The sequence below is a fragment of the Notothenia rossii genome (genome assembly GCF_949606895.1).
Source record: "Notothenia rossii genome assembly, chromosome: 8".
Classification (NCBI taxonomy): Eukaryota; Metazoa; Chordata; class Actinopteri; order Perciformes; family Nototheniidae; genus Notothenia; species Notothenia rossii.
Window position 1 is genome coordinate 17,090,837 of NC_136906.1, and position 72,089 is coordinate 17,162,925.

The window sequence follows — 72,089 nt, forward strand, 5'->3', positions numbered from 1 at the left end:
GAAGCAGAAAGGACCCTAGTCACTTCCAGCTGGTTAATGATGGCCAAACGGGTGCTTACCAACATCACGCCAGTCGCCAAAGGTTACCACGGATGAATCCATGTGAGGTTTATTTTACTAAATGGCACCAGCACTTATGTGTGGCAAGCTGCTCTCAATGACTATGAATGATTTCACTTCTGGTACAATGATGACTTGTCTGAACTTCTCTCCCATGACAGCTTGCCTCATCATCTCACCTTTGTGGAAATTAACACATTTCTTTATTTAGAACTTGATTTCTGATTTGAAATTGAAAGATCACTCAAGGGGATGTTCTCAATATTTCTTCCTAAGTTAACCCCCAAAGCTTGATCTCTTCTGTGTCAGTATTATCTTTTTAGTACCTGACTCACCTGTAACCTGAACTCTCTAAATAGCAATGATAACAGGCTTCTCTGCATGGGGTCACACTGCATTAGGGGTCAGGGTGAAACAGACTCTGTCTTTGTGCTTTGCCAATGAAGTTTAGGACCAGGGCTAATCAGGGGGGCGAAAGCGTACACCATTCCAAATCAGCTCCAGCTAGGCCAGCTGAATTTATCTCAAACTTATTAACTTTACTCAGGGCTCAAATTGAAACCAGCTCACGCTCTAGAGGTGCTGAGTGTGAGAAGTGACAGTATGATTTACAGGGGGAACCATGCCGCATATGCTGCAGAGCGAAGAAACTGGTCAGAAGTGAGGGAGGGGTTAAGTGAAGCGTTTTCATCAGACAGGAAACCCTGTAACTCTGGAAAGTGATTGCTCAGTAAGTTTTGAAGTGACAGAAAAACCAACAGAAAGTCAGCTCATGAGCATCATGAGTGTCAAACTCATAAAAAGTTGGTTGGACTGGTAGAAAGCAGATGGGCCATGTAGACAGAGGGCGTGTAACAAGTGAATCACATTACACACTTGCCTTATTTCTTTGTGCGAAAAAAAATAGCCTTTTAATTTCTTTACCATTTATTTGCCTTTAGCTTGGTGGCAGATATAAACTTTCCTTCCCTGAGGACACTTGTTGATTTCGACCAGAGCAAAGTAGCACAACCTTAACTGTTCTGTGTGTAAATTGTCCCATCATTTTACACAAAGGCCATCAAAACTCATGGTTACCTCAAACAGGATTTTCTTATCTCACACATAGATTTCAAGGACACTTTTTCTGTCCTTTGCTCAGTGAGCAACTGAAATGCCTCTTTTTCCTTTAGCCTTAATAGAGAAGTGTGTTTGTGTTTCTTTCTGGACTTACAGATGGCACATTCTGGCACATAAAGTTTCACTGGCGGACAATACTTTTTTATTGTTCCTGACTCAGGCTTCACAAGAGAGTTTCAAAACATATAAATACTCTCCAGTGTGCTTACAATGTCTTCCTATTTTAGATGTTGCGTTTACCAATGTTTAGGATGAGCTCGCAGATGGCCTTAAAATAATATGCTTATAAATCCTCTTGTTGATCTTATACCAGTGGTAGTCAGATAGTGTATGTGTGTGTGGTTGTGTGAGAGCATGCCTATGTGCATGCTCATCCCTCCCCTCTTCCTGGGCTTTGTTGGGCCAGGTGTGCCTTTTCTCAGTGCAGTGCAGTGCCCGGGGAGCCGTGAGAACGCAATCGCTGGCCCTTCTCTCCCTCCTCTATCTGATTTATTTCAGCCTCTATGGCATTTTAGCAAACAAAAGTCCCGCTCAATATTGATCTGGATCTCTCCCATTTCCCCACTCTGCTGCCTTTGTTTTGCTCAGGTCTAGGGTGGCTGCTTTAAATCAGGCCCTCTTGACATTTGCTTAATGTCTAATTAGCCATGGGTGGGCATGGCCTTTGATTATAGGAAGTGCCTGGAGGTGGGGCTGCAAAGACGACTGCATTTTGACAAAACACCCCCAACTGATCAATCATGGCCTGACACATTGTTTTGTCCTTAATTTTAGAGGGCTTAGTTTAGGTATATGTCCTCTTGGTCACCTTATTCTGGGTTCAAATGATGCGATTTCCTCTCATTAGCTCATTGCCACTTTTCCTGGGTCATGATGCGTGTCTCTAGATCCACTTACATTGACTTCAGGGTGTTCTGTGATTGACTCATCAATCTGGAGTGCACTGAGTTGATACATATAGGTAAGTGTTGTTTTTAGTCTTCCAAGTGTTTTTAATTGATAACTTCTTAGCAAATTAAACCGTCAATTGTGAGACGCACATCCTGATAACCTCTATGTCTGCTAATATCTTTGGCAACAAGGGTGAGTAGATATTTTAAAAGTTTAGTTTGATCCATTTATAACTGTTTTTGGATTCATAATCAAAAGCTTTGTTTAGGTTTTATGCTTTTATAAAAGGACCTTCATGAGTTTTGTTTTGCTAGTAGGTTTTGGATGCATATCCTTAAAACAAAGCTTTCTCACTCTGGCTTTTCCAGCCTTCAAGGCTTCCCCCCTCTATCCTAAACACTGGCCAGATGGCCGGAAAGTTGACTTTATTTAAATTAGGTAATTCCGGCTCCTTTCCTATCCCCCCATAACGCCCTGCTCCCACCCCACCACCACTCCTCCGCCTCTCTATCTTCTCTCTGAAGATCATGGTAGTGGTGTGCCAGCAGGTAACAGCCTCAGCTTAGAGTGGACATGTGAGAATGACACAGTGATGACATGCTACTGCGGAAGGGATTGGAGAGTAGGTTGACAGAGAAGAGTGAAAGAAGTCAAACATTAAAAACAATTGATTTACTCATAAGTAATGAATAAAGATAAATGATGAACATGATTATGTTTTCTTCATAAGAATACATTTACATATTTAATGATAATACTGCATGATGATTACATTTCTCAGTGTGAAGAAGTTAACGACATAATTAAGAAAAAATCTGAAAAGAAAGCGTCATTTGTACAGACCCTTTTATCGATACATTGTCTAATTCAGTACTGTAAGACATCATTACTGCACCTGCATCTAGTCTATTCAAACGGGTCGTCCCACCTGCAGCCCACACTTCAGTGGGTAGCTTTCATCTTTCCATCCTCCTTTGAGCGAGACCCCACACTGACAGAGTAATGTCTCTTATTAAAGCCCTCATTAAAATGAGGGTCATGGGTCAACCAGAAGGCCACAGGACAACAGGCTGTCATTAAGGCCAATTTTTGCTTGTGATCATCCTCTTTCATTGTTTTATACCCCACATTCCTTTTTTTGTATTGACATTTTCATCATTAACATATATTACTTTTGTTGCTATTAGAAGCCTTGAAGAGATCAGGTCTGCTCAATGAAGTGGAGACTCCAAATGTACAACAACACCTCTGACATCACTGCTGTATGCCCGTGTGTTCTGCGTCTATCCCAGCTCTTCCTGTGTCACTCTTTCAATACTCCTCACCTTAACAGGTTTGTCTTTTAAGCGACCCCTGTTCTGAAAAGAGAGTAGCCCACTTCAGTGGTCCTCCACTGTGTTGCCATCTGAGAAGGAAACTGAATATAAATCCCTAACAATGGGCAGGGTGCTGGGGGAATAGTCCGAAACGGCCATTTAGCAGGTGCACCTTCGTGGCCTCCACGCAGTTCCCACACATATCACCGAGACCGGTGGCCTGCCCTAGAGAGTACCCCTGAATCACCATCCAAGATCAAGTAGCGATCAATTAATGGGAGAACAAGGCATCCGCCGGGGGGGATGTCCAGTGTCCCACCCTCCCCTGCTTTGACTCATAGAAGTGCCCATTTGCAACTCTATCTGTGTGGCTGCTCCATGTCAATGCGTGTGGGGCTGGGGGGACGGAGATATTATCGGGGTGACTGTGAGAACCGGCACTGGCATTTTCACCGGGCCGACCTTTGTTTGTGTGAGTGAGGGCCGATTGGCGGTGCTGTGATGAGGTCACCTGGCAAAGCAGCAGGGGGTCCTGTATCTATTGTTCACATGAAACAGTGGGATGAGAACTGGGGTGGGGTGACAAACAGTCTCTGCGGCTGACTGAACGCACAAAGGACATGTGACTTCATCAAGGTTTCGGTCAGACTACATGGGAAATGATTATTATTTCCCTCTTACATAACAGTTATCAGTCCAACATATGAAGCCAACTATTTGGACTTCGGGTCGTATTTGACATTCCTTTCCTATCAAAAGAAAAACATGTTTACTCATGAGTGACTGCTAGCGATATGCCAGCATTGATCAGCTGCTAATTGCATTCTTGTCCATAAGCAAACAGACTTAATCCTGGGCACTGATAAAGGCTGATGAAGGCAAATCATGGCAGTAAAACACTTTCTGCTAGTTTAAATCAATGCTGCACTGATAGTTAACAAACACTACATAATGAGAGTTAACATTTGATATGATATGTGCCTGCTTATTCCTAAAATATTGTCTTCCTGTGTTAAAGTAACACTTGGATAGGTATATATCCGTAGGTCCTGCAGTTTGCTCCCAGAACACATGCTGACAAGTTTGTGTCCATATTGTGGGTTTTCTTTATAAGGCTGGGAATGTGGTAAATGTGTATTCATAGCTTTTCAAACTCAGGCAGCTCCCTAGTGGCAGTAAAGCCACCTCTGAAAGCCCCAGCAGTGAATAAAGCTGTAAGTTATAAACAGCCTTATATAACTTCACACCCTCAAATATCATTGGAACATTTTCTTTACTTTTAGGTAACCAGTGAGCCTCATTAACTCAATGATTGATGGCTAAACTGTTCTCTCAAGGATACTTTTTTAAACAAGGCGTCAAATCATAGTGATTCTGCCCATATAGAAAAATACAAGGATACATAACACACATAATGGATGTTCTGTAAGCATTTCTGGAACAAATATGTCTTGGCATTCAAGGCAAGGTGGGGAGCCCATTCATACAAATTGAATTCCCCTCTTCACCGGCTTGATTAAATGGATCCTTTCTTTTCTGTGCCCTGTGTTCTCCTTTCCCTTCACCATGAGCAGACCACTGAGTGATGGACAACTAACCTGCAATTACTGTGACCAGACAACCTCAACAAACTAGCCTGTAATCACCATTATCAACCAAAGTGGGAAGGGGAAAAGGGGTCCAAAAGGTAACTTGCACCCCTTAAGACCAAAGGAGTATTGCGAAAGATATCCTGCATCAGTAAACAAGGGAGGTCTTCAGGTCTTTAGGGGGCTTCCTTCTGTTTTCCATAGAATCAAATGATGTTAGGAGCTCACACAAGCTCTGCCCTTGGCTGTTATGACAGCAAGGTGGATACTCTCTCAATCCACCTGTGACACTGAGCCCACACACAACCTTTTAACCTTAAGTCACATCCACTATACCCCACCAAAACCACAACACAAGATTAACTACTTCTAATCATGAAATGTAATGTAAAAGAATGGTCCTGATGAACAATGTTTTCAGCTATTTTAGCTATGATACATGTTAAGTATTTACAGAGTTCCACACATCCAAATACTTTAGGTGTGTGAGATCCATTGATAAATTCTTTACAGTCATACGCCTAATATACAGTGTTTAACTTTCTGTTATTCTTTAGGGAGCAAACCTTATTTCTCGGTTCATTACAATTTATAAGAGTCAAGCTAATGGAATATACATATATGTACTTTTTCTTTTAGGAACGGCAGTTTTATGGCAACAAAAACAGAATCTGTGGTCTCAACAGTCCAGGTCTGATGCTAACGCCTGTGGAACCTTTTATGCAACCTGGTCCAGGAGATTTATAAAAATATTTTGCTTTCCACCCTTTTCAGCCTTTTAGCCCTTTCTAAAGGAAAAGTGCTAACTCCAAAAAACCACACCGAAAACCGAAAAATCCACAGGGTCAAATGTCCTGAGTGGGCCATTTGCCAGGTCTGTTCCACAAGCAGGATGCTCACACACACACAGACTGGCTCCAGCCTCCTCCTATGCAGAAACATATGAAAACAGAAGCAAATCCCACCACGAGGGCCAGCACCAGTGGTCCATGAGAATATAAGAGGCTGTTTTAGTGCAGGAACACCGTAGATCGCCCAAGAAGATTAGCCTCTATTCTACAGGGGCTCATGTAAATCTCCTTCTAATTGGCAAGGGAATTTGATTTGACTCATGCACTGTGAGAGGCCAGCGCTCATTATTGCTGCCCAGGTAATGCATAAACAGAGGTCTCAGCAAGTCCCCTTAAGTGGTTCCAATGATCAGATAGCAGCCTCTTGGTCTGAGAGGCTATACAGAAGTGAATTGTTCTTATTGCAATAAACTCAATCTGTAAATCTTTTGAAACCCTTATTTTATGCTAAATTCATTATTTCTGTGATGGTAAATTGGATTAATTTTTGTATTTTTTATAATTTGACATTTTTTTGAAAAAGCAACACAAGAAACATATATAAGAAAGATATGATGCATGCACCGTTTCAACACAGGTAAATTAAGGGAAAAGGGAGGAATTTGTATAATATATGTATAGTGTGTCTAAGAACATTACAAACACACTTCAAGAAATGAGAAGTGTCTGACTCTTAAAGCATATATACAGTAGGCTCAATAAATCAGTATTCTGATTATTTAAAAATAATATTTAATGTTTTAGATTATTACGTTCTCTATTAACAATTTTAGATTTTAAAATTAAAATGTTATTTTGATTAAACCATGAGGCCTTTAAAACCAGTAATAATGCTAATGCGTGCCCAAATCAAAATATGTTATAAAATAATTGTGTGTTACTCTTTAATGTGCACATCAATTCTCAAGAAAAGGAGTGATTTTAATTATATTTGTGCAAGACATTATCTTCCCTGTCTTCCCGTAAGAAGTGATAGAGAACTTTAGAAAATAGGATTATCTTCAAAAAACATCCTGAGAGACTTCCTTCCAGTCTTAAACTGTAAGACTGTTATCAGCAGGATGAGTGGGAGTGCTTTTGTTCCTGTCCGTCCACCTGCAGTGGGCGAAACAGGTCCCTCAGTGCTCTCAACGTGATTACTGGTACTCTCAAAGAACAAGGGTTAAGATTGGTTACTAATTTGACAAAATTGAGGCCAGTAAGTAGCATGACACAGCAGGCTCTGGCCCTCTGGTTAGTAGCTATCATGCTGAGCCTGCCCACAGGCAGCGGCAAGGGTCACATGGGAAGACGTAGGCATCTCCTGAGACTGTCGTGGAGCCAACCACCCACCCTTGGGCTCCGTGGGGTGGAGGGACGAGGTTCAGAATAATCCAGTACCCATTAAAGTGTGACTGATGCCATTCTTTTTCTGGGGTCTTATGACTGGATATCTTGCCTACGGCAGCCTGGGGATAGTTGGCTTATAATGTGGGACAGACAGACCCACAGCAGGCCGCTAGAGATCCAGCTCCTGGCCCTCAGACACTGACCTCACAGTGGAATCTACTTAGTTGCCAAATTAATTTTTCCATTGCACTAATGGGCGATCGCAGTATATACCAATAACTTATTTAATATGACAGCTTGTCAGGATTGCAAATGAAAGTCAAACTTGGGAGCTCAATCAAATATCGACACACCCTGCTATGAGCTGAAATATATGTGTTATGAGATATTGTGTGTGTGTGTTTGTGTGAGTGTTGCATTCCTGAATAAATTATCTTGAATGGACTATTTCTAAGTATAAGAGTATAGAGTGTATAGCATAAATCATGCAGTTTATTTTAGTAGTGTAAACAAACAGGATTTGCTGGTGCCGCTGCTTGTGGTGGAACTACTCATGATTAAATCTGTAACTAGCAGTGGGTGGTATATCATACCTTTCATCACCGGACAATATTCTAAGTCTGGCTCCAGATTTGGCCTAAGATGAGGGGTGAAAGGAATCAGGATAAGAGTTGTTGACCACTAGAGTGAGGACAAGGTCTCTTAAAGCTCAATGACATGTTGGAAACCCAACCTTGGCTACAATCTTATAAAATTTAGACATTTGAATATGCTGAGTGGTTGGGAATAAAGCAAAAAATGTCAAATGATTTAAAATACCTAAAGAAGTTGCAGTGTGACTTATACTGCCGTAGCAAAAGTATTGTCATTAATACAGCAATGAACTTTTATAGTATAAAAATGTATTATGTTTTGTAACTCTAAATTGACTGCCTGCTCTTTTCTAACATCTTTACTTTTATGAGAATTCCTCCCAGCAGGATCACAGCTCAGGGATCTACTTAAGCAGCTATATGGTCTCATCCTTGTAAGCCTTGATAAAGGGGTTTCTCTCCACAAATCCTGTTTAGCCCTTGCTGTGCTGAGTTGCCCCAGATGATCACTTCAAGCCCAGAGGAAGCCGACAGGTCTGTTCTATCCCCAGACGGTGAGCAGAAGTGTCTCTTTAATGGTTAATGTGCCCACCTGTGGTTCCCCAGCTTGAGCCAATTGCTCAGGACCTGGTCATGTTGAGTGGTTGGCTGGTGGGAAAAGTTTCCTCAGGCTATAGCTGCTGTACAGGGCTGTGATCCCCTTCACCAGAGGTGTGGCACCCCACTGATCCAAGTCTAACTGGCTTTAAACAATAAAGCAGGGACACTAATTGATTGAATATGCATCACATGAAAGTCACACTAGTGATTTATGCTTCTCTCCTGCGTTGGTACAAAATGAGGATAACGGTGTATGACTTGGACAGTTTAAGAGAGACCTCTGTTGAGATAGTTATGATAGTTTCAGGAGTAACTCTAGTAGTCTGATCACATAATTAGGCATTGACCCTCCTGACCCCAGACACTAGAAGACTGAGCTGTAACCAAGGGAACTGATGCAATGATGAGAACCTGTGGCAGACCCAGTCTGAGAGCTGAAGCCACTGGTGTAGATAATGCTAATGAACAGTCATGCAGTGAAACAAAATGGCTTAATTGTACTGGATTAATCTCGTGCTGAGCCACAAAGGCTTGGGGGAGGTTACGCTTCCAAACGTAGATTATTGTAATCCTCCAGTAATTACTGAGCCACTTCTTCTCATGGGAGCTGTGGGGCACATGAGAGGAGTGGACTCTGCACTCTTTTTCGTTATGGCAGCCACCGATGACAAACTCCTGCAACCAAAATCTGCACAAAACACACTCAGACAATGCATATTTATGTGATCCATACAGAGCCTGCTGAGATAGGCAACTGTGAAAGTCCATGTCAATGGAGCTGAAAGCACTGACTCCTTTATGAGACCTGTTTGAATCTTGGAAAGTTAGAGCTATAATGTGTTTTTATAATGCTTATGCCACAATGGCCTTCGTTTTAGGCCCTTTCAATGCCTTGCAAATGTTACGCTTCTATTCTCCCTCTGAAGCCACAGAAAGCGCACTTGGCTGGGCCAGCCCTTTCTGGCTTTTGACAGGAAGCTCATGATTTTAAATGTATGGCTCATGCATAATGAATGAGACTGCACAGGATGTGAGAGCAGTGCATCCAGAGAGCACCTGGGCCAAACAAAGATGCCCTTTCTGCCATGGGATTTGTGCCCTGGTACCCGCTGTCACCAGCGCCCGGCTCGCACCCAGCTGCGAAGCATTCAAGCTCACCACGCACATTCATCTCATCAAAGTTGACTCCAAAAAGTGACACTGTCCACTCAGACATAAAGAGCTCTTTATGGGGTTATTAATGATGGGCTGAAAGCTGTGGACAAATGTTTTGGGAACAAGTTTGTTACTGTGGCTGAGCGTCGCTTTGTTTTAATCCATGCCCGCTCATTCGGGCTGGATTCCACTGTGATGGTGGTTCTGTCTTGTGGGTGCTGAATATGTCAGAGGTTAGAAAGCACATCTGATCGTCACAGTTTTGCAGTAAGTCTACTATCTGTTTGTCTCTATTTCGAAAGTTATCGCACAAAAAACGTTATCTTAACAACTGCAGAGTTTCAAGGACATGGAATAACTTGATATTATGCAGGCTGCTGACCTTTAGTGACAAGTGATCATCAAAATGAATCTTGGATGTCACCCCTGCACATGACACAATCTTGTCTGGTTTAGTTCTGTAGACAATGCCAATGAGACTGAAAGGAATAATTAGCATCGTCTGGGCTTTCATTTAGCTTTAGACAGAACAGATGATAAATGATTAATATATTCATCCCACAAGACAAAAAAACAAAAACGCCTTAGTGGATACAAACAACCCCACACAACAACAATTTATTTGTTAGTGTGCGTGTGTGCGTGTGTATGCATGTGCAGCAGACCCAGCCGACTTGGCATAGAATGACCCAGTGGCATTGTTGCAGTGTTTGCAGCCTCAAGCATGGCAAGATTTATGCCGATGGGGGTGTGTTGGAATCTAGGCTCTCTCATCCAGCCCAGCTGCATGGAGAACAAAACCAAAGGCCCAGCTGCAGATATTAGCATGGGCTCTCTCTCTCTCTCTCTCTCTCTCTCTCTCTCTCTCTCTCTCTCTCTCCCTCTCTCTCTCTCACTCTCTCTCTCACTCTCTCTCTCTCTCTCTCTCTCTCTCTCTCTCTCTCTCTCTCTCTCCCATCCCACAACTCTGTCACATGCCCATAGGGCTTTTGTGCCTCACTCTGTTGTTATGGTAATGACTCAGCCCACGAGAGAGAAGAAAAAGCAGAGATGTTAAAAGTTGATTGCAGACAAAATTGAAAGAGAGAAAACCAATAGGAAACAAAGAGGGGACAAGTTATAAAAGAATTCTTAATTAATTATTGAGTTCCGCTTAGAAAGTCAAGTCAGTGTTGCTGAACAAAAGCACTAGCACACTAGTATTAACACACACACACTCACACAAAGCCCCCCATGCAAACAACTCTTTCCTGCCAGTATGACTTACATGAGGACTGACAGGACCTGTTTTAAATGCAAATAGTATTAAATGTGAATAAGTTATGTAATTGATGCTGGCTTTCTTTATTTCACTGCAAAGCTCTACAGTCCCTACCTGGCTGTGTTTTGTGAACCTATAGCAAAGATTGCAAGTGGCACTGATCATATGGCATCAGTTAGCAGAGTAAACGTAAAGAGAACCCTAACAAAAATATATTACATTTTCTTTCTGTTTTTCAGAGCATTGTCAGCTGTGACAAGGTCCAGTATGTAGCATTAAAACACATCATTTGTAACAGGAGCTGAAAAGTAGAGTATCAATTTGGCAAAACTGTCAAAGTGGTGTAAAGTAAATGAAATGCACTTCCACTATTATTATCATTCCCACCTTTTCCCTGTGTTTTCGTCTAGCCTCCAAGACCAGGATTCCACCGGTGCTTTACATGGTGAAAGTTGCCACATACTTGGCATGTGTGTGTATGCATGTTTGAGGGTAAAAGGCAAGGTCTCCTTCAGGTCTGGAAGCTCTCACAACAGTTCCCCACACTCTGTGGTCTAACACATAATGTTGGCTTTGCTGGAGAGCCGGTCTCTCTGAGGGAATGATAAGTCACATTCTTCTATTGTCTCTTTACACTTGCAATGCATTTTTCTCATAGCATAAGCAATGTAATGCTACAAGCTTAACCAAGCACAGGTTTAAGCATGACTCTGTCTTCTCGCCACACACACATATACACAGTTATTGCTTTTTCCACTGCCCAATCCCCGGCTGTTAGTTTGCAGGACGGACAACTCACTTGTGCCACTGCAGCCTTGCTGTATTACAACCATCAGACAGATGGCGGTATGAAAGGGGACTCCCTCTGTGTGGCCCAAAAAGTCCTGGCAACTGAAAACTGCTAGATGTCACGACGGTGAAGGGACTTTTAGTCAGTCAGTCTCCTGACCTCACTTATAGTAAATGAATGCAAAGTGTCACATGAATGTGATGTATATGCACCTTCGCTCAGACATGAGTTAAGATTTCCCATTTGTTCAGTCTGACCTTTTCACCAGACTGAGTGCATTTGAATGCATGTTCACAGTCCAAAAAACATATTCTCACACAAGTATGCTGTATTGTATGTGGCACAATCACGTAAACACACTTATGCATTGATGCATGCATGCACACATACTGTAGTACATTTACACAAGTGTTTTGGTGTCTTAATTGTTTTGACAGCATGTCTATTTTCAATGTTGCCCAGTTTTCTCTCTTACTTTCTTTCTTTTGGATTTGGTAATCCCCCTACACTTTTATTTAAACTTTTGTAAATAAACATGTTCTTACACTTCTTTTCAGCTCACTGTTTGGCCTTAATGTACAGTAGTCAGACATTTTAACCAACACAATTAGATTAAGCAATTACATGTGTCACTCATTGACTGTTTATTGACCTTAGATAGGCCACAAGGATAGGGAGAAATCCATGTTTTAAAAGCTTTTTTTTTTTTTTTTTTAAAGGCTAAATTCAATCCATTTCCTAATTCAGAGGTATTTATCTGTTGGCGTCAGCCAGGGACACTTAAGTCTTGTGGGGCAACGTTTGTCAAAATAAATGTTCCCATGCATGGCTAGTGGGGAGTGACAAGTGTGTATTTAATAAACCCTGATTTGTTTACCGACTGAGCACTTAAGACCATAGGCTCCCTGAGCAATGACAGCTTGGACAACAGTCAAATGCATGTTGGGATGCAATGTTACTCTTTGTGTGCACATTGGAATAATGAGTCAGTCCTGAACATTCATTATAATCTGTGTGGGTTTTGGAAGTGGGGGAATATGTGATACCTTGGCAATCAGCTGATGCAAGACCAAGCCTATTTTGTGTAGTAGAAGTTATGTTGGTTTCATATTCCCAGTGCCTTCCCCTCTCCCTTTGTTTCACAGTTTGGACCTTGTTCTCACACTGTTGCTGTTCTTTAGACTCTCAGGCCATGACAGAGCTCTGTTTCAGTGTTACGAGGACTGATAAGTGTCCCATCAATGATGCGGTTGTAAAATAGAAGATATATTCTGCTAGATAAATACCACATGTGCTGTTTGCATGAAAGGTAAGTGGTATTTATTTTTGCACTTTGAATAACTAACTAAATTCTCTAATTTGAAATGTGTTTTTTCAAGCATTTCCCATTCACAGAGAGAAAGTAATTAGTAAATTCACTGGGAGTCATTTTACCTGATTTTTGCTATCTTTTTTGTAGTTTGATATCCTTTTTAGAAAGCTGTATTGTGTTTTAAAGTTGGTTGGTTTGGTTTCTTAACTGAAAATGTATAGTCTTGTAGTGTATAGTAAACTATCCTATATTTTAAACATTACATTAATTGCAGCTTCCGTATAAAGAGAAGTAAGGATATGGGCCATTAGATACTCGAATATTATTATTGCCATTTAAAACTGTTATTCATTTCCTTACTAATCTTAAACTTGTAGATTTAAATTGTTCTAATCATCCACATTTCTTAAAAGTCAACTACAGCACATAATGCTTCCAGGTCTTGAAATATAATTCCAGAGTTGGCAAATACAAGTCTTTCCACAAAGCTCAGTTAAAGGCAGGTACTATTCAGCAACATATGTTGGGCTGACCATTAAGCTGCCCTTTCACTCCGGAGAACAGACATACAGGAGAAGATTTACTGCGCTAATCAAAGCCCTGCCGGCTGCTGGAAATCAACCGTGAATGACATCATCAACCTGTCTTAGCACTGATGGTTTGATTTATAAACTATGCATGTTGCCTGAGAAAGTAAAAAGGAGTACTTACAGTATACAGTCCTACACAGAATGTACAATGTGAATATTCTGACTTTGAGTTTTACCTTAAATGATTAAGTCGATGTGATCTCAGCTGAATTTATTGTGTCCTGGTATGAAATACTGTTTCCTAACACTTACCTCTGTCGAATTAGGTCCTGTATTCTGCTCTAATCACATTTGATATACAGAGCAAAGAGGTAAACAAACATATCAGCATCCTATTAATCTGCCCTAGGTTTGTGAGAGCCAAAAACATTTACAACTAGAAGGGCACATGGAGAGTGCAAACCTCTGCCAAGGCCAATCCAGTCTAACATTGTAATGGATTCTTCTTTGGAACATTCTACACCCTTTCACCAAGTTTCATATAAACCGGGCTAGTAGTTTTCCCATACTCCTGCTGACAAACAAACAAACCAACAAACAAATGAACCAAAGCCAACTGATAACCTCCTTGGCACAGGTAATATAGGCACTCCTCGAAATCTGGTATAATAATTAGACATGGGCTTCTTTTTGGTAAAAGACTATAAACACAGCGCTGGATATTTGATCAAACTTTGGCTAAAAATGCCAAGAGGTGTTTCAGTATTTATATAGCACTGTCTCCGCGTTTGAGGTAAAGCGAGTAGGATCTGTGTGCCCTGCATGGAATGATGATGATGATGCTGTTTACATGGTGTCTGTGCAATATCAAACACAGGCTCTCCAAACACCTTTATCCCCTCTGAGCATACAGGAAGCCCAGTATACTCTGTCTTTAGGTCCCTGGGTGGAAGAAGACTAATTTTGTTACTTGGTATAGAATGATGGATGGATTGTGGTTAGTTTGTAAAAACAGTCACGCTTTGGCGATTTAATAAACAACTTAGGCCCTGGAGGATATTCCATAGAAATGCTCGAGAAGCCATACACTAGTATATGAGACGAGGCCCCTTTTTGCCAAATGCAAGCAGCGTCTTGGAATCCAAGATTTTTAAATTGATGTCTAAACTATGAGTGTCAAATTAGGGATTTGTTGGGTCCTGTATTACCCATCATAAAGTAAACTCTCACAAGGCATAACATTCTCACAAATTAAAACGGTGCTTTCTGGAGAAACACTCAAAGATGTCCTGAGGTGGTAATGAAAGGAATGTAAATGGATAATGTTTTTATGAGGCTGTAGTTGTGTTGGACTCGGAGCAAACCAAACACTGGCCAAGTTTTCCTGGCAGGAACCTTTTATTGGTATTCAATGATAATTAAAAACCCTGACTTATGCATGGCATACTTTTTCTTTTAGAGAGAAGTAAAGTCGAAGTGTAAATAAAGGAACATTAATTAAATGTTAGGGAGTTTAGCGTGGCGCCATGGAAAGAGTACACAACTTCAAAACATGCCAAATTCTAGATGAATCAAGTCTGGGTGATCTGTCATATATTGCCTGGTTTTGACAGGACATATACAGTTTCAGTGACGTGGCTGAGCAATTGAGACAAATCGGGCAAACTTCTCAAAGTAAACACAGGAGAGTCTCAGGACATTTTTCGTTGTTTTTGTTTTTAAATCTGTACATTGCCAAGTAAGTTGACTTGTACTTTCTGTAAACAAAGGGTTTCATGTTAGAGCTCCTTTGGAGTCCTGCTTTTTAAAAGAGGAAGTCTTAACAGTAAAGCTAGCCATCATGGTGCCTTTGTGCTTAGTCCACTGCAGGTCATTTCAGCACTGAAGAACAAACGTCAGACACATTTTATAAGGATATATCATACAAACTGTATTTTGTCTTTGTTTTCTAGCTCTCTGTATTTCATAAAGGTGAAGTAGTTTTTTTTAGCATCACTCACCTTTGAATATAATGAGCATATCACGCCAGCAGGTGCAGTCAATGTTAGAAGTATCTTTACAGCCTTACAGTATATTTCAAATGGTATTGTAAAATGTGTTACTGAGCACGTGTTATTAACCAAATCGAAACCGGCAGATATAACTTTTAGCTTAAATAACTTCTGGCAATGTGATCAAAAGTGTGTTTTATCAAAACATAGATATACTATGCATCATGTTTATATATTTAAAAATAGTGCCATTTGCATCAGAAATGTAAAGAATGTAGAGGTAAGAGAGAGGACTTTTGGGTAGAAGTGTCTGATTGGGCCCTCAACAATGATTGTGGTCTGAACGGTTTCACAAAGCCCAGAGCCAGTTTGTTTAAACCAAACTAATCCAAGCGTGGAGGCAGGACACTGAAATTGCAGGCCTCCTGAAAGGTGATCTGGCAGCAGAGCAACAGTCTAAGAGCTCAAGTTGACATGAGATAAATAAAAATAATAAAAAACAAAATAACAGTGCTGGTTGCCACGTCACCAATGCACTTGTCTGTTTCATTTGAATATATCAATGACAAGCATTCTTGAAATAAGAGGATTTATAAGAGCATAGCAGTAGAACATGAATTAAAGGCTGAAAGAAATCAAACTCTCAAGAAATTCTTCATCATTTGTGTGATTTTACTCTCTGTCCATTATACAATTAGACCTGACAACCTTGTCCTGCACGTCTGCACCAGCAGTGTGGTAATCAGCAGTGTCTGTACAAACCACAGTATGGATTTCAACGCAGGACTGCTGAGGACTTCCATTGCTCACATGTGGCGCAGAACACCTCTTCCAGGCCTGTCAGTTCAGGTTCCAGGCCACTGCTGCCTAAATGGATCCTGATTGGCTATTTAGATAGAGAATTGTGCAAAAGGTTGATATATGAATCACTGTTGCTCCCCCATTTCACACTGTAAAGAGAAACATTAAGGGGGGAAATGCTATCTATGTAAGCTACATGAAATCCAATATGCCTTAGTTGACCTTTTCTTCATGTTTAATCAGTACTCCTACATGAGACGATTAATCTTTGTTTCTATCGTGGATTATTATGACAGTTTGATATGATCAATGCTACTGAGAGCCTGGAAGTTGGGCTGTTTTGACAGAATTGTTTTACTGTTAAGTCTGGTGAATGATGGATGGGTTTTGACATAAAGACTTCACCTCAACCTTTACAGAGTTTTTTTTTGTCTTCCTGGCATCCAACCACTGACATACAGCAGCCATCAAGGCACACGTGTGTACTGTAGGGGCAATTTCTGCTTGAGCAATGTGCAGTCAATGGAAATATGACTTTGCTTTTGGCTGTCAGCAGTGCAGTATTACAGATTTAATATCTATTTGCTCCTAGGTTGTTTGGAAGTCCCCAACAACCTTGTTACTAAGTCTCTGTGGTTTTAAAAAGTTGTTTTAGAGACATCATGTATTGAATTGTTGACGGAAGCTTGACCCCCTAGCCTTCTAAATGGTATCATCCATGCAATTTGCTGCCAGTGAGCTACATCAGAGCAGTCTGCACCACGATAAGTGATGAGACAACTATTATTTTGTTTCATTAATACGTATGACTGTGATTTAGTTGCCAGGACTATAGTAATAGTTTCAGAGCTGCCAATCTGCTTGCAGAACTGCCACTCAGCAATGTGACAGTGCGGAACATGTTTTATCCAGAGTCAGGCACATGCTCTGCAATTTTCTAGGAAACAAAAAGTGAGAAAAAAATATATCCCGATTTGCACTGAAGGTGCCGCACCTCAGAAACCAGTTTATTGCCTCATGTATTATCGTTAATAAGTTGGAAGACTACACTGGAAAAGTGATCAGCCTTAGCTGCTATGAGATTGACACCTAGGGGGAGAAAATAACACCAAGTCCATTAAAGCATTGGCACAGGAAATGGGTGGCCAGTAATGGTGAGATGTAGAAGACAAAGAAAACATGATTTAATGTCTACTTCTGCATGTCAGCAGAGCTTGGTGAGTCACAAGTGTGAGAGAGAGGATGCATGGTTGGCACGATCAAGGCAAAATGATCTTAAACAATTGCAAAGACTTGTTTGGTTGACTTTCCAAAAAACTCTTTGGCAGTGTCGGATGGAGAAAAATCTTTTCATGGATGTATTTTTAAGGAGTTTCCTCGAGTTTAAGCGTCCTCCTCTAACCTGTCTCCCAACCTACAGGGTCAACAGGTTTCTAACATGGCTGCCTATCTGCCCGGCTGGCTGGCCAGTATTGACACATTGTGAGATTAATTTTGTTAGAAAAATGTCATAAAAAAATTTCCTTTTCGTAGCTGAAGACATTGAAAAGTTGCTTTCTTGTGTGAATATATGCAAGGTCAAGGGAGTGAAGCAAGAGCAGATACCAAATGAAACAATTTAAGCTTTCTTTTCAAAACGGACACAGAGCGAATCATTTATTTTGTGCAATGTCTTTTTAGCATTTTTTTATTTGTTAAACCAAATAACTACACAAAATTGTCACATTTTGGAATTGCAACAGATTCAGGTGCATTTCAAATTGTATAGGTGTAACCAACGATAGTTTTCCAAATCCTTTTCAGTGCAAGGCTTTCCTACAGTATGTACAAAGAGTGATTTGTGGGTCCAATCTCGTACCAATCAGAGAGCATATTCATTAATTTGTTTATTTACTGTCGGTACACCAAAGGGGTGCCCCATGATAATTAGCCACTTTACAACAACATTTACTTTAATGAAGCATGCATCCACCAGTATTCTTCGGGCTACTGTTTATTTAATTTCTTCATTGTAATGAAACTCAGATGCCTCATGTTTACACCAGCAGAAGTCATTGAATGTTTTATGTTATTTGCTTCAGCTCGAGGTAAAGTAAACCATACTTGTTTATACTGTTGTTCCACTGGAATCATTAAGACCTTTTTCCTGTAATTATGCTGAAAAATGTGGTTTGCAATTATGCCGTGTCCACTTAATGGACATGTTAATGCCACAATGCTTCTACTGGTGATGACAGTGACAACTAATTGTAATGAGAAACAGTCTGTGAGTTGGTGGCAGTTTAATTACTGTGGTCTTGTGCATAAATATAATGCAGCATTCTAGATTTGTATTCTTTTCAGGTTACAAATGTAGAATATATTAGTGTGGGTGTGACATATATTTGATGTTAATCCGTAATATAGATGTAAGAGTTTGGGATTTCTTGCTCTATTCTTTGTCAGTAGATTTGAGGGACCTCTCTGACTTCCTGCCACCAACACTGGTCGGGTTACGCCAAGGGGCGTATAAAGATTGTTATCTTCCGGTGATCCGTCAGAGTAAATAGGACATCTTCTATACAGAGGAAATGCATGCATTCCTCATGAACTGAGCAGTCAAAAAGTCCAGGACAGCTGAGGATAAGTGGTCCATTTCTATGAATGGAGAAATGAGGGAAAGTGAACAAGTATTGTTTGGTCTGCAATCTGTCTTCGAGAGAGACAATGCCTCTTTGATTGTAGTCTCTGTGGCCCCTAGATTCAAGTTCAATGCCAAGGAATCAATAGGCTGTGGCACAGGGGCCCCAGTTGTCAGAGGTCAAATGAGTGGGAGGGTGCGTTGGTTGTGAGGGGGGGAAATGGGAAGTAGATGTGTTTTAAGGTCAGACAGAGAGATTTTCCACTGAAGAAAGAACACCAAAAAGCAGCTGAACGGTGTAAGTTTTATTTCACCTTTGACCCCAATCATGAAATATGCCAGTGACAATACTCAGTTTTGACAGGAGGTTAATTTAGCATCAAAAGCCACATAGTTAACACAATCAGGTGCGGTGCTGCCGTATAGACACACCAACTTTTCATGTTTGCCATACATTTTCTCCGGCATTGAAGCATTACATGTATTGTTTTAATTGACTTAGCGATATCCCCTTTTATAGAAACATTCTGTCTTTACTTCCTCACTTGCTGCTTACTTACTTTAGTTTTTCATTAATGAGCACATACAGTCGCACAGCCCTCTCTGCACTGATTAGATTATGCAGCAACGTTCCTTCTGATACACATTGTGAGCTTTCTTTGTCTGTCTGACCAGGTGTCCTCTATCAGTCTCACTCACTGTTACTTTGTCAAATCTAGTGAGGACGATTACATTGTTTCATGTGTTGTGCTCCCCATAACAAAATGATTCGCTGTTAAAAAAAGAAAGGTTCAGGTTCAGGTTATTTATTTGTACACGTAGGTAGATTCTGTTTGCAGAGAAAAAGACAAGGGTTTCATCCTGACACTAAAAAAAAACACAAACAACAGACACATCTCTAATAAAAGGACTAGTAAAAGTACCCTGCTCAACCAAATCTCAAAATAATAGGAAAACACTAGTACAAACATGGACATTCAAAATTCACAATTAAATAAATAAATAAAAATAGGCATCTGTGTGACGCTCCTATGATGTGTTCATTTGTGCAATAGCTGCTGGGATAAAACAGTTTTTATACCGCTTCGTTCTACTCCTTGGGACAAGTAACCTCCGGCCCGAAGGAAGAAGCTTAAATTCTGAGTGCAGAGGGTGGGAGTCATCATCTAATATGGAACTGGATAACCGCTTTAACTGCCTGAGGTACAGGGTCTCCAGGTTTAGCTGTGGCTCACCAATCAGTCTGCTGGACCACTACGATCTGACTCAGAGAGTTTCTGCTCTTTAAAGTCAGGTTACCAAACCATGACATTAGTGAAAAAAGACAGAATTGACTCGATAAAAGCACGATAAAACATGATCATCATGGTTTTGTCAATGTTAAAATAGGACAGTTTCCTAAGACAGTACAAACGCTGGTGCCTTCTTTTGCACACAGCTTCACAGTTTGGATCAGAGCTCAATTTTGAGTCAATAATTGTCCCGAGATATTTGTATGATTGCACAAATTCTACTTTCTGATTCTGGATTGTTAAGAATTCATGTATGTGTGGATGTCTTCTAAAATCAATGATCATGTCCTTGGTTTTGCTTATGTTCAGTTGTAGATAGGACTCCTCACCTGACAAAGTCGTCAATGACAGGGCCGTGGCTGGTCTCATTGTCCTGGAGCCTACTAACAATTACAGTCATCTGCATACTTTAAAATTGTCCTATTTTCCCACCTGCTTTTACACATATTAGTGTAAAGTATAAATAATAGTGGCGAAAGGACACATCCTTGTGGGGAGCCAATGGAGGAGCTGACTTGATCAGGTCCCATTTTCTCACACTCCTTGTGTCCTATTAGTTAAAAAATCAAGAGTCCAGCCCATAAGATTTTTGCTTATTTCAAATTGTTCTAAAAGTCTGCCAATTAGAATATGAGGTTGAATTGTTTTAAAAGCAGAGGAAAAATCCACAAATAAAAGTCTAGCATGAGATCCATTTCCCTCCAAGTGTTTAAAAAGTAAGTCAGATAAGGTGACCGTGGCATCCTCCACTCCTCTGTGTGGCCTGTAAGCAAACTGCATGGGATCGAGTGCATGCTCAGTCTTCCTTAAGATTTCTGCTCTGACTAGTTTTTCCAATGTCTTCATTAGAATTGATGTAAGTGCAACTGGTCTAAAATCATTAAGAGTTTTGGGGCCTCTGGATTTGGGAACAGGGACTACCACAGCATCCTTCCAAACCTTTGGCACATGCTGTGTCTGTAAAGACACAAAAATGTATTGGAACACAGGGCTAAGTTCTTTTGCGCAAAGTTTAAGTAGACGACCGCAGATGTTGTCAGGTCCATGACTGTTATTTAATTTTGCTAAACGGAAGGCCTTTTCCACTTCCCTCTGATCTATGTTAAAATGCTTATTGTCTTCAAGTTTAAGCTTCAGTTCAGATATATTATTACTGAAATCAAATGTGTCAAATCGAGAAAAAAAAAGATTTAGGGCATTTGCAAACTCAGCAGCTGAATTAAAGCCATCGAGAGTCACATGGCAGCTATTCTTTGTTTCCCGGAGGCCTGTTATGGTTTTCATGCTACTCCAGACTGAGCCAAGGTTGTTTGCAGCCATTTTGTTTTGTAGTTCAGATTTAAAATTCTGTTTAGCTTTCAGAATTTCTATTTAAAGTTCCCTATTAGCATTATGCAGATCAGAGGCACTTCCCTGTTTAAAAGCTTGTTTCTTTTTCTGAATGCTGGACTTAACCGCCTTTGTGGTTTGTTATTAGGGTATATTTTGACTTGTTTACATGGAATAATCATGTCTTTACAAAAGGCTGTATATGAGCATGGTACATCAACAAGTTCATCCTAGTCGGCACCACAAGACTCTTTAAACATATCCCAAACAGTGCAGTCATGACATTCCTGCAAATAGGCTACAGATTGTTCTGTTCAGACATTTATGTCCTTTGTCGATGTTTTCTCTCGCTTCAAAACTGTTTTGTATATGGGCAGTAGATGCACACAGTTATGATCAGCAGAGCCCAGTGGGGGTAGTGGGACTGACTTATAGGCTTCCTTTACTGACCCATAACACAGGTCTAATGTTTTATCCCGCCTGGTTGGACAGGAGACATATTGATAAAAGTTAGTGAGTGAGCATCTTCAAGAAACCTGAGTTTTGCAAAGTATTACAAATTCAATATTGACTTTGCCTGGCAATTATAATCTTTATATGTGCCTCCGTTGTGTATAAATAGTTTGATACACTAAAGGGTGGGAGACTGCCTAAGAATGAATCAGTCCTGGTCTAAAGGATGTCTCGTCTGAGTATTAGCTGAGACAGCAGCCTCATACTTTATCTGTCTGAGATTGTTGGCCTCCTGCCCACTGCATCGGTTAAAGGAAATAGTGAAAACTTGTGTATTATTGTGGGATTTAATAAGTCCCACCTCACGCAACATTAATGTTTAATTATTTTCTTTTGTTATGCACTGGGCATATATTTCTTATAAAATGTATTTATTTATGCTTTGCATTAACAAAAGGGTCTGATTAGTTTAAAATATAATGAATCCCTGCTATGAACGGTACTTTCTTCCATTATTAAAGTTGACAGGTGAGGGCTCTAATTGCACCCACTCACTTACTGTACAGACGAAGGTATGTGGAAGGGTGGGTACATTCATAACACAGGTATAATTATAGTGTGTGTGTTTAATAGTATGTCTATTCATATGCAGTGTAAATGCAAAGACTAGCCTACGGGGAAATTAGCTATTTTTTTAACATGATGTGTGACAGGAAGGATTTGCGGCAGGAAACTGCCAGTGGATTAAATGTGTGCCGGGTAAAAATACAGGGTACATTTTATATTTTCCCTTAAACATGGTTCCAAATGAGAGTGTTGCCACAAAGGAAGCCACAGTATATCCTAAGCACACCCACCTTGTAACTAAACGCCGGGTCAGACTGTAAGTCTCAGCTGAGGCAATGGCTGTATCAAAGGCTGATTCTGTTGATGTTACAGCCCAAAGACCTAAACCTTCATACATGACAAACTGAGTCATGAGACCCACAATGAATCAGCAGCCTATCAGCTGAGAATCGCAAATATTTGTTTTTAGCTGTGATTATTTTTTCATATGACTATGAATTCAATGTTAAATGCATGTTTGTCACACATATGGTTCAGCTTACAGTAAGTCACTCTTTCTGCCCCTTTCTACGGCAATCACTCTTATAGTTGTGTATCGTCAGATCAGCAGATACTCAGATAAAAGGTTTAACCTCCAAACCACACCTGAGCAAACTCTGCGGGACTTGTGGAGGAATGCTTCACTGCACTGTCATCTGAAAGAGGAAATGTAAAACACATGAGACATGAAAAGGCTGTAATTATTGTCTAAGAGCTGTGGTGAGGTTGAGGAAGGTACACTTTGTGTTGGTGTTGAAGCATATTACATCTACTGAACTCTCTGTAGCTTCAATGGTTGGATTGGGGAATAAACATTCATTTGGTCATTTGTTTCCTAATTGAATAAAACTTCTCAGTGTGATATCAACCACTATGGTATAGACTTAGCCTAAAATAACCTATTCACAAACATTAGATTGTAAATTATTGTGTTCAAGTCGCTCACCTAGCAGAGTAGATTAATGGCTTAGCCCTTGTGCTGACATGTTAATTATACCAAAAGGAAAACATAACTTGCGTTGGCACCTAATGTGGAGAAAGCTGTGAGTTGCTAAGCAGGAAAGTCAATTCATGGACTTCCTAGATCAACAGGTGATCCTGTTGAGTGACATTAGACATGATAGCAGTCAAAAGATTTAGCAAACTTTAAAATGGTGCATTATTTCCTTATTTTGAAATCAGGACTATTAGCAATGACATGACTCAATCTCTGCCCTCATGTACACATGTACTGTCCTGAGGGACTGAACAGAAAGGTGCATGTGCTTTTACACAGTTTCTTTATCTGACTCACCCTAGCCAGGAATGCAAGAGCAATTTCGTCAGAGGCGGTGGACACCAAAAGCTGTCTGAAGTTCATGTAAAGGAGCTCTGTTTGTTCCTACCTGTGAACCAAAGGCTGTTAGAAGGAGAACTGAGGTGTCATGCATGAAAACTATTTGTATCTTTTCCACATGTAGAACGTAAAGGGAAATCACTTCAAATGAACCATTAGATACTTTTTATCGAATGTGGATCATCTTATAATTAAACTATCTTAATGATATGCACATGTTTTTATCCATTCTTAATCATAATAGGGCTTTTAATGGTCTGGCCAGAGTTATCACAGCATATTATCAGCAACGCTCCACTGTTGATAAACAGGGTCATCACTACTGCACCAAATGAGGGAAAAGAACAGTTATGACAGTACAGTCTCACAGGAGGGGTCAGTAAATAAGAGCCAATACATGGAGGGAATTTAACACCTGATTGGTTACTTAAGTTCAGCCCCCATCCAGCACAGCTCTTCTTTTTGAGGTCACTCGGTCGGCATTCCTTGTGCACAGGAATGTGCCTCATAAAAAACGTTACTGATTCCTCAACTTTGTCACACGTTCGCTTCAATGTAGCAATACCAGTACTTGTAAAGTTGCAATCCTTTAATGCAGGCAATTAGTTTGATGGTCACTCTGTTTGACCATGTAAGAACTCATACATCACCAGATTCAAATATTGTTCAATATTACCTATGTTCTGAAGTGCAGGTACCTTTTTGATATATTGTTTTATACAGTATCCATGAAAATTGCTACTTTTTTGTATTATTCTTTAGTATGAACCTAATAATTGCAAAAATACTTTAAACTCTCTTATGAATTCATCTTAGTTTGAGGGTATTTTTTTGTTGGTTTTGTGACCGAAAATGTATGTGTATTTATAGCTGCAAACAATCATTTTATATTTTATTATTGTTGATTACACAATCACTATAAGTAATGAGACATGTCAAATATGAAAGCACATTTTTTGCAATTTTGACCTGGGAAGACTGATGGTATAATATTACAATCTGTTTAATCCTAGCTGAGGATCCATGCAGGTGATACGATCTGCATATCATGACAGAGAGGTAACATATCAATAGGATCTGAAGGGCCCCTTAGATCAGAGAAGAGCAGATGAGCTATAATCCAGGGATCAAAGAGCCACATTCCTGCCTGACCTGTCTACAGACACGCTCTCTGACCGTCCACTATCCTGACCAAGGAGGCCAGCCACCTGCCTGCCCTATTTATGTCAGCATTGGGTGAGTTGTCCTGCATATAACTCAGTTTAAATGTGACATGAAGGATATACAGTTAACCTACTATGTTACTGTATCTACAACTCTGTGCACGGCAATATGTGTGGCTATTCCCTTTATGGCCTAGTAATTGCATTGGCTTTATCTTATACAATGTTTTGGAGATTTAAATGTGATCATTTGCTGCATGCAATCTATTCAAATGTTTTCTATATTACACCAGTGTATCCTTCAAACAACGTGCTAAAGAAACAATTTGCTAAATAAACTGCGCTAGTAAATAGACGTATGGAAATATTATATTATATACTAAAACAGAGGATATGATCACTATCTATTCACCTGTATGAAGTTAGTGGCCGCAAGAAATTCAAAGCATAAGGATGGACAACTTGGATGAGGATCATGGTATATAACTGAGAAAGCCTCAAGTTTATTAAGAAAACACCTTTTTTATTTACCAAGGAGATCAAGCAATTGCTTTGTTCTGCTGGTAAAAAGAAAAGTTAGATTTATCTATTTGTATAGCTGATGGTGAAGAATATTGTACCCAGATCGTAAAGTATGCAGTTATAAAAAACGCAGGTGCAGAGAAATGCCTGTTGACTGTTCCCCGTATCTGTTGGTTTAAATAAGCAAAGCAGCATATATCATCTAAGTCATCTCCTGGCTTTGAGCTCAGAGTTAACCACTGTAATATATTTGCATAGCTTCAAATCAAACATGCATGTTATCTGTGTTTGTACTGTTCTGGGTATCAGACCATGTTTTTCCTTGGTCTGAATGCATGTCCTCTTCAAGAAAACATAACATTTGATGATGTTACTAAGCCATTCATGCATTTAAATTAGGTATGATAACTTTGTGTTATGAAAACACAAACTGGTTTATTAGTTTACATCTTTAAAAAAAAAAGGATTAATACGTGACGGTTTAAACATTAACGCCATGTAGATGAAAAAAAGGAGAAAAAATAAATGGAAAAGTACACCCCGTGCCAAACTGACATATATTTACATAGACAAACAAGAATGACAAACAAATCATGCACCTGTTTCTACATTGTCTCCCTGACTCAAAAAAGATCTGCTAAAGTAATAGCCTTTCATACTCTGGCTGTCGACCGGTTTCAAGTTTAATTCAATCTCTACACAGTCCAAGAATTACGAGCTGGCTGCTGCATCAGCTCTGGAAGCTGAGGATCCCTCCCTGAGGTCATCTATCATTCTTGTTGTACATGATAAGTAGGCCCAGGAGAGCTGCAAGCAGGCAACAAGATGAAAGTCAACACTAAAAACATTTGGGGGAGAGGAACCTGAAACCCACCTGACACCAAAGCGGAGTGCACTTCCTCATTTCTCCTTCCAAACCGGCTCCCCACGTTGGAGATGACAAAAGCCTTGAGGCCGTAATGCTTCGCAGCTTCTAATCTGAAAGCCAGTTCTGGATAATGTCAGGGTACTTTGCTTATTTTCAAATTTTGTATTTATAATATCTTCTCCTTTTTCGCCCCCCTGAAAAATCATTAGTGTCATGGTTGTCTTCCTCTTGCACATTTCTCTTTTCCCCAATGTCGCGTAAAAAGCTTTTCTGGCTGAGCACTTTGTCTTAGTGAGAGATGAACGCCTTTTAACTTGAGATTTATCTGACAATAAATATGTTTACAGGAAGTTGTGTTTTTTCCCCCCAATATGACTTTTTATATACTCTTCTCAAGTATAAAGCATAAAGCCTCCTAAAGTCCAATTGTAACATGCCATCAAATTATCATATCGTTTTAAAAGAATAATACTTAATCTAAATGAGCCTTTAAATAAACCTTTTTTTATACACTTTTTATTATCTGAATATTTTATTAAACAGATTCAGAATATAAATTATATTTTCACATACAGTATAGGCAAGTCACAACAAAGAAACACAATAAAACTAAACAAAAAACGTAACACAGATCTAAGCATATCTTATAAAAAAGATAATTCATTATAACAAATCAAGTGCATTTTTTATTAAGAACTGGGCACATGATACATTTACAGTTTGAAAATCAAGTTGCAAGTGCGCTCTTGTGATCATACATGCAATAAATGTTTCTAAATTTTCTCGCATCTGTTTTGCATTCCTGTGCTTCACTTTCTTAAGGACTTATCAGCGGATATAAATCGATTTCAATGTATCTGCAAAAGGCTAATAACGATCGACTAGATACTGGCCTGCCAAATGTGTTGGTCTTGCTCTAAAACAAACACGTATATACACACAGAGGACCTTTGTTCTACACTAACATACAGTTTTACAGCAGCTACCATCTGAGTCCTAGACAAAGACTTTGAAGATTCGGGATTCACTGCTGTTACTCACCCAGTGTGACTTGTATTTCAACTCCTACACAAAGATCTTTTCTCAACTCATCTAATGATGTTTACTGATGTTTACACTCTTATCAGCTCCATTCACTCATGTCATTTGCTCACAAAGTCAACAGATCATGAGGATAGCAGTTTTATGTCTGGGTTGGGTGGTTGTGTTTTTATGTTGACGTGTGTAATTCTGTCCCTATTATGCAAATGTAGCTTTGTACGGGGGGGATTCACCTTGGTTCAGTTATGGGACCCAATACCAAAGAAACAGGAGTTCGTTCCCAGCCTTGGGCCATAATCTCTTCGTTATTTTAGATTCCATGAAACAGCAGAAAATAAATACTGTATTCAAATGACATTCATAGACTCATTCACAGGTTATTATAAATATGTTCCTATGTTCTTCTTGGCAATCGTGCCGTCATTTGCACTTCACTTCCAGAAATGCATAATAAGTGACGCAAAGAGATCACTGTTTATCATGTGGCATCAGTCCTTAAATAAATAGATTTCCTTCATCAGCCTGCTTTTCCTGCTCATTAAATCTGGAGTTGGGCTTGTTTATTTAAAACTGGTGAAAAAACACACGCAGCTTGGCAACTCCCTCCCAGCTCTGAGAGCGAGATGCAGCCCGCCTCAACCCATGTGAAGGGTCTTTTGAGTTCCAGCCGAGTTGATTTTGACCCCTTTTTCATTCCCTCCTTCCAATATTTAGATGGATCGGAAAAGCTGTTTACTCTATGCTGCACGCCTGACGTAAGCTTTAGTGCAAAGGGCACTTAAGAAGCCACACCAGTAAAACCAGTCTGACCACAGATGTCCAAGGTAAATCAATGGAGTCATCTGGAGGCCACGATGGCGACCGAGGGCCCAATGAATGTCAGCTGACAGGGATACTTGTGCTCATTGACAAAGAGATCAGCCTCATCATCACCCCTTGAATCAAGTGCAGGGAGCATGACCCCATTTTTAAATGGCACACCTGCTGCTGATAATGAAAAAAGCAGGAAAGATAAGCTATGACTGACTTCATAGTGGGAGGGGAGACTGCTCGCCGGAGGGAACAGCAGACAGGACGCCTCGGTGCTCCAAAGGTGTTTGCAAAGATGTTTAAATTCTGCAGAGCTTGTAGCAGGATGAACTTCGGGAAAACTCTGTTTCAGTGACTGATTGGTGCCTTGGGCTTTCAACTAATAAGGTGTGTAACCTTAAAAACTGCAAGCCAAGGAGTTTGTCGCTGTCAAAAGTTGCTGGGATGATTGTGAAAAAACTGGGTATTTACCGTTTCCTATATTTTCAAAGAAACCACAGGCTACCTGTATTTTAGTAGAAGTTTGTATTTAGTTGATATATTTGCATCCTTTCTAAAGGTATTAAAAGCTAAGGAGCTGCAGTGCCTAACATGCATGAGGAGTGAGGCCCTGGGCCCCGGGCGTTAAGATTTAGAAGAGGTGTTGGTCCCACCTGTCAGCTGGCATCTGTCACCAAGTGGTCAGCTACTGTACAGCTTGGCCATTATATACACGCGGCTCTAACCCGCAGAGGCCTGCAAAGTACACATTGTCGTGCAGTACAAACAGCCCACATCCTACAGCAGCTCACCTACTGCATGGCTGTGCCATCTACTCTGATTTACAACAGTGCTATTTACTGTAAGATAGTATGTAATGGTTACTGTATCAAATGCAATATAAAGACAACCAGTTTTTACAATGAGGAAATACTGGACACTTACAAAGTTCATGTTGTTTTTTTTTAAATAAAAATGGCATAAAATGTTTTCATTATATTTTGACAAAAGATATAAAATAAATAATGTATCCCCCAGCTGTTTTTCCTCCTTTCAAAAGTGATCAATGAGATTTCATGATTTATAGTCGATAATAATATTGCTTTTCTCAGGGGTAAAGATATATATTTGTTTAAATGACCTTAAATGATGTTCAATATTTAATTTATAATATTAATATTGCTTCTGTCATATATTTATGTATATATATTTGTATATATAATACCTTGCATACAACATGTATATTTTATACTTTCTTGTTTATTTCTAGTCTTTGAATTTGTATTGTACAATGCCTTGTCTTTTTATGCTGCTGCAAAACAAAACATTTCCCAAATCGGAATCAATAAAGTTATCTTATCGTATCTTATGTATTTACACACATTTTCTTTCGAAGGACCTGATGCAAACATTTTAATTTAATTATTTAAAAGTTACACGTTAGATCAATATGTCATTTAGCATTTGCAGGTAAAACATTTAATTGCAGCACCACCTTTTATAGACTTTAATCAAATCTGACTTTTTGCGTATTGTCTGTTTAAAGTACATCAGTAATGGTTTTAAACAAGGTTGAAACCGTATTTTGAAACAAGATTATGACGAACACAAAAAAAATCTTGTTTTTGCTAAAAATGTTTTTGAATGCATGTGAATGTTTCTGTAGTTTATATGACAAAATGACTGAGCCCTTTAAGCCCAATCGTGTGTGTGTGTGTGTGTGTGTGTGTGTGTGTGTGTGTGTGTGTGTGTGTGTGTGTGTGTGTGTGTGTGTGTGTGTGTGTGTGTGTGTGTGTGTGTGTGTGTGTGTGTGTGTGTGTGTGTGTGTGTGTGTGTGTGTGTGTGTGTGTGTGTGTGTGTGTGTGTGTGTGTGTGTGTGTGTTTCTTCATGCATGCCACTGCACCAAGTAGCTAATTCACAGTGGGAGTGTGTGTGTGGTCCACTACATTGGCGTTTACAGTCTCTGGTCAGAGTGGAGGATGTCAGTGGTGAAGAGTGTGCAGCATGGCACTGGGTGTGGGCTCAAAGGGTGCCAGCGCCCCAGGCCAGAATCTGGGCCACGAGACATGCATTAGTGCCAACCACAGACATGCAGGAATCCATAGTGCACCCTGGGAAGAATATCGTATTCAGATAATCTAAGCAGAAAGAAAGAAAGCATAGAAAGCTGGACAGCTATATTTCTGTGCCTCCTTGTTGTTGTCTGAACATATTTCAGAGGATTCAGGAAGGCTGCAAACGTGTCTCTCCCTCTCTCTCAGCTCTGCAGTCACAACATAGTGAGACCCACCCGCTCTAGAGAAATACGTGACATTAGAGGGAGAGGGGAGAAAGGGGTGTCTGGCCCATACTCTTGTTCGTGTCCAGGCTGTCTCAGTGTACTGCGGCACTGTGGCAGGACAGACTGTTTCTTGGCAGCAGGGCGGGTACATGCTTTCAGACCTGTTCAAACTGCAAACTATTATGATCCTCTGCTGCTCATGTTGTTTGAGTTTAGCGGTTGGAAAAACTAGAAAGGGAGTGTATGTGTGTGTTTAGAGGGGTGGGGTGCAAGGGGATGTCAAATAATCTCTGATAATTGCTGGAGAGTCCTACCTAAGTGTACTCTGTAGAGGAACCATTTGGCCAGTTTCATTTTTAAAACAGCAAATGCAGAGAGCGGGCTATATAGCAGCAGTAATTACCAGAATCAACACCTGTGTTTAAACAGTCAGGAGGAAACAACTTTTTTTTTTATCAAAAGGACATTTGTCTTTAGGTGAGCTTGTTTGCAAAACTCTGGAGAAACACTGTTGCCTCTGTTCAGAGACAGATCAGTACAATGATAAAGAATTTGTAATAAAACAGGGTAAATTACACATGTAAAAGAGGTATGTTTACAGCACGGAGAACTGTGCACTCTGTTCAGCAGATATTCAAATGATTAATGGTGGTAAACTGATGTGACAGGCCTCATAAACAGAAACATTTCATTATGAATGGCAGAGAGCCATCCCTGTTTCACTGATGATTGTAACTCACATTACAGTTAAATTCGCCGAGTAAGAAAGATCATCAGTGACAAGAGCCTTTTTATGTTGTGAAAAGATATTGTTTGGGGCTTCAAAAGCTAAGGTGCTTTTTTGTTCTGAACCCATTTGAGTTTTGTCTACTGTTTTATAACTCATAATCTCCAGTGGGTTTAATAATTCAAGTCACCTAAGGAAAGACGCTTGTTTTGCCACCTCCATAAAATTGGTCAGGGATGTTGCTGTTTTTCCAAGACTCTCTCAGGCCAGTTCAATACTTTGGGGTAACCCTAAGCTTCTATTACTACCACTTTTACACATTTGCCTCAGAAGTGATGTGGGTTGAATTAAATTGCAACATTATATCTTCAACTTACTGCTTAGCTAATATAATGGGGAGCCCGTTACTGGCCTTTTCAGACTCCTCAATCAGAGTAATAAATTGGGTCTGATGGCTAATTTTAGCTGAAATCCAATCCTCCACAATAAGTTACAAGCCTTGGGGGACCTTTAAGTCAAACTGTGTCTGGCACTGCCACAGTTGAAAAGAGCCTTTTAAATGAATGTCTTTCCCCAGAAATGGCATGTTTTCAAAGCAGTGCTCTCTCAAGATACAGGGGTCACACATATAAAGTGAAGCTTGCCGTGTCTAACACCTTTGTTGATTTGTGAATTTTGGGTCGCGTCATTCGCGGTCTGAATCTCATTCACTACATTACTGTTTCATTTCACATTCAATTATTTTTTATTCATTATCACAGCTTAGTTCTTGAAGGTTCCCCTGTCTATGTTCCCCCCTCCTCTGAAGAGACAAGCGTCTAGCTCAGTGTGATTTCACTCTATGGCCCTCAGTCAGTGCATTAGCAGTGACGTGATCATGATTAATGTTAATCATGCCGGATTTACTGTGTGTTTATTTTATGGCGCGGCAGAGTGGAGCTCGGCCCATCTACGAGAGCTCCTGCTGGCAGTTAGAGAAGGTGGACTTAGGGATTTGGGCCATGTTTGTCTTAATACTGGACTCTAACGTTGTGGACCTTGTGGCTGAACAGAGGGTGTGTTGTCCGTCATGAGTGACTGCAAACATTTCCTGTTCGCTGCAAGCTCTGATTTCTCTACGAGCATTTGATATGGAGAAATTATTAAATCTTCCATGTTTCACCACTCTCACTATTTTCTGAACTCGAATCAAATAGTCTCTGTGCCTCCTCAATCTGCAGCACAATTAAGCTGTACATCATGATTGTGTTGAATCAGCCTGTTTATCCACATGGCTTGTTGATAATGAGCAGCACTGTCTCCAGCTGCTTGGTACTGGGTGGCACCGAGGGCTTGAGGTGTCCCAAAGACAGTGCAACACTGCCACCATGTTGAACATGTGTACTACAGTGTCACAACAACCCTTTCTTTAGCCTCACAACACACTTTTGGGATCACATTAATGAGAAGCAAAAGATTTCTGACCATAGTTTGCTTACAAATAATGAAATTAGGAGTTCAAAATATACTTTTCACCCTAATGCATGTCAGTCTAGTATCTCTGGAGATCCAATAGTGAGTAGTGAGGGGGTCTGATGTTTAGTAAAGCAGTAATTGAGAAAAACATAGGTCTGTTTAGGTTGAAGACTCTGGTCAAATGCCCTGTATTTCAACACATGTACACTCCAATATTTGCTCCAGCCCTGCCCTTAAAAAACATAGAATAACAGAAAAGCCTCAGATAAAATCCCAGTGTGCATTGTATCTGCCTTGTTTACACTGACGGATTCCCTTACCACTTGTGTTAAATGTAGCCCTCCGTGTTATTCTACCAAGCAAGAAAGAAAACAATTACTGAAAATGAGGCTGAGTTGAGAGGAGGCCTGTGTGTAAAATAACAAAGACGTGCGACTGTTTGGATCTGATAAGCCCTGTCGAGTGTTTCCTCTAATGCCTCTGAAAATAAACAGCTGGGTTGATGAGGTGAATGGAGGCTTGGTTTGGGTCCTAACCGCTGCTGCGGCCCGGTAGCTTGTTTTAGGGGCTGGACCCGCAAAGGAGCAGTAAAGGGCCCCCATCAGTGGCTCAGGCGCCGAGTGAGTTAAACAGGTTAGTGTGTTGGCCGTCTGAACCTGCTGTGACACACTCTTTTGCAGAAATGCTATACCTGAAGGACACACACACTTATAGAAACACATGTATATGCAGATAAAACAAAAACACAGAGAGGCATCCCCAGAGCTCCCAGCTGTTGACTGTGAAGTTTAGTCTGTCATCAACAAGTGGCTTAAGATGCCCCGCTGCTCTCATGCACAGTATGAATGACAAACAGTATGTGTGATAAACGCTTTAATACATTAGAAATGCAGGCTTAAAAATACATTCTTGTGACTTGTTTACATTATTACTGTAGATATATCTGACTTGTTCTGTCTGTTAAACCTGACTTTAATATCAAGTGATAAAGATCATTTACAAACATATTGGAATGAAGCCGCACATTTAACTCCAACTGAAAAATGGAATTTTGTCTGCTTCAGTTTATCTGCTCTGTAAATCTTGGTCAGTTCACCCTTGAGAAAACATCAGTAATCCAAAGGTTTATATTTATATTTAATATTTGTCGCTGTGAACCCCTAATTTTACATTCATTTTGTGGACACAGATGGAAACCATATTTAGTAACAGCTTACTTAATTTAGCATAAAGCATTTAGTCAGGATTTTTTACCACACAGAGAATGACTAAAGTGTGAATACAGTTGTATTTTAGGTCCTTAATACATTTAGAAAAACGAAAATGTCTCTTCTTTTGGCAAATTCAGTGTAATAAAAAAATTGGGGAAACAGAAATACTTTGTAACTGTGTATAAAATCTTGGTTGTTTGATTATTTCCACAATACTATCATGTGCTTACTATTAACATGATATCAATGTTTCATAAATACAGTATGAGGGCTATTGTTAACACAGGTGCATTACCACTCCCCTTAAAGGTACACTGCGTACGGTAAAAGAAAGTCATGCCACTGACCAAGTATCTGACCAGCCAGACCAGGTTTCACAAGTTACCGCCACTGAATAACCCTGAGGTGTGTGTGCTGTGTTTAACGAAAAATATTCTGACCTCATCCTCCTTTTAAATGTTTCTAAAAATAGTGTTTTAACTTCACCCACACCCACTTTGGTCCCACACCCAGCTGGTGTCACACCTGTGTGTCATACTTAGGCAGATCAATCACATCCCTTTAAACCTGCTTGAGCTATGTTTGTTGAAGGCTTATCACCATGTACTCAGAGTCATGGAAAATAAAGTTGTTTATATAGAATATAACAATTGAAAGTATTTTGGTGTTCAATAATGAGTTGTATTGTTTTAATCACATAGCATATTTTGAGTATACTAAATAAAAACACTCAGATGATCCAACTTCCTTGACGGTATCTGCTCATCAGAGCGAGTGATGTGAGCAAGTCAGAGAGAATGTGGGATTTCACCGTCAAACAGGTGCAGACAAGACTGGCTGCCAGCACACAGGAACATGAGTTAATTCATAAAAACCACAGAAAGCAAAACATGCTTTACCATCCAGACATGTCGTGTCTCTCAACCTGTTCGGATTACTTTTATCTCTCTATTCTCAATGTGCAGGCTTTTGAAGTCTTTAAGTAGTGCAGATTTAATAATAATAATCTAGATAAATTAAAAGGTTATGTTGTTTTGTAAACATACACAAACTATTGTATATATTCTACAGGGTAACAGCGAGCCATGTTAGCACATCAGAACAATGAAATGAGGCCACGCCACCGTAGACGTCTAGATTTAGGCCAAGAGACAGAATGTCCCAGATCTGTTGGTTTAGAGGAAAATACAATATACCTATACAAGACATTGACATAATTATGCAAAAATCCTTGTCAGCATATTCAATAATAAGAATTATAATACTAATTATAATAATACAGATAATCTAGTTCAGTTGTAATTTTCTAGATTTAATGTGGAAGTATCCCCTTGCTACAGAACAATATTACTTCAAAGCAAAAGCTTAATATACGTTATTTATATATTTAATTGCAAAGTTGTTAACTGTAGTGAATCTAGAAGGGAAAGGATATTGTGCAGCACCAGCTGACAGGAGTGAAATGATGATAGTCGGTCAGAAACACTCTTCAGAGCTTCCAGCAAAATGATTTTGTGGAAGTTTGGAGCCCTGGTTTGGCTCTGATTGCTCGTTTGAGTTGATGGGCTTAAATAAAGACACTTAATCACAGAGTGCTCAGTGGAGTTTTTCCCGGACTGTGCAGGACTTCGCCAAGACCTCAGGCAGTCACATCTCTGGATTGGAGGAAAGATATTCCCCTGGGATTACTGCATGACTCACAAAAACAACTGCCTGGAGAGAAATATAATACGCATATCAATTCGATTTTAACATAACAAGGCGTTTATGCCAGATTTGAGTAAGGCCCAAGTCACCTTACTACATGTGTTAAAGGCACTTCCATTCACTACTGTAATTAAAAAGGGAGCCAGCAAAACCTCAAACAAAGAAAAAAAATGTAGAAAACATGATAGAAAGGTTCATTTTTAGTCTTCCTATCAGTCAACACATGTTTATGTTTTGAGTGTGCCTACAATTATTTATCTCCCCAGCCAGATTAAAGCATTAGTGAAACTTGAGTCGCATCTTTCTTCCCATTGTCCCTTGTTATGTTTTTTAATGATATATCATCTTTTCCACATCATCTTAAAAATGATTGTGCAATGTTTTGACTTTTTACAGCATTTCCACTAAGGCTTTTTAATGTTGTGGTTTTTTAACGTTATGGTATTACTGTAGATGTTACACATTGTGAGTTGAATGGCTGATCAGCACTCATGAATAGAAGTTAATGAAATCTCAAAACTAATTTCTGGTGGTCCTTTTTTATCGTCCTGACACATTCTACATGACTGTTTACAGGGTGGGCAAGGCTGTCTGCCCACACCATATAAAAACGGCTTAACGCACCTGGAAAATAAAATGCCTCTGGAAAGCGCTTGTCTTCCAGTGCAACATAAAATCTGCCACCTCTACTCATGACTAATTGGCTGTAAACACTGTTTTAACAAACCTGAACTTGAGCATCACACTGATGTGCAAATGAACAGACTTATATGGAAGAGAAATCAGCCAGTGTTGGCAAAATAGAATCCAGTTGAGTGTAGGTGTGGAGTGGAGCTGTATTTATTTTATAATGCCTTAACTATGGCTGGAACTCTGGATAGCATTTAAAACAAATGGCAGCATTCATATGTCATTGATAGTGATCTGTACATCCTGCACACCTAACTGAGTACAGCATGTTCAGGTAGGTGTTATATTTCTTGTGTTATGCAATTTCAATTATTTCACAATGGGTATTAAATGACAGCAAACACAGTGATATAAAGGTCAATATAGGTACTACTACATAATGTTAAAACTACAATTAAAATGTCTGATCCTCATCATCTTAAAGCTTTGAAATCTTTTTTTTAATGTATGTTTAAATATTTTTTCTTTAGACATTATTAGTTTTCTGTGTTGACAAATGCACAAATCTCTCACTGTCAGCATGTAAGGTTTTAGATTCACATGACCAGCTGTATATAATGTCCAATGTATTGTGCAATGGCGGCATGTACTGCTAAATCTGAATTAAAACAGGTCTCTCGAGGTCTGCTCGGCACAGCGCTGACGTGTCCGCTCCGGTCTAAATAGTGCATGTGCAACAACTCTTCTTGTGGCCTCCACCAAACAGTTTCAATACTAAGTTTAAAAATACTAGATAAGATCAAATATAGGTCATTTTCCAAGGTTTACTTTCAGGAGACTGTGACATCAAGTTTTAAAGGTATTTTCCTGGCAAGATATCTTTTTACTTGTGTGACAGAACAAGTTCTAGGAGGAGAAGGGCAAGTCACATTCTTTGAAAGGGAATTCACGCTGTACAGGAAGCTGGCCAAGAGACAAGCTTCTTAGTTTTCACCAGGGCGTCTGACAAAGCGGTCCAACCGGTGGCTGTCTACCGGTAGCATATTGTTTCACCCAGTCTAATGTTACAAGGTAATTACAGGGCAAGAAAAAAAAATTCTGCATTAAATATAAAGCTTAATTATCTACTCTACAATACATCACACAATACTTTTTAATGACCCCAAAGTTATAATTTAACAAGATGATAGATATCAAGATCAAACACAATTATAATCAATAATTATGTAATACATCTTGATGATTGGCTACTGTAGTGTAGTATACTGTAAGCATTAGTTGCAGAACATGTAAAAGAGATACCGGTGCAAAGTGTTGCACTCCTTAGCCCCCCATTGGTCATTGGGAGTGTGAATGAATATCACTCTAAATTGAAGAAGTGCCATCTGAATAAGAGATTAAATGATCCATGTGATTTTATCTGAAGTGTACAAATGTCTTTCATCACATGTCTTCCGACGCAAACTGAAAACTCATCTCTTTAGACTCCACTTCGAGCGATAAAATTACTAACAAAGCACTTATATACTAATAAAGGGCTGGCTTTCTAAATGCCAGTTGAGTAGCACTTGAAATGTTTGGCTCTATGAAACCTGATGTACTTATATGATTCTGTTTTCTTAAAGGTTGTATCTTCCTGGTCGAATGCACTTATTGTAAGTCGCTTTGGATAAAAGCGTCAGCTAAATGCAATGTAATGTAATGTAATGTAATGTCTTTGGTAATTTCATTTGAAAGGCAGTTTCAGGTAGGGTAATTCATTTTAAAGAAACCTTTATGTAGCGTGAAACATATTTAATACCCGGGAACAATGTTATCTTTACCATGTACTGTAAAAGGCTGAACCAGTTGGTTACAGCTTTTTAAGACAAAGGGTCTTTTAAGATATGCAAAGGGCAGGTGACCAACGTGTGTCCAAGTCATGTGGCTGGCTGTCAGGCTCCAACCTGAGGCCTGGCTGATTGTTAACACCCCACAGCGAGACCTGTTGCCCTGGGCTATTAGTCATCCTGACAAGCATGGCGTATGTGCCACTCTCTCTGTTCATGACACACTTGTTTCCACCATCTCCCCACCTTCACACACCGCTCCAGTTCTGATATATTCCTAACGCATAGTGGCAAGAGTGACACAACTCCACTGAACCAAAACAAGCACCTATCAATTACTGATGAAAGAGGCCTTTTACCTATATTTTAAAGCATGTTCAGAGTAAGGCACAGATGGCACTGAGAGCAAGGAAAAAGAGCTTCAAAATAGTGAGACAGCAGCGCAAAACAGCAGTTTAGAAAAATGATATCAAATTAAAAAAAATTGGAATAATGCACATATTTTCTTCCTTTCAAATACCATAACTGAAAGATATGTTATCATCAAGTCTATTTATATTAGTTTGTTTGAATGACTGATAAAGAAGTGGTGTATAAATATGATATATTCAAAATATAAAAAAGGCAGCTCTTTAAAATAATTGTACTTTTGCTCTTCTAAACTTTCAATGCCCTAGCTTGTTCACCGACCTGCTCACACAAAGGACATTAACAGCATGTGGATTCATCTTTAACTTTGTGAGAAGAGGAGATCCCACTATTAAAAAGAAATCAAACTGATTTATACTGCCATTGATACACCTCATTTACAGATCCTAAGTCTTACAACAGCCTTGGAGCTATTGTTTTTTGTTCTTTGCATGTCACGCTTAAAAGTTGACCTCCTAAGGGCAACTGCATTAAAGTCTAAATATCCCCAACCTTGACATGTACTCTGGAGTTTTGTCCTTGGCGTTAATCAAAATAGGAGCATGCAACAATATTAACATGCCTACTAATGTTGACTTATTTTTAAGTTGAATATGCTTTTTTTGTGAGAGATTCTGTCTGAGTTGAGATTCAAGGCTAAACCAGCTGAAAAAAATATAAGCAGTGATTTAATATTAGACCATGCATGGATTCAGTACGCTGTTATAGCCATTAAGAGCTTTCTCTTCTCTTTCATCATGTCCAGAAAAGGAGGCCTCACATCACAAGGAGACGGGGATCAGCGTATCACATTTGAGGCCATAGATAGTGTACGAGGTTTCTTAATCTTAAGTACTGCTCCTGAGGTGAAAAGCAAAGCTGCATTCAGAAACTCTGAGGTGTAATCAGCAATCAGAAAAAGGAAGCCGAATGTCAGGCCTTTATAAATGGTTTCCTCAGAGGAGTTTGATTTACTGTCTTGAGCAGAGCACAGTTAAACTTACAGTGTGTGTGGAAGCGATGAATGGGAGGTAATGGGATTGCTTGAAAAGCCCGGTGAGCGCAGAACTACAAATTACATTTCTAATTACATTGCCAAGTGAGGTTCTTACCCTCGTTACCTCTGCCCGTCCTACCACCTGTTCTCTGGACCCTATCCCCTCAAACCTCCTTCAGACTATCGCTCCTGATATTCTACCATTTCTCACCCATTTCATCAACACTTCTCTAACTTCTGGTCACTTTCCAAACAGTCTCAAGGAGGCAAGAGTAAACCCTCTCCTAAAGAAACCCACTCTCAACCCGTCTGATGTTATTAACTACAGACCCGTCTCTCTCCTCCCGTTCCTGTCTAAAACACTTGAACGCGCTGTCTTTAAACAACTCTCCTCTTATCTCCATCAGAACAACCTTCTGGATCCGCACCAGTCTGGTTTCAAGGCAGGTCACTCAACAGAAACTGCTCTCCTTGCTGTCTCTGACAAACTGCACACTGCTAAAGCAGCCTCCCTCTCCTCTGTCATCATCCTTCTGGACCTGTCTGCTGCATTCGACACGGTGAACCATCGGATCCTCCTTCGCACTGTCCAAGAACTTGGAGTTTCAGGCACTGCACTTTCCCTCCTCACCTCATACCTCAACGACCGCACCTACAGGGTTACTTGGAGAGGGTCCGAGTCCGACCCTTGTCAATTAACTACAGGGGTCCCTCAGGGCTCGGTTCTTGGTCCCCTCCTCTTCTCCCTGTACACAAACTCGCTCGGGTCTGTCATTAGCCCGCATGGTTTTTCATACCACTGCTACGCTGACGACACCCAACTAATTCTGTCCTTTCCCCGCTCAGAGACCCAGGTCGTCGCACGCATCTCTGCTTGCCTAGCAGACATCTCTCGGTGGATGTCTGCTCATCACCTCAAGCTCAACCTTGACAAGACTGAACTGCTCTTCCTTCCGGGTAAAGATTGTCCCACTCTTGACCTAACAATCAACATCGGCACCTCTGTTGTTTCCCCGACTCAGACTGCAAGGAATCTGGGTGTGGTCCTAGATAACAAACTGTCCTTCACTGCAAACATCGCTGCTACAACCCGCTGCTGCAGATACACGCTTTACAACATCAGGAGGATACGTCCCCAGCTGACCCAGACATCAGCGCAGATTCTGGTCCAGGCTCTCGTCATCTCACGCCTAGACTACTGCAACTCCCTCCTGGCTGGTCTACCTGCATGTGCCATCCGACCTCTGCAGCTCATCCAGAATGCAGCGGCTCGTCTGGTCTTCAACCTTCCCAAATTCTCCCACACCACACCGCTCCTCCGCTCCCTTCACTGGCTTCCAGTAACTGCTAGAATCCACTTCAAGACACTGGTACTTGCGTACCATGCTGCGAATGGATCTGGCCCTTCCTACATCCAGGACATGGTTAAACCGTACACCCCAGCACGTGCACTCCGCTCTGCATCAGCCAAACAGCTCGCTGCACCCGCACTGCGAGGGGGACCCAAGTTCCCGTCAGCAAAAACACGTGGGTTTGCTATCCTGGCTCCAAAATGGTGGAATGAGCTCCCCATTGAAATCAGGACAGCAGATAGCTTACACATCTTCCGACGCAAACTGAAAACTCATCTCTTTAGACTCCACTTCGAGCGATAAAATTACTAACAAAGCACTTATATACTAATAAAGGGCTGGCTTTCTAAATGCCAGTTGAGTAGCACTTGAAATGTTTGGCTCTATGAAACCTGATGTACTTATATGATTCTGTTTTCTTAAAGGTTGTATCTTCCTGGTCGAATGCACTTATTGTAAGTCGCTTTGGATAAAAGCGTCAGCTAAATGCAATGTAATGTAATGTAATGTAATCTAAGAACAATAACCCCAAAATCAACTAAAATATGTTCACGTCTGAGGAATCGATTTATGCCTGGTTTAGCAAACCGTACTTAAGGACTTGCACTCTGACCTTACTATTTCCTTAAAGAAAAGCTGCAAAGGGAATGGGGTGACATGAGTTTTTTGAGCTGAAGTTCTTGTTGAAACATATAAAGCACATTTTAGTATATATTAATTTAAACCCTGACACCGGCAGAAATAATAGCCGCCTCTTTTTTCATACTTTTTGAAATTTAGCGTTTCTTTCTCAGCATTTAGCTTCTTTATTTGTATTCAAAGATATAATCAAGTATGGAGGCTTGGCTTTTGATACTGCAGCTGTGTTTTTACTGTTTTTATGTGCCTGTCTGTCCATACAATTACTGCATAAAGAGTTATTATCCTCCCTGGCTTTCACTGCCTCATGACAACACTGGCAAAAGCATTGGGTTTTATTGGGTTCTTCTGATTTTGGATGAGCTGTCTCCTGACCCATGCAGACCATTCTATATGAATTTAATTGGGCCTAAAGCAGCTATATAGGGTTAGCAGTTTGACCTTAGTCAAAACAGATGACTTAGAAGACTGTCTTAAATTAATAGACCATGACACTGGGAAGTAAAGTATTTCATAACTGTTTAGAGGAAATAAAATCAGAACAGAAATAAAATATGAAAATAAGATGGTTTCGAAATAAGCGAACATTAGTAGTTTCTATTTTTGCAGGAATTTTTTCATTGTTTCATTTTTGTACTCAATTATGTTGCTTTATTTTTCATTGTCATAAACAATAAACACGATATCCACATTATAAAGTGACTAATGATTTGAAAAGTTAGTTATTTTTGATCTAGCCCAGAACAATGTCACACTGTCTCCAGATGCTCACGTGTGCCTGCACATATATATAAGACACCACACATGCCAGAAGTTATGGCTTGAACATAACAGTTTTCCTATTTCTTATCTCTTCAAACCACTCAGCCATGTCTTTCTTCATTAAGACACTGTTATTAGTCGGGGGGTCAAATTCTGTCCTCATTAAAATATTGGTCTTTCCAACTGAACTGCAATAAACAAATCTCAGTAATTCCAGAAACACATTTGAAGATAACTTATTGGTCTGGATGTCACGGCGTACTCACTTATCCCAACATCCTCCCAGAGGGATCTACACCAGAATAGAAAAGGGGCACATTACTCATATTTATGGAAATTATCTGGGAGAGCTCTCCCATGATGTTCAGGCCTCTCAGCGGGTGCCATGCAAACGCAGACGATGATCTCTGCAGCAGCTGCCTAACCGAACAGACCTTGGGTTTCCATCAAAAGGCCACTGTAGGGTTCCCAAAACAAAACGCAGCAAACACTGTTTGATCATTCCTGTTGGGACCGCTGCTGATTAAATGTGGTATAATTTAGGTGTATTATGATGCTACTGTATATGAGTTTACAGGTGGAAAAGGGGCCATGGGTTGTGTTTTAGATTCACTTTAATGTAATCAAACCCTGGCCCGTATTTGACCTGAGAATATTTCTTTAAAAAGCATGACATGTTATTAAAGATTAGGATTTGTAAAAGTGACTATTAATACAGCCATGTGCATTGTTTAAGGATATTACAAATAGCAGACAACTTCTATTTATATCTATAAATAATCAAATGTTTTCAGAGCAGATGTAATTCTTATACAGTAGCTTTAAATACATGAATAACCCTAAACTCTCAACTTGCTTGATTAGATGACAACATTCTTATTTACAAAAATATATAATAAGTGTTTCTTCAGGATTAAAATTACTGTATAAAAAGTTGAATCAAATTCAAATGCATCCATTTGCTGTAAAGTTGATGCAAACTCTGAATGATCATATCGTTTTTCGGATGTGACCCAGACTATGCTGTATAGGGTTATTAAACCGTTCAAGTTTGTTGGTACTACTGTATATCGGGTTTCTTTTGGCAAGCAGCTTATCATAGGCAAAGATAAAAGTGACTAATGTCTTTAGTCTTTTGATTGTGATTGATGGCTCAGTTTGTTTTCACTTCAAAGCGAACCTAAATTGAGACTTTTTCTGCTGGCAGTTTATTCTCGGGTAATTGTTTAGCAGTCATTTCAGAGAGGGACATAATCATAATCAGCATAGGGCTAAGGCAAAACCTGAATACAACACATTTAATAATAAGTAAGGTTCAACTTTTTTTAAGAAGCTGCATTAGATATTAGTTTGAATGTAACGGACGCCAATATGTTAGTATAATATGTATAATTATAACATATAGATATTCTCTCGAGATTAATTTGTAAAAGATAGGTGTTTATTCTGTACAGACAGGAATTCATAAACCGCAGAAGACCCAGACAGACCCTATATGATGACGGCAGGTCACCCTTAGTCTGGAAAAGTCATGAGACGCAACCGAAAGACAACAGCCAAAAAGAATATTTACCCAAAGGCCGTGAATCAGGCAGTTTTGTGTGGGTTCGCCTGAGGCAGTCTTCTTGTGCTTAAATCAAAAGCACAGGTAATAAAGTATGTATCCAACTCATGACCTTTTAACTCTCAACACTGAGCCATCCAACTAAGAGCAGATCACTAATGTTGATGACTTCTATGTATGTTACCTTCTGCTAGAGTGTTACAAAAGGAAATGATGTGTCATGCTGGTAACATTCAGAGTGGCCATAGCAGCAGGGTATTAGCTGTCACTCTCCACTCACATTCCACCTGAAGCCAGGATGGATCTTTGCTGCTTGTCTTTCGTTCACATTTCTGCCCACTGAAAGTATCCCAGTCTAGACTCAGGTGGCCTCTTAACTTATTTTTGATGGCCTGGTGTGTGAAAGTTTAAATATCAGCCATCTCACCTTTTTCAGGCTTGGCGCGGACAGCAGGCGCCAATGGAAATGCAGGGCGGGTGCCACTGACCGTCATGCCATAGCGCTCTGGCCTCTCTCCTCGACCAGCAGGCAGACAGGAAGGGTAAAAACTGGGCCCTCACTAATATGGACAAACGCTGTTTCAGCCTGTGAAACCTGAGTGCCAGGGGAGAACGCTGTATGAATGACGGGCATTTCATTGCTGTTTGCATGTATTAATCACAGACTCTCACTCTTCCCAAGTGTTCTGCTATTTCTCCTCTGTAAATGTATACAAATCAATGGGGAAGAAAATGCTGGGAATTAAAGGAAGTTAAGCAGTCATTTAAGAAAAATATGAAGCAAAGGAAGGAGATCCAGCTTGGCATTTTAGAGTGCTCAAGAAATTTCATGATGACTTTGGAAGGTTGTTCAGTTTGCTGTTTTCTTTTTTCTTCGGTTACATGCGCCTTCCCAATGATCAGATTCTGGCAACCACAAACCTTCCCAGTGGACATCCTGGGGCTGTAATCCATCAGATGACCACCACAACTCAGTACAGTACCAGCCAAAGACCTGGCCAGAGACGACGCCTCACTGACAAGTAAAGTATACAACACTGTGTTAGCCTTCTTCTTTCAATTCATTGGTAGAGAGAAAAAATGCATCTTGAAAGCAACCACCATGTAATAAGATAATACAATAATGACAGGTTATCTCAAATAAAATCCCTATACCTTCTTCATTATATTTAAGTAGAAACAAGACCTTGTGTCAAATTAACTTAGAACAAAAACTAAAATTGACTGTAATATATATTTATGTATAAAAAGATACATCAATAAAAACAGAGCTAGTTTTGGTTAAAATAAGTCCTCAATTCTCAACGAGTCTTAAAATGTAATCAGATTAATCCCTCAGACATCACACGTTTTATTTCGAATAATGGACATTTGGAAAGTATTGAACTGGACATTATGATGTTGAAGCAATGCATAGAGACAACCTAAGGGATTTTTATAATGATTTGTTCTTTGGACCTGTTTTTCTTCCACTATATGCTCAATTATACTTATTATTGTTTTGTCATTCCTATTCACCTCATTAAACTTAAGGTGATCATTCCTGGTTAACTTAAAGGGAAACATCACATCTGTAATACTATCTACAAATGATATCATGCGTGGTTCTTACAGGGGGAGTGTGAGACTGGTACGATATCAGACAGTATCATCCTGTCTTCTGTATCTGATCCCTATGGAGTTGCTCCCTCTAGTGGGGCATTAAGTGCATGTTTAATCACTCCAGGGATATAATCAATCCAACATACTTTTTTACAGTACAGCTACAGATTGGTCTAAAGCAAACTTATAGTGTACCCCCCTCAATAAAACCCTAAAACCGACCAGGGCTCTAGATTTAAAAAAAAAAAAAAAAAAAATCCTTGTGGAAGCCTTTAAGCAGCTCGTGTGATTCTTTGCCCTGTGTTTATATGTGTTATCGTGTAAACATGAGTAATAAAAACATTACCCTGGCATAATACCATCTGAGGCCTATTGAGTTAATTTGAATTTAATTGTTGCATCTGGGGAATCATTAATTACTCAATCAATCGCCCGCTGCTGTGACATGGCGCCTGTGCTGTAGGGCGCGATGGAAACCACAGCTGGCCATATGTAAATGAGAATTAATTAGCAAGCTTACGTTTCAGCGCCCGTATTTGGACTGAAAACATTCTCAGGACTCCGAGCCAGGGCAGGAGAGTCTCCACCAGCCTGCTGTGGTCACATCCCATCTCTGTCGGACAGAATAATTTCACCTCATTACCTCTGCCATGTATAAATAGAACTCTTTCCACCCACCAGCTCTTTAACGACATGTGCTCTTTAAACACCTACAATTAACCCCTTGTGACTAGGGCCTTGTGTCTACCCCCATGTAGGCCGGTACTCTCCGAGCTGAGCGTAGTCCCAGTGGATTTCACCCCCACTCAGGCTGAACCCGTACACCCCATTCAGCCTCAGTCCAGTCCACTGCACCTTCACCTCAGCCCAGGATCATTAAACAGCCGTATATCTTGTGTTGTGTTTTCCCTCCAGCTGGATTTATTGGGTGACTGATAGAGTTTACAATGTGTCTTGAACAGCACGAAACACGTCATGACACTCTGTACACGCATCGTGCTTACTGTTTTTCTCCACCAAAACATGCCACACGTATGTCGGCCCACCCTCGCACACACACACACACACAAAAAAAGATGTTACATGTCAAGTGTATCATTTTGAGTCTACTAGCATGTCATAAGGCACTTCTGTCTGAAATGAGAGGAAAAAAAGAATCTGTGATACAGCTCCCTGGAGCCCACTTGGTAGAAGTTATTTGTGGCAGGTATCCAGCTGATGGACTGTAACGTGCTTGACATTATAGCTCTTCGGATAGAAAGATATAGTTTTTCCAAACCCACAGGCACTCCCCACATCTCAATCCCTCCATCATGGAGATTTGCATGGAGGGTCTCTCCTGGTACACATGAGGTAACCGTAATCATACACAATGGTTCCATTGGTGTGCGGATGGTAGTTTATTTCCTTTCAAAAGGTCCCTTAGCAGTGAAGCAAAGTGAGTGACATCTAGAGTTTTGAGCTCCTAAAATCTTCCCATAATTTCACTCGTGTAAATGTTGGTATAAAGAGGACCCATTTTAACAAATAGAAACATATAGACGTATATAGTGTAGTTAGTTTCTCTAGTTTCAAGAATTGTCTGTTCAAACAAATGAACACACTTTGAAAATGATAAAGACATATGTGAATATATCCTTAACACCTAGGCCTATCCACACTGCCGTTCGGCTGAGATATAGCTCTTAGTAACAGACGGGGGATTCGCTCGTTTCCTCCCTACGGCAAATAATTCAGTCAAGAGCTACCTCAGAAAAGGTGAAGCTCACAATGGATTTCTCAGATATTCAGCACGAGAGCCGCAGCTTTCCTCACCAAGAGCACCACCTATAATCACTGTGTCAGACTCCAGCTCTGCGTCAACCTCAGACAAGTTGTTCTTGGACAGGTACCACACCAATGGCGGGAGTCGCCCGTGCTAAAACTGGCAGAGTAAAGGACATTTCTCCAGACTGATGTAAGAAAAGAAACCGCCCTTTGCTATCAATTTGATTTGAACAGGTCATAATGAATGTTTTGGTCGCTGACGTGTGCCCCATTTGTCATGTTTGAAATGACCGAATAACTGCAGTTTTCCTCCCCTAATATGTGATGAAGACCAAAAGAGAATACCTGACTGGTGAATGTTTCTGGGTTGTCAGAGAACCTGTAGAAGTACCTGACATGTTGGTTCTTGGGTTACCAAAATACAGATGTATCTAACAATTTCTTTATATTTATATACACATTACACACTTTTATTGCATTGAGATATTTTCCTAACCTCGATTCCCAGTCAATGTATACTGATAATGACATTACCATGTCTATTGTGGTACGCTTCATGAATACGATCGTTTGTTTGAACTTGTGCTTTAGGGCAGGCATGATGGAAAGAGGAGCAAATGGGGAAATATTTCATATTCTTGTCAGACCTCCTTAAAATGAAGATCATAGCTTTAACAGTGTTTAATTTAGTGGTTGTTGACCTGGCCTAGAGTTCAGATTGGGGTATCATGCATGTAGTTATTTTCAATTTTAAGATGTATTTCAATTTTAGAAAAATATTTGAATAAATGTATCAGAATTTGTTTGAGTTAATCTGTCTTTTATCAGAATCCATGCATTTCTTTGCATTGGCTACAAATGCAAATGTGTTTTGATGTTTTGAAGGCTAGTCTCAGTCAGAAGCAGAACCCATCTCCTGGGATTGTCTTTTATCATTATTCTTATCTTCTTGTTTTGCAAAACTTTCTTCACATATTTTTCCGACTCGTGTCCAGGAATCTGATCATGTTGCATGAGAGATAAGTGATCAAACCTCCTTCTGATATGATGAGTTCTACAAACAATCCAGTTTATTATGACAAGCCTACTCATGGGGCAGAAAGACCTTACGGGGAAAAAGCCATGTTCACGCGAGGCATGTGCTGAATATTTACATCGTAATTACCATTGCATGCGACATGGGATGCAACCAAGGAAATTACTTTGGCCTGTGCTAATTGGAGTCTAACTGCTCTCCAGACTTGTGGCTGGTTAGGCATAATTTGGCGACGGCAGTCTGATCAATGTCAGCCCGCTGCATTTTAAACACAGCCAGATAAGAAAAACAGAGGGAGTCTCACACAGAGGTGCTCACATTGGAATATAAGCTCACATACAGTATGATGTGCTTATGTTGAAGCTTTTTTTCATACTTTTGGTGAGATTGATATCAACGACTGATACTCTAAGGTTAGAAAAATACTGTAGATGAAACCTGATGTGACCACCACAAGTTTCATGTTATGTCTTAGATACAGTATATTGGATTACATATATTAGATTAGAGTAAAAAAAAACACATCGTATACTACACGCATACATAAACGGTTTAATGAAAAATCTTCTACCCTGAGTTACAGCATTTCAGTTAAAGTGTTAGCTCCCTCAATATGAATGCAAGCTAATTTTGAATATTGTATAAGGTTGGCTACAGTTTCTTTAAACAAGACTAAAAATCAGCTTTTTCTTCAGTGTTTTTACAGTCTTACATCCTGCCAGTCTAACACTGCCTCTCAGTTTCTCATGTCAGACGTTGGTTGGGACCGTGAAGATATTAGCCCAAGGTTTCAACTGCAAAAGATGTGGTTGATTTAAAACATTTAAAGGAAGCATATAACCATTGCAGCATTGACCATGCCTTGGATAAATAAAAGGATATGGTTTCTGCAGCAGTGACAGACTCACATTATATATACTGTAAATGTGTCATCGTGCCCCCGCCTGTGCCCCAGAATCATAGTTTACCCAAACTGATGGAAATTAATGGTGATGTGTCACTGTATCCAAGGGTCTTTTGGTTTATATATTTTGACTTCTGATTATGGCCTGCATAATCACAACCTTTTTTTGATTCCCTCCCAACCTGTTGCACGCGTTCATGTTGACTTTGTGGTTTCCCTAAATTGGACTCTGGCTCCAGTTGGCTGAGCAACCTTTAGCCTTATCTGCTACTGGTGGGGACAAACAATGAGGTCTTTCACTTTCTCAACTCTTTCTTTACTTTTCCACAACTTGGAGTGAAACGACTATTTATGTGAAGATTTGAAAAGAAATTTGCAAACAATATTATATTCATTAGAAATAGCTTGGACCTTGAGTATTGGTTAAATTGTGTTTTTGTATCCTTTAACTCCGGACAATAAAAAGTGCACATAAAATTCATGCATGAATTCCTAAAAAAATGTATTTTCTCTCAGAAATAATTATATTTGTAGTTTGTACCTTGCCCAAACATAAACATACAATATAAAAGAAATATTAACGTGCACTAAGTTAAGTTCTTACTTAAAAATAAATGTTATTTGCTGCTTCTTAGAATCTGTTCAATAAAGATGTTTACTTTTTTTGAGTAAGGACCAAAGCCTCCTTCATTTATTGTATTACTGTTATTACAACTGTCTCTGGCAACATGGACTTACTTTTAAAAGTAAAAGGGAGAAAAAAGATGACTTTGCCACAATATATTGCTTTTTCTCTCCACTGGATTTAACCTCCTAATTGAGCTTAGTTTAGGAGAGGACATTTCCTCAGATGCTGTAATGATGAACTGACTTAATGTATAGGTTCTCTGATGGATGAAGCTGTGGCTTTACTCCGTTGAGCTGAGCCAACTGCTAAAGCACATAGGGGAGGAGATGTGGAGTGTTTTCCTTGGTTTAACTCCTAGGTCAGTAGATTTATTCAATGCAAAACATCCTTAATAATATAAGGAAAGAAGCCAGCTGTTAAGGCATTCTTCTAATAAAGGACTTGATACTGTATTTACCACTTTGACCCCAAGTAAAATGGCACCTTTGGTTAACTCAAAGGATAGGCGGTAAGGTTTTGTTTCTTCTTTGTAACCCACGCTATGGTTGTTTCCAACATTTCCAAAGACTTTATTTCTACAATGTGATGTTAATAACATGTGGCTTTGTCAAGACTTGGTGAGCTTCGGGCTGTAGTCTGTTGCCTCCCGGGATTCATGCTAATACATGTGGTTAAACACGTAACACACATGTCTGTGTACATATGTGTACTGCAACAAGAGGCATACACACTCAAAAAAGGTATACAGGACAGGTGTAAGAAACATTGTTTGAATCAGTTCAGTACATTTTCTCTCAAATTAGTAAGGGTTAGCTAATAATAAAAAACACTACTTTTAATAGCACATACTTTACACTAGTCATCATTTGCTCTGTTGAACCTGATATCCTTTAAACAATTCAAATTACTTTTAATAATACAAATAATTGGTTATTTAATATGGATATAACAGGACCATGTTCAGATTCAACAGCAGGTTATACTTAAGGTTGACTTTATCCCTAACTGACATGTTTTAAAGAAAATAAAAAAAGAGTGAGGTCTAACATATCCACACTGCTCTACCTGCCACATGGAACAGTGGGGCAGCCTCACTGGCTCCTTTTACATGCACTACAATGACAACTCTCACCATTGCAATTCCCACCCAACTGCCGCTGTAATAATATTCAGTCTGTGTCAGCACAGCAGTGTGAAAACAAATTAGGACCATGATTAATGAACACTTCTAACAACTCCCAGAATGACCACAGTGATGGGACTCCCAGAAAAGACTGCCTCCTGCCCTCAGAGCTGACGTTAACCCCTTCAGCATCAACACCGATGCTCCCCCGACTCTCATCAATCCAGCGCTGACAACTATACAACTCATTCTCCCTATCAGCACATAACGGGGCTCCACTTCCAGGGTGCCCGTCTTCTGGAAGGCAATAAAAAGAAGAAAAAAGCAGAAAGGGTTTAATTATGAAATGTCTAAAGGAAAGTGTTGGTTTTCTTTGTTTTCACGTCCTCTTAATAGGATGTTATTAAAATGACTTGTACCCTTTGGGATATATTTAGCTTTGTTGTTAATTGACAGGGATTCATTCACTCAACATGGGAACATGCTTACACATAAATAATCAGTGTCCAAACATAAACATCCTCGAGCAGGATACAAGTGTACCAACGTACAGCATTTATTTATATTCTATCACTAGTGTTGACAATCCTTCAGCACTTAAATGCAATCAAACTGAGTGTGTGTCAATATCAGCTAAAAGACATCTTTGTCTGCTCTATAACTCTTTGTCTCTTGGTCTCCTCAGCAGATACTGTATGATACCAGCTAGCGGTAGGGGAGGATCGGCTGGCAGGGATGGTGTGCTCTGCGCTGACAGCCATTTGAGTTGATAGACATGATGTGTCAGCACCCTGAGTGCCCTCAGAGAGCCATGACGGTGGCCTTTACAAGGATGTCTTTCTGCAAATCGCTAACTGGACAAATATACAACATTGCTAGTTGCCTGGCAAACTGGTTATCCATGCTCTAAGTCCCTCGTTGGAATTTTTGGTAAAGCACCTAAGAGATCCATTTGATTTGAAAGGGATATGTTTTTTGCATGGACCTACGACGTCCTGTTTCTTGTGCATCTCTCATCATGCACTAGCATCCACCTAGGGAGGGGTGTTGCTATAGTTGAATCCCTAGTGGTCTGGTGTAGCACACCTGTTTAACATCAAAACTTCACTAAATGAAAAACAATATGCCAAGAACTCAATTTAGTTAATTGACAATCATATACTCATGTATGACATTGACTGGAACACAACAACTCAAACTGAAAAACAAGTGGGACAAATAGAGACTTTTTCTTAACATTAGTCTGTGGTTGTGAAATCCAAATCATAAAACAGTGTGAAGCTTTAGGGGGTGAAGTATATTGCTTACAATACAAGGTAATTACTCACATTCATCACTCTAGTTTTAAATGGAAATGTGTCCCTCCTCAAGGCAAGCTGTAAAGTAATAAAAACATTTACCCATAACCCAGCTACTTTATTAGTATAAAACATACCATATTTTCTCAACCTGCAGCTCTTTTCGAAACATGTATTATGCAGTAATCTCCTGATTTTACAGTAATAGGTTTTAAATGCAATAAAGAAACACCAAGGGCACGTTTTGCTGCATGGGAAAAGTCATAAATCACAGTGTGTCTGCAGAGTGGCAAATTACTGATGTCATCAACACGGCATGCCAAAAACAGAATCTCAGCGACGGCTGGTGCACGCTATACTGTAGTAGACCTAAAGGCTGACACACAGCGTGCTGGTAGGACTGAGAGGGCAAAAGCACAGTCCCTAAAATGTTAGAAAGTATGGACAAAAAAATCCAATGAGTTGATGCTGATAATGTACAAGTTTGTGTTCTTTTGTATTGATTTGGCGTTTGAAGATAGTCAAAAACTAAAGCTTGTAATAGGAGAGTTTTCCATTAAAGTATTTCATTTATACAATTTAAATAAAAAACAGAACACAACTTACATGGGTGACAAATTGTAATTGTATTTTTTTATTTAGAATTACTTTTCTGTATAGCATTACCCGCATATATATATGAACAGTAATGAATACACAGAGTTCTCTCTGACACTGTGATATTAATAATCCGTCTAAACCTGTAAAACCACCAGAAGAAGAAATGCTGTTAATTTCTTCACTGGGAAAGGGAATATTCAAATGACAAAATCCCACCCTGGTCGATGGTTACAAATGACGAAAAACCGCTGGAAAGAATTCCACTCAGCCTTCTACCTGCACAAGTGTGACTACTGTACTGATCAGAAATTATACAGAGACAAAAGTAAACATCTCTAAGCAACGTTTACTTTACAGCACACCTCATTTACCATGAAAAAAGTTTACTGAATTAAGCAAAGACACGGTGAGAACGGGAAGTGGCCAAAGGGAAGGAAAGCTGAAAGCAAGAGACGAAGGGCCAAGGAGAAATACTGAACATCATGTCTGCATACTTGAATTAATCTTTTAACATTTATTTAAGAAAGTGTGCGTTTGTGTTCCCTGGCAGTGACCCACATCATTCATACAGGTGTGAGATCTGATCTCCCACATGCATGCTCACCCACGGCTCCTCTCTGCCACAATGTTCAGACATGTTTATTTGGACACATGCCATAAATCCCAAGGTTTTTGGGGAGGCAGGCTGGTTATGGTGCAGGAGGGCTGTCCTGCTCCAATGATAATTTGTGGTTAGCTGCATGTTCGACTGCCGACAAAGAGGCCTCAGACTGCCACTGGCTGGCTTCACCTATGGCCACGTCCACTACAAATAAGCCAAGGAACCTTATTCTGCAGAAGGAAATATTTGTATAATATAAAATTATTATCCTGAATTTACCCTCAGACATACTGGGAAACTGATTACATTTTAAAAGTGTATAGATACACACTTTGAGGGACAAGAAGAATAATTTCAGTAAGAGTAGGAAGGTAGGAAAGACAAGATTTGGATACCAATATATACGTTAATAAAACAACTACACCACAGCAATTAATACAAAACTCAAATAAAAAAAATTTAAATGTTAAGTGATTTTTGAACCCTAGTATACTTGGATAATTATTGGCTGTAACTTATTCCTCTAAGAATGATGTCCATGATGACCTCTCAAACATATTTTAGGTCATATACCTCTTAACCTCTGCTCTCTTCCCGGCCTACACACTCTGGACAAAGTCAATTTCCTACCAACACTCCCTCATCCACTCGCAGTGTTTATAAACCTCCCTCTGTAGAGAAGGGCCGCTAATTTAAAGCTATGCTTGTGTCACCTGGTGAACCTCATGCCCCAGGACCCCGATCGGAACTGCTATGGGTCAGAGGTGACTGTCTGGCCCCCAGCTTATCAAAGCTGTGTTTATTTAAAGTCTATGTGCAGCAATGGACGACAACAAACAGAAGGACCACAGGCAATGGAGCAATTTGGAGGCAAATCCCACTTAGGAATACAGATTAGAGTGTATTGCTTGTGAAATGTCAGCATTGTCACTCTCAATACTGGTGACGATGACTTGCTTTGCTCTGGAATACTGTAAGGTGAATGTGCCTCGGCACCTTGTGACTTTCGCAGAGAACCTGCAGATGGGTTGAACTCGGGTGCATGTTTACAGGCTTTTCTTGGATAAACAGTCTCACTTGATGGGCACTTTCTTGAGTAAAAATCTGACGTACTTCTTATCTACATTAATTTAAACCTGGATAGTTCAATCTTATGATTGAATAGAATTTACTTTAAAGCCGAGAATCCAAAAATCTCCGTCTGGATTCCAAACATTCTCCCAATGCACACTTTCCTATAAGCAACACTTCTTCACACTTCTTACAACTTTAATACCATAATTTAAAAAAACTATGGGAACGGTTTTAATACTAAGACCTTGTACATAACGTAACAAACAGCTTGAGGCTCCATAAAACATTTAGGCCCTTTTTATTCTTTAACTATTTCTTTAACTAATAACAAAGATGCTGAATAAGTAAAAAGAGGTCTGACAGATGTTTCTGGAAACTCTGTGGAGGCAAGAGCCTCAAAATGACATATGTTTATGTTAAAGTGAAGGGAAGAAGACAAGGTGGATGGTTGGGTCAACAATACATCGGCCGGGAGAGAGCTGTTCTTTTTCTTGTTTCCCGTCTGACCACGATTATTTCCTTGTCTTATATAAGCTTAGTCATTGTAACTGTGACAACAAACATCCCCTGAAATCAACAATAAGTTCAACCTAAACCGTGATCTTTACATTAACATAAATACATATTCTTTATTCTTTTAGCCTTTACTTTAACATACTTAAAAAAACATTACTTTGAATTAGAAGTACATGATTTGGTTTAAAATAGTATGAAGACAAACACCAACGAAGACCAAACTAGCAAATTGTTAAATGTGATAGAGTTCTGGGTCTCTAAATGAAGATAAAACCTATTCTGATTTGTAATATTACTTTGGTCAGGATTCTTTCAGTAGATCAATCTTTGGTGTCCGGCACACACTGCCGTAAAAGCATCCGTGAAAAAAGGTGAGGCGTTAATCACGCTTGACCCAACTTTGTTTTCCCACCAGTCTGCACTGTGTGTAGCCACACATGGTGTCAGGGATGGCTCCCCTGGTTTATTTACTTCCATCTCTGGATCTCTGGGAGCTGTGTGTGGCCTCCATGCTCCTGTGTTGTAAAGGCACTGCCAGAGGAAACGTAACCTTTTACAGTACTCCCTTCTGGTGACAGATCCAACACACGAGGCCGGCGGAGTTCAGACACAATGTGTGAGACGGATTTCAGACTTCAGATGTGACTGCAGATGAGAGGTTTCCAAGGTTCAGGGCTGTTTAATCTATGGATTCATTCTCTCTTCACTTTTTATCTTTTTGGTAATGATAAAACTAAGATATCAACATACATTTTAGGCCAGATTAGCAGATTTTAGCAGATTTTGTTTTACCTTGTTTGGTTATTGGCTAATGGTTACACAAGCCAAAAAATCGTTATGACATCATAAAGTGGCCAAAATCTGATCAGCTAATTTACAGACAGGTTTTTATTAGCAAATTTTAGCAGATTTTTCAAAGATAAATGACCTACACGAATGCACTTAAAGGTACCCCATTATACTGTTTTATTCATATAGGTCTCAGATACATACAAAGCATGTCTCTGAAGTGTTTGGCTCCAAATACCAAACAGATCATTGTAGCATCCCATAAACCCTTCCGTTTCAGCCCTGTTTCAAAAGTGCTGATTCTCTGTCTGTTACTTTAGATGAAAATAAGGAGCCCCTCCCCACGCCACTCAGAGATATTTGGTTAAAAAGAACACAATGGTGCTCTCGGAGGAGATTCAGGTGATAAGGTGGGGGGGGGGAGTTACGTTGGTTGGTTATTGGCTAATGGTTACACAAGCCAAAAAATCGTTATGACATCATAAAGTGGCCAAAATCTGATCAGCTAATTTACAGACAGATTTTTATATAAATGGATCAGGACAAAAAGTGAGCACTGAAACTGAAACTTTCAGAATCTCTTTCCACAGAGTTTTTCCACATGTTTATGTATAAAAGACAAGAAAAAGTGGATTTTGCATAATAGGTGACCTTTAAGGAGCTCTGCCTGACAAGAAGTCTAAACTCTCCTTTTAATAATGAACAGATCCATGTGGAGCTCTGCTGCTCTCACATGATATGAGAGGTGGAAGTAAGTCTCCCCCTTTGTGCTATCAGGTCGCTTCTGTTGGGTTGATTTGAGATGATCTCTCCTTCCCGGCCTGCTGTGATTGTTTGGCAATGGAGGCAGGTTTTTATTATGCAGTGGCAGGACCTGACTCCATCTCGTTATGAAGGGCAGGGGGGGGGGGGGAAGGAGGGGAGGTTAGGGCGAGGGCGGACTGGGATAAGTTCCCCTTTGTGTACGCACAAGGAGGTAAAAGGCAGACTGTATGTGGTGGCTAGGGGATCACTGGAGTGGCTCCACGGGTCCTGTCGCGTGGCCCTGAGGCTTTCCTTTGGTTAGCACGCTTAGGCCCTCCCTGCTCACAGCCTCCTCGTGCCATACTGTATGGCCACCCATTGCTCTGCCTCACACTCTGGAGAGAAGAAAGAGTAATACCAGCTTTTGTTAAATAAAAACAGTAATAATGAAAGTGGGCAACTTTACTGTACTTGCAGTTTCGGGGGCTTATCAGCTTGTGGGAAGGTCATGGAAAGATCATGGTCCATGGTGATTTATGTCTTTAACATACCGGTAATACAGTTAGGTAAAAAGCTAATTTTATATGATATCTCTCCTGATTTAGTTATGGTAGAATTAAGGCATTTTCTATTGGGAGTAACTTTGAATTTTGCATTTCATTTTGCATAAAAGACATACATTTTTAAACATTTATCTTTTCTAATCGATAAAAATAACATGCAATAAGGAATGGATATTTTAGGAAATAAGTGAGAGGGCCTGCTCTCTACTCTGCGTAGACATAGTAAAAAATTGCATTTATGAAAAGGTCAAATGACATAAAAACATATATAGTAGAGCTTTAAATAGTGCAATCGTGTTAAGCCCTCTTAACATCCAATTTATGATGATTTTTTTATGATGTTGAGGAACTTTAAAGGGAACAAGATTTGGACATTTCTCGCAGGGTATTTATGATTCAGAGCTTTGCAGATACAAGGCAGTTGTGTTTTACAAGCTCAGCAGCTGAAAATAATATAATCTGGTAGTGAATCTGTTTCCTCACTGCGTTTTCTCCTAAACTGAAGAAACCCAATGTAAGTGTTTTGACTGACTGTGTTTTACATTCCCTGCTAACTGTCTCAGACATTCAGCTCTTCCTATTCAGGAGGGCTTGTGTGGGCACATGTGGTCTAAATTATGATGTTACATGATGCAAAAACACTGTGGCACACAGAATCAATGATGTATGAAACTTTGCCATGTCTACTTTGCGATCCCATCATTCACTCCAGCAAACTGGGCAGAATGCAACTTCTTCGTGCCTTTCTCAGCACACACCACTTCCTGTGTTTGACTGTAAATGCTTAATGAGTTGTTAGATGCATAGAATAACTGCAAATGATTATCAAGGGTGACTGCTGTCCTTTAAAGAGGTGACATCAGTGTCTGGCAAACAGATTACACATTTGCATTTGTCGCAAAGGCACTTAAGAGTATTTTTACCTCATCATATCCAAATGTCATGCAAAAGTATTTACTAACTGATCTTACCACGCAGCAGAGGCAATGAACTTGCAATGCAATGCCTCACCTTTGTCTATGAGCTTTGGTAAATGACGCCCAGCATGATAGCGGTGCTCCATGCAGACCTGCCACCCTCAGCCTGCCTTTCAGCACCTTCTGGCCCACAGAAAGGGCCTCTTTGTTCAGCCTTGTGCTTGTGACGTTCACTCAAGACCATGCTTCCATTAGCAACAGCCTGCCAAATAACCAGGGATTGTGATGGAGCCTAATACCCACTGCATATGTAGTATTTACTTAGGGAGGAATAGAAAATTGTGCCTCCCATAGCGTCCAGACAGAAGACCACTATTTGAACCAACCCTGGTCACACTTGCTGGCTTGCTAGATGACTTGCTGGCTACGTGGATGACTGACTGATTGATTGTAGGCCTACTGCCCTTTTTACAGCACAGTTGAGTACGTTTAGTTAATCATCATCATCCTCACTGGGATATTAATTGTTCCAATGTGAAAGTGTTCGAAAACAAAGTAGTTGCCGTTGTCTTTTTTAATTGAATGAAGCTAGATATCAATATCCCATGTATGAACAGCAGTAGCTATTTCATTTATAATCATAGTTAATTTGTAAAATCTCCAATGTAGGCAGAATTTTACAGAAGTTGTGTCAGCAGACTTTGCAATGCACATTCAAGAATTTCATATTTTATTGGAGTAACCTGAAAGGTGTTTTATTGCACATGAAACACAATCCTGTACAAACATAATGAAAAGTAAACTTAAAGTTTCCCAAAACGTCTTGGAAGACTTCAGAAGTGACAACCTGGATTTGATTTGACCTGCGGTGTTTTTCCAGTGGGGCAGGCCTGATATTCGATGATCAGGTTTAAAAATAAAGTATGCCAGTCTTTTGCTTATTTTACTTGGATACAGTGACACAGATTCTCTTATCACTGCTTTCCTTTTACTCACATTGTCCTGGTATAGACTCCTACAGTACGTGAATTGAATCCAGGCTCTCAATTCAAACATGTCTCCGAGACAGACTCACCTGCTGAGCCAAGTCTACAAGTATATGGAAATAAAACAATATTCAAACATCTCTTTTAAAATAAACATTTGCACTTGGTCGACATAGCTGGCAAATGCTGTCTCTATTTAAAGAAATCTAATACATATGTCCTTTCATATTTTTATATATTACAATGATGGCCATGCAACATCAAGTCATCGTATCATAAGAGTGATGAACTCACTGGTTTCTATTTAGAATAAAAAACTATATTTTTTCAACCATATTCTTTCTGCCTCACTAAATAGGTAAGTGCGCAGCTCTGCAAGGGCTAAACACACGAAGACAGCAGTTGGGTGTTTTTTCTTATGTTTTAGAAGATATTGACACAGTATTGAACAAAGAAATTACATTGATTAGCAGTTTGAGTAAGCATTTTATTAATGAACTGAATTCACAATACAAAAGATTAACTAGCATTTTACGAAATTGGTGTAAATATCCCTAATCGTAGAAAAATAAAAAGGATCAAAGATCAACATAAAGTCCCCAAAGGAAGAACAACACAAGCAAAATGTATTAAGCACAACAATTGGCTAAAACATAATGAGCATAGCAATGCTGTATTAGCAACACATTAGCTTCATACAGCTAGTCAACTATGACGAGCTTGGTTAGCAGCAAACTGATCAAAACAAAGAACTTCCTGTACATTACACACCAATTATCCCAAAACAGATATCATTAAAAAAAATACCTACAGCTTATGGTCAAGCAATATTTATCTCAGTGACAAATTGTGACAAAATGGCTGAAATGTAAACATTGTACGATCACTTCCTTGTTGCCGAATTAATAATAGAGTTACAAATCTGTTCTGATTTATTTTTAAACTGAATACTGTTTTGTTACATATAGGAAAGGTTGACTGGATGAGCAGTGACTAAACATAAATTCCATCAAAATAAGTAAGAACAGTGAGGCCTTTACACAAGGCTTTGCTTATGAGTTTCCATTAGAAGATGACTCAGTAACAACCTGGCAAAAATGAGACAAACAGGGATCCTAGCTGTATAGACATAATGACTCAGGGTGGCATCTTCGTTGCACTTAAGCCTGATTTTTTACAGTTCTACAGTTTTTGTTTGCCGAACGTGAACTTTATTGAATTTAGAGGGAAAGCAAGCTGAACGAGCCTCATAAAGGGGCGTTTCTTAACATTTCTGTCAATAGAAAGATTAAGTGTCCTTTTATTGTTTTTTCTGTTTGAGACGGGAAACCCTGCCCGTCTCTGTTTTTACTGGAACTTTTTTGTTTTGTTTTGATGATGCAAACTCTTGAAGGGTTTCTGACACTTGTGCTGGTCATGTAATATCTACAAAGAGTTATCTTTTGATCATGTACATCTTAATGTGACAAAGATAAGAATGTATGGCCTTTTCCTGATTTACGTAAGCTGCCTTGGCAAACATACAAAAAAAGAGTGTACATATTGAGAACTACTAAATTGTATCGGCTTTATCTACTAAACCCATAACAACCAGTGTAATAAAGCACTCACTCTTTTAGACTTACTATTTTCTGTTCAAAAGTGCAGTACAAATATTATATGGTTGAACAATAACTGCCTTATTTAAACTTAGACAGGCCAGTTACCACAAAGAATATATATATTTATTTTCAAGACCTTTCAAAAAGTTGAAAAAAAGTAGTGTGTGTTTGTATATTAGTGGTAAATGCTTGGTAACAAACTGTAAGATGCTGAAATTAAGACTTGTTTTACATGTTTCTTTTAAGTTTGAGCTCTTACTTGAGTCCAAAAAACTGGGTTATAAATCTTGCAGGTACAACAGAGAGATGCCATGCATGCATTTCTTCATGCCCACCACACACACCTTCCCACAAGCCTAAGTGTAATGGGTGGTCAGTTTTTTCCAGTCCGGCCTAATTAAAGGGGAGGAATATGTGTCCTGTGCTCACAAAGGGCTGTGGCAACCAAATGCATCAGCAAGATCAACACTTATTTCAACAACCAACAGCCATGTCATTATTTACAGAGAACGATATATATTACAATGAAGAAACGCTACACTCTCAAAACAAATTAGAAATTCAGGATGGATTAAACAAGAGGCATGAAAATTGATGATCTTCTTTTAATTGTGTATAATACTATTGATACTGTTATATTTTTCAATAATCCTTCATGGGTGAGTTAAAGATCTTGAATCATTGAATTAAAAACACTCACATGATATGTCATTTTATGTGAAGATAACAAATGTCTGAACCAACACTTAAACATATCCCTACACACACAGCTACAACATCTAAATGTTAACCAGGGGTACAAATGTGCAAAAAGCATCCTGTATGTGTATACACCCAGCAGTATAATGTGTTTTATTGCAGTCAAGAGGTCCATTTCTCAGGCAACAGGGGATGCTGTATGTGGTGTCACTTGAGGTAATTCTTTGATGTGCTCCTCTGGAGCGGTGGTCGAGCTACTTGTATAATAAGTCTATTCACACAATAATTGCTGCATGCACCTTAGGTAAACTAGTCAAGAAGTATCAAAAACAATCGGGTGGTCGCAGTTAATCCCTGCCTCACCATGAGCAATTTGGAACAAAGGTGCTCAGTGAGAGTTTCAGTCCTACAGTATCTACCAGAGAGCCCATCAGACCTGGAAACCGCACTGCTTTCTCTAGCCGAAAGAGCAATGAAAAGTGTGATGGCGCCTGGGAGGTTGTGGCCTGACCCGGTTTACCTATGCTTATCTCAGGTTACACTTTCAACAAGTTTCATAAAAAGAGTTTTTTTGTAATCCAGCTGACAGACAAACAGACAAAACAAGCTGAAAAATTCCTTGGTGAGGTAAATAAGGTTTTGGAGAAAAATATGTGTTTCGGGATTATTGTTTTAGAATAAAAATTATGACTATGACACCTGAGGAGAATAGGAAGCCTAAGTCTGTCTGCTTTTAAAAGACTAAAAGACACTGAATATTGATTATGTGAAAACGTGAATGCTCTTTTGAAATCTGAGTCATATTGGGAGTGCCATTCCTGTGTTTCCCCGTAACACTCTTGAAGGGAGTGGTCAAATCATATCTGAGCCCCGCTGTGAAGTGAGCAGTATCCCATACTCATGATGAATGAGGCTCCTAGCAGGACGGTGGCAAGGAGGACAGCTCCAATGTTATCGCACAGCGCCTTGAAGCACTACTCTTCTGAGGGCCCGCTCACCTTGGAAGGCCCAACACATTAAGGCCTTCATCAATCACACCAGGCCAGTTTCCACAGGCACTACCATGGACAGCTTGACACAGCATTAGATAAGTGGTCCCAAAATATAAATGGCAACTTTATCTTCTGACCAGGATCCTCTTATGTAATAGTTAGTATCACTGTCATGTAGATCAGCAAGAAACTTGGAAAACATATTTAAAGGCATAATTGCGGCAAGGGAACATTTACCATTATTTGTATTATCTAGAAAAGTTGGTGTTAATGCAAACTAAACACCTTTTTGTTATGATAATATGGAGGTTAATAGGAATCGTTACTCAAACAAGAATTCTTATCATTTCTCAAATTGGAGAAATTTGGATTTTATACAAGAAACACCTTTAAACCTTTACAAACCTACTTGTCTGTGCCATAATTAGTCCTTGGGGACTCCCTATGCCATTTCATAGAGTCATATTATCCCTGCCGTTGCCGGACGTTTTCAAAGCATGAGCAATCAATGCAGAGTTAATGAACCCAGTCCTGGGGCTCCTGTAGCCCACTCGAGGCACACGTTGAGAGGCCCCTATACCTGAGAGATCTATTTAAGGGTGAGATATGCCCAGCGGAAAAGCCTATTGGTAGCCAGGCCACAGTTTATAGGGGTCAGAACAATTGGGAGAAAAGCACACCCAATCTTTCAGGGGTCCACATGCGCAGTAACACTGTCAACACACAAGGGAGTGCAGGACCCCTGAAGGCCGGTCATGGGGTAGAGCCCATGCCAGAACCTCTCACCTTCTCTCATAAATCCTTACAATCTGAACTCCTGCTGAATGTTGTGGGAAGGTCAGGTGTTTGGTGCTCTCTCTGGAGAGGCCAGAGTTGTCCTGTGCAAGCCTATTACTGCAGCAAGACTCTTCAAACTGTTGACCTTTTCAACTGCATGCTACTGGTTTCATTTGATACTTAAAACAATGAAGATTGCTCCTAAAGGGCAGTTTCAGTATGCTTAAGTTGAAAACTGAACCTGACTACAAATAGGCCCATTTAAGAAAAGAAACACTGATAGAAGCTGCTGACAAACTTTGTTAAAAAAATGTTTAAGGTTACCATGGGTTAAATTCTTATGTGGACTGCGCATGTGTGCAACCATCCACCAAATGGCCAAAGTTGTCCAATGAGGCTTCCAGCACAGTGTGGTTGATTGTGGTAGACTGTTATGTGCTGTGAGCAAGGTGTGCTGTGGTATCTGGCCTCTGTTTTGTCTAAGAGGTGGAGCGTGCCTGTCTGCTGGTCCGGCTCTCAGGCTGTGGGAGAAAAGGAGGGTAAGCAGCTATTTGGATTGGCATAGACGGGACATGTGTACTGCACTACAGTTTGCTGGATAGGTGGATGTGGGCTCTGGAAGTTGGCATTGTGCATACATACTCATTACACACAGGCTACACCACACACAGACAGACACACACACTCACACACTCAACGCCTCTGGTGGATCCATTCCCAGAATATTTTGGAACTAAACCAGCTGCATGTACTGTATAGTGTGCATGCAGGCTGGCCGTTTGGTTTGGCATTGCCAATTGACTGGAAACATGTCATGTGACTTCTGGAAAAAGTGGTTCCCACCAGACTTGTGTCTACATGCCAAACTGAGGCATGGACGATAGAATGTAACACAGTCTGAGATTATTACAAGTTCCCAAACAAGGTAAGTAATTTAAGAAACCTGACACAAGGTGGGTATTTTAATCTGTAATTTTAGCAGAACTATCAGAGTATTCATCTCTTTGGTCATTAGATTTATAGTTGCCCTTTTATTCTAGTTTTACCTTTAGACAAAATATTTACAATATTCATATTGTACACGCTTTTAGACCTGCAACTTGCGTGAGTTACAATCGAGAAGACTTTCTGAGAAACATGGTGCAGCAGGCCAATAGCTCTTAGGTGACCCAGCAAGGTGGCAGTTCACCTGAGCTGATAAACAGGTCCACAGGAACACAAGTATATTGCCTTTAGAGGGATTTTAACCAGCAGACATGCAGGGGCCTACACTGACACTGACAGCTTTATAGAAGCATGACACTGGCAGGACTGAAGCAGTAAAAACACTAAGACAACATACACCTTAGGAAATAATGATTCCACCAGCAAGTACGGTAAGTTTGCTTGTGTGTGTCAGTGTATGCACAGTGCAGTGTGTGAGAGACACAATTTGGCATACAAATACACAAATGTCCATGTCTACATGCTTTTGTTAATGCAAATTTCCAACCACCTGGCGTCGAGAAAGCAACTTCTCTGTTCACCCAGGGTCAAGTGAGCGAATAATTATAGGAGGTGGCCTTCTCCGGGGTCTGTTTATAGCTCTAGTAAAGTAGACTTTCAGTGGCAAAAAAATGTCATGCTAACTTCATAAATACAATACCACTTTGCTGTTCTGAAGTGAGCTAAGAGCAGATCAAACCTATAAGTGACTCCCATGCTTCCACAGAAGCACACACACTTATAAAGCCAAAGCCCTACCATCGACATCTAAACTAATGATCATAAACAGAGGGAGGCAAGTACATGCAAGCACACATACAAATACAAACAAGGTGATGAAAAAAGAGTCACCGGAACATTTGCACTGACACCTCCTGGGTGACACACGGTTCGGTAGCCAGCGCTGCACTGTTCGCAAGCTACGGTACTGAGGACAAAGACAGCCTTCATGTGGTGTTCACTCAGCCCTGGAGACTACTTCTGGTTTTGTGTGTCTGGAAATGAGAATGTGAGGTGGCAGCAAGACCACATCGACCCAAAATCAGGCACAGGCGTTATTTACACACTTGATTTTTTACTGGAGTTACGCTGTCTTTCTTTCCCACTGCTGCTCCAGTATAGGCATACTTTACATTTCTATCATTTTAATTTAGGATAAGATAATTGGAAAGGAGCAAAGGTACATTGTGATTTCTCCAATAAGCAAACACTGATTTCCCTCAGTGGGACATGGTTTTAGTTTTCAATAATTTCTTTAATGACAAAGACAAGGCCATCACCGAGGTAACTCCCAATTTCAACAAGTACGCAGGGTTCAATTTCTGATACACAAGACCGCCTTCCATCTTCAACACCACTGAGGAGGAAATATTAGTTCCTTAATAAAACATAATTTTGTCTGGAGACTGAGCCTTGAGGCCCTACGAAAACAGATGTTGTCTTGTCATGTTAGCAATACCACGCGTGAGGACAGGATCTATTTCTCCCTCTCCGTCCGCCGTCTCTCCCTTCAGTTTGTCTTGAAAATGGAGCCGCATTCCACACACACTGTCACCTAAATTTGCCAGCCTGATTTGAGGCCTGCTCTTGAGATGACAATATTAATTAAGGGCTAATTAAAGTTATGCAAACAAAAGCTCATATTCATTTTTTCTCTACAAAGGTAACCATATTAAATCAGATGAAGGGAAGGGCTGGCCTCATGGGCAGACAGGAGTTGTAAGCTGTTCGTAATTAAATAACGTGACACCTCTTGGCCTGCTAGCACACCGTAGGAAACCCTCCACAACATGAGACGCATTCCACCACATAGGTTTGTGTGTCTTGGAGTCAGTCAGCCCTCATTGTTAAAGCGTGACCAGGCCACCAGAGTAGGGGAGGAATAATACAAACGTCTAAACATATGACGTGACTGACAAGAGATATTCTCCTGCTCAGGATGTTTGGCTCATATGGGCAAACATGTCATTTTCAATTTAATGGGATCGTCTGTGTATTGTATTGACAGATACTGGCTTTAAACTTCCACATGAATTTATAGTAAAGAAAAATGTTTCGACTCATTGTCTGACTGAGTATTTTCTGGACCTGTCTGACAACAGAGCACCAACGAGAAGACTGCTATTGATGTAATGCTGTTTTTCATTGCTCAACTGCATTTAATAATGCAAGATCCCAGGGCTGGGCACCTCAGACTAAACAGACAGTCATCTTTTGTTTCTACAGTGGGCAATGACTCAATACCAAAGGCTATAACCAAATCTAATAAAGTATATTCATGTTTGCGAAGAAAGACAATGCAATACGTTGGTCTAAAACAAGAAATTGAAAATAGCTTAAGATGCTTTGACAGATCTTTTGTCTTTGAGAGGTACAGAATTACATCGACTTGACCAAAGGGGTTTCCTTTTGCAGCTATCTTTGCAGGTCTCTCTTTGAAGTGATTCCCCCCGAGTAGGTTGAGACCCGTCAAAGCTCTTCCTCTTCTCTTTTCCTATTTCTTTGATGTTAGTCCAGCTGAGACATCTCTCTTTCTTCCTCCGGAAGTGATAGGGGAGGGAGGGGGTGGAAGCTGCTCTCCTGACTGCAGCAGAGACAGGCTCCATGGTGTTGAAATGCTGTCTGAGCTAGTGCAGGGTTCAACTCTGGAAACACCAAATGTACTCAATAAAGAGAAGTTGCAGGCTCTGCTGTCCACCCACACACATCAGTACTGGCCGCACCAATGACAGGCATAGGAACAATTTAGAGTGATAAGGCACCCAATGTCCCTACTGGCTTCCTGAATAAGGCATTTATCGTGTCAGTATTAACAACCCCAGATTACTGTTCAGATTGCTTATACATTTAATTAAAATCAAGGTGTTCAGATGTTCTTTGTAAAAAAGTCCCTGTCCAAGTAAAATACAGTACAGTGTGTATGCACTCTCTAGTGCCCATTGGCAGGATATTGCAGGGTGTAGAAGTTTAACCCAAATCTGTTGCTGACAGGTTAGGCATAAATGAACACACAAAATAAATGGACCTTTTTCTGCCCATCGTCCTCAGTGTTTCATCAGGTCCACAGTTCATGTTATGCTTAATTAGTATATGACAACAAAATCACAACATAAGCAGTGTCAGGTTCCTGCTGCCCAAAATGTTTGTTTCTAAAACAAACTGCTGCTGGGAAAGTAAGGTTTTTGAAACGGTGGTGAATGTAATGGGTGTGACGGTGGCAGTATTATGGTGGGTGGTGTTTGGCAGTCATGCAGCCCTGTGGGTTCTGAGGTCCCTTATGTTTATGCTTTTTGTCAGACACTGTGTTGGCCCCTGGGCCAGGCCCCTTGGGGACCCCTCCTGCTCTCGCTCCTGTCTGCCGTGGCTGCTCCATAATAAATAAGCAGCTGTAGGCCTAGACCTGTGCTCTGCATATTCTCACACAACCTACTGTAAATGAGAGGGGAAGTTGCTCCAGCCTGGCACTTCACACACTTGCAGCCTGCCACACTTAACTGTGTTACACAATGTTGCATTAAGCCAGCGTTAGCCTTGCTATGTGAATCATATACTGGACATACTAGGGCCCCCTCCTGAAATGGATTGCAATTCCATGTTGCCTATCCTCATCTTCGTGTTTTCACTCATTTTAATCGATGGCAAGACCAATTTAAAATTCTAATTAACATCCGTGTAATGATTTCTGCCTGTACATTGATATTACCAATGGAGTCCTGCATAAAAAAGCTGCTCACAATTTTCAATAAAACTCAGATAACTAATTTGAAATGATCGCTATTTAATCATCTACTGAAATAAGCAGGCAACTGTGATTCACAAATAAGCTCTAATGGAATATGTTGGGTAGGATTACATAAATGTTGACTTTAACAGGCAGCACATGTGGGGTCAGAAACCAGGAACCAAAAGTATATGCAGTGGAATTTCATTTAGAAGCTTCTAAAACAGTTATTACTTATAACGGAAATAAATGATATTTTATTCAGGGAAAGTTCCTGTGATTGAAAAGGGCAAATGTGAAGAGCACTGAATAAAGCAAAAATATAGACGGACATAAAACCTCTAACCGAGGAATAACAGCATGAAAGAGTACTGCCTTCTGGACCCATTCACACATCACTGCAACATATATTGTGGTTTCAACACTTTTCTCAAGATCATTAAGCTGCAGAAATCTCTATAGTCGAAAAGCTTATTTTTGACGCCATGGGTATACTTGTACAATCTTCAGAGGGAGGCTCCCCTGGACCCTATCAGAGCAAGCTAGCCGGAGGGTACTTCCACGCTCCAGAGGAGTATCCAAACCTTTACATCAGCATAGGAGCCTCAGTCACAGCACTGAGTCTGGCCTTTTCTGACAGATATAAACACAGATATAAGTCGGCTCCTCACAGTCAGGGGTTCATTTTCAGGGAAGGCCCACAGTTAGCTGAAACCACAAAGCGGTCATATAATGCATATAGAGCATAAAAGCCAGTCAAATGGGCCCTGCAAGCACCTTGGGTACGATTCCCTTTCAGCTGAAGCCTAGAAAACTCTGGAAATTAGGATAGCGGTGGGGCTAACCTGGGCTTATAAGAGGCCCTGACGACAGACCTTACATTTTTCTCTGATATATTACATAATCAAAGCTATGCAATTATCACTATATTCTAATTTATTTCAGCGAGGTTAAGGTTGATTTTAATACTGAGTTTAAGTTGCCTGATAAATGAAAGGAACAATTATAGAATATTTCCGTCCCTGGGTGAACTGGAATAAACATAATTCTTGCATTCCAACTCTTCACAGAACACCACCCTAAGAGGAAGTTGGCAGAAATGTTTGTCTAGTACGGAGGTAGAAATTGCTCAAATCCTTAGTCTCAAGAAAGACAGATTTAAAAGACCTTCCAAAATGTGCCCACTCACAGCCACATACGCACTTTCTCTGGCATGCAGTGTGAATTTGAAATGCAAAGCAAACTTTGGACTTGTTGAGCATCATTAAAAGGTTGCCACTTGTTATTGCACGAACCAAATGCCTCCAGCTGCCTCGGTTATTACATAACATCTGATTCTCTCTGCTCCTCCATGGGGCCCTGGTATTTGTATTTTAGATGTTTTCATGGTAAATGAGAACAGAATTTCACTGCAAACATTCATTCTGACAATAAGCCTGCATCTCCAAGTGTTTGTATCTGCAAACCTGACCTGACAGTGCAGACATACTGTATTATCGTGCCAGATGTCTTTGAGTTAGCCCACGCAGCCTGCACTGGGGCTCAGGGGACAGACCAGTCATGGCTGTGTGATGATGGCCAGGAGGAAGATCCCTATGGGGCTCTGAATCCCTTCTTCCTTCCAAGAACATCTTTAAAGATAGCTTTTGTGTGGGTTTTTTTTTTGAGTGGTGCTTTTTCAGGAAAATATTCAATCAACATTTTAAAAACATCCTCCTGACAAGCTGATATCTGTCAGAATAGCTGCTTGGCTTGCAATAGGAAATAACTTCAAAGTGACCTTTGCCACTGTTATTCATCATATCCTGCATTAATCCTTTGTGAATCCCAAATGATGATTCTTTCCACTTAAACTCAGTATGTGGACTTTGCAACTCAACATCTGGTGCTTAATCAGCTGGGAGATGCATGCTTGCATATGGTGTATGTGTGTTTCCATGCGCGTGTGTGTGTGTGTGTGTGTGTGTGCGCGTGCGTGCGTGCGTGCGTGCGTGTGTGTGTGTGTGTGTGTGTGTGTGTGTGTGTGTGTGTGTGTGTGTGTGTGTGTGTGTGTGTGTGTGTGTGTGTGTATGTGTGTGTGTGTGTTCTTGGGTGCATATTCTTGCAGCCTGTGAGTATTTACATGTGTACACTGGAGGAAGCAGGGCCTCCAGGAATTTGATACACCATCCCTCTCAGGAAGAGAGTCCAGGTCGCACAGCAGATAACACTTCACTGGATGTTTGGTTAAAGCCACATGCATTATGCATGCCCTCTCACTGTAAAAGTACACATGTGTCAAAAGGCTCCCATCATCATCATCACTCCACTCGACAGATCCGCTTCCATGGTAAAGGAGTCCCTCAAGGAGACCCGGGCTCAATATTGGAGAGGAAATCAGTCATGACACTAATGAGGCCCAAAAAGAGTGCTCTGAGATCCAGTCAAATTCTCCTCATCCCTAATATTCTGCTGGGAGGTTATTTCAGATTGATTCAATCTGTCAAACAAACTAGTCAGGTTTGTTCAGAGACTGTGTTGTACTGGAAACAGACAGTATATTGTCAAGACAACAATCGTGTGCTGAATCGTTTCTATTGCATACTGTAACTTCTTATAAGGCCAATGACAGAGACAGAGCTTGGTATCTTCTCTTCCATCTGCTCAGTTCTTCCTGGGGTCAGCGGTTGCTTATACATTCCCTGCTTATGTCTTATCTTGTTTTTAGTAAACACAAGCTCCTTCGCATCAAGTCAACTCAATTTACAAGATTGTATCAGATGCACAATTCTTTTCACTGCACTTCCTTCATGTAGCTTTCCAGAGTGAATCCAGCAGTTGAGCTGGGAATCACCTCGCCATGCAGGCCGTCGCCTTTGACCTGTAAATAGCAGGAGGACAAGGAAGAAGCCGATGTTTGACCCTCAGGGGGCCATTCCCAGACAGAGAATCTAGAGCACTGAAGGAACATGTGTGGTTTTGATATCCGCTATGCTGCAGAACAGGAAAAGGAGGTGAATGGCATGGGAAATCATCTGTTGATCATCTGGGATATCAGGCCAGAAGTGACTCCACCACCCTATAGAAAACCGTCCCATAACAGTTTTACAAAATCAAGAAATATATTAAAAAAGCTTGTTGAAATATGTTTTTTGCTACAGAAGACTTCAACAAAGAGTTACAACAACCTTAACCTACCGTGACTTTGTGACTGTGGCATGTGTATGATCTCTCACCATCAGAATTAAACCATTAAAAAGGATGAAGAAAGAGGCTATTAACATTTGGGAACATTAAAACATGTGTAATTACATTTGCCCAACATTCTGTATTTGTGCTACTGGAAAAAAATCTGGTTTGTTGCAGCACGAAAAAATGATGGATGTACTGCAAATCCTTTGAATATTCAGATTGTTATATGCTAGCTGTGAAGCCATGCCTTGGTGTGAGGTTGCTTCTATTTTAGTAGCAGGCGGGAAAGCTGGTGGGCTGCAGCAGACACTGTGGCGCTGCAAGTCCCAAGCAATGTTAGCCTGGCTGTGCTGCTCCAGGGGTTTTACACCTGAATGTGAGAGGGCTTGAGGATGTCAGAACCTTGTAAGCCAGAAGACCCCCTACAGCGACTGTCCCAGCTTCAACTGTGTCTGCCTGCAGAATGCCTGTCAAAACAAGGATTTCTTTTGGTGAAGGGGCTTTAAGCGAGTCATGGCTCTGACAGTGATAAATGGCCTTGTACATCGAATACGAATTTGTGGCCACAAAAATTACAAACCAAGATAACTTTATTTGTACAACGACTAAAGGTCGAGCTGACGAAAAATTCAAATTCAGCACCTGAATTGGCACATAAATGTTCTGTATGAAAAATCTCCTGTGGGGAATGAAACAGTAACAGTGTGGCTTTCTGGTATAGAATAACCTGTTTCAGTTTCTTCAAGAGTGATTAGCCTTCTCTATCATAACATACGCTTATCTCTCGCTCGCAAAACAATGTAACACGATCTGTTGGCCCTATGGGTTGCAAACAGGAGCTCTATTGATTTTTTTGGGGGGTGGTTAATATTGTCACATTAAAACAGCACGTTGTATCTGCTTCCAACGAGTTCAGTCATCTGCGGTGAAGTAAACAGATTGAATGAGGGGGGTATGGTATGGTTTGCAGTGGGTGGGGTCATGTTGTAGGTTGTGACACATGCAGATCTTGTCAGCATCAGGAGAAGCATGTTGGGTGGATGACAAGGCAGAGGTGGTCAGGAAAATCTGATCTCTTTCCTCAGGGAGGACCGGTGTACTGTAGCTTCCTGTTTAGGGGGACAAAGCCACGGTGTACCTCTAGACGCTGTATCACCTCTACCATCCCACGTCAAGCCACATCACCTCCCACTCTACCCCATCCATCCCCACCTCCACGCAAGCTT

General features: G+C 40.2%; 1 long non-coding RNA gene across 1 annotated transcript; it reads left to right on the top strand.

Moving 5' to 3' along the window:
* The first annotated feature begins 12,753 nt into the window (after window positions 1–12,753).
* On the top strand, window positions 12,754–44,998 carry LOC307016094. The gene is made up of 3 exons (XR_013801760.1): window positions 12,754–12,863; window positions 44,207–44,312; window positions 44,674–44,998. It is a non-coding gene; the product is annotated as an uncharacterized lncRNA (long non-coding RNA).
* Window positions 44,999–72,089: the final 27,091 nt, after the last annotated feature.